Source organism: Prinia subflava, chromosome 3 (genome assembly GCF_021018805.1).
Source record: "Prinia subflava isolate CZ2003 ecotype Zambia chromosome 3, Cam_Psub_1.2, whole genome shotgun sequence".
Taxonomy (NCBI): domain Eukaryota; kingdom Metazoa; phylum Chordata; class Aves; order Passeriformes; family Cisticolidae; genus Prinia; species Prinia subflava.
Genome location: NC_086249.1, coordinates 73,316,392 through 73,388,480, shown reverse-complemented (window position 1 = coordinate 73,388,480; position 72,089 = coordinate 73,316,392). Strand labels below are relative to the sequence as shown.

Genomic DNA, 72,089 nt, shown 5'->3' with positions numbered 1-72,089 from the left:
CGTGGAGAGACCCAGCCAGGGCCTCACCCAATTCAACTCTCCGCAGAGTCGATGGACATCCGCAAGGGTCCGGACTGATGTCCGGATAGCCAATTTTTGGGGAACAATGGTCCGCCGTCCGATTTCCAGCCCCAGGTATTTCCAGGGTGGCATCCGCTGAATCTTCTCTGCTTGCAGCTCAAACCCTGCAGCAACTAACAAATCTGTTACGCGTGTGAGGACTCTATCCAGTTCGCTTGTTGTTGGGGCGCAAATGAGGATATCATCCATGTAATGGTGGATGATAACCTCCTCCGCGGCTGCGCGCACAGGACGCAGCAAGGAAGAGACGTACAGCTGGCACATCACCGGGGAGTTCTTCATACCTTGGGGAAGAGCCCTCCAGTGATACCTCTTCCTTGGGGCCGCTCGGTTGATGGTAGGCACCGAGAAGGCAAAACGCGGTGCGTCATCCGGATGTAGGGGAATTTGGAAGAAGCAATCCTTCAGATCAATAACTGCCAGATTCCAATTTCGGGGCAGCATGGCAGGGGATGGCATTCCTGGTTGGAGGGATCCCATGTCCTCTATAACGTTATTAATTTGTCGAAGATCGTGAAGGAGGCGCCAGCGCCTTCCGTCACTCTTTCGAATGACGAAGACGGGCGAGTTCCAGGGGGAATTCGTTTCCACGATATTACCCTTCTGTAACTGCTCCTCCACGAGCTCCTCGAGCGCCTTTAATTTCTCCTTGGATAGCGGCCACTGGTCAACCCACACTGGATTATCCGTTTTCCAATTCAGTTTGAGGATTGGGCGCTCCTCAGTGACCGCTAGGCAAAAAACCTGAGGGGGGTCTGGGATACTAATTGTGACCCCCCATTGGGACATGAGCTCCCTACCAAGCAGGGGCCGTTCATATTTGCAAACGAAAGGGCGCGTATATGCCAATTGCCCTTTCGGCCCCGTGAATTTCACCATGCGCGCTGATCTCTTAGCCGATTGAAAACCCCCTACTCCGGAGATATTCGCCGGCGCGTCCTCCAAGGCCCAATGTGACGGCCACTCCCGGGTGGGAATGACCGTGACATCCGCTCCTGTGTCAAAAAGAAGACCTTTATTAACGGACTCATCCCCAATGGACATCGTACATCGTATTATAGGTTTTTCTTCTGTGATCCGATGCACTGCGTTGACTGAAAGTGGCCTTTCCTCAGGGTAAACCTGATACTGATCTGGCCTGGTGTGTGGAATTGCCTGGGCCACTATTTGTCCCTTTGGGTGGAAAGCTGGGGGATGAGTGGAACGCAGCCAGACATTGAGGAACCTGGGGTCACCCTTATAGGTCCCCGGGTATACCTCAATGTCTTGCGGAGTGTATTTACAGTCCCCAACAACAATGAACTTACCTTTCCTTTGAAACGGCCAGTCCAGAAGGTCTTCGCAATCCACGCGAACTGGGTACCAGCTGGTATCTCTGAGGTGCGCACTGTGAGTGAGCCTCAACCTGTAAGGTTTACAAAATGGTGTTAACGTCAAGTCCGGGAAAGTTCCCTCCTGGGAAGGGTAAAGGAAATGCCAGTCCGAGATAGTTGTCTTGGTCCAGTGACCCCCAAAGGCGTTGACTGCCTTCTCTTCTGCACTGCCCACCCTGTTGGGGTCATCATGCCGGGTGGGCCCGCACTCCCCCCCTAGTTTTTTGAATTGTGTTGGGAGTCCTCCTGCTGCGGCCGAGGCTTTGCCAGCAAGTTATGCGGGCATTGGCTCACAAAATGCCCTTTTTCATGGCAGAGGTAGCACTCGACCCGTGCTCTAGCTGGGTTCGACGCTGCCGGCTTGCGGGCCTGTGGGCGACGAAGAGTCGCATCTTCCGCAGCATGCACCTGCCGAGTTCCCTGCTTGCTTGTGGTGGTCATATGTTGAAGCAGGAAAGGGACCTTTTGCTGGCAAACTTGCAGCATCACCTGTAGAGTCCGTGGGGGTTCTGGAGGGAGACTTAAAATCGCTTGTTTGCACACATTATTAGCATTAGCAAAAACAATCTCCTCCAAAATTCTCTTACGGGCAAGCCCGTCCGTTACTTGTATTTCCAAAGCCCTAGTCATCTTGTCCACGAAATCTACAAATGATTCTGTGTCCCCTTGCCTAATCTGGGTGAATGGCGGCAGGGGTGCACGAGGCTGCATCGTGAAAAAGGCTTTGCAGGCCAGGTCTTGCACCCTAGGCAAAACTGCTGGTGGAATGAGCAGTGCCTGAATTTGAGGGGACTCGAAGGAACCTTCTCCTCCCAGCAATTCAACAGTAAGGGGATTACCTCCCTCATCGATTGCTGGGAGTGGCAGGTGCGGCAGCTCTTCCCGCAGGGCTTGCCTAAACGCAGCAAGCCATAATTCAAATTCAGCCGGTGTCATCAGGCAAGAAAATAATTGCTTTAAGTCTGCAGGAAGGGTTGTCGCAGCTGCTAGGTCTGCCTGAAGGAGGCCGCGGAAGTACGAGCTCTCTCTCCCAAACTCTTTGTGCGCCTTACATAAATCTCGAATTATAGTTTGTGAAAATGGCTGCCAATTCGGTTTAGGTTCGCCACCCCCGCGAGCCTTTCGGTAGGTGACAGGCGCAGCTGAGAGATGCACTTCCTGGTTTCCATCGCTGTTGTCTTCCGGTTTCCTACCGTGGGAACCGGAAGAGGCAGCGTGGGAACTACCATTCCAAGATGGCCTCCTTCCGGGGTGGGGAGAAGTGCCTGGCTCCGCCCCTAGGGCGGGCCAGGGGGCAGGAGTGGGAGGAGTGTCAGCGTGGGAAAAGGGAGGGACCGAAGGCGGGGTTTGGGCGGCCACAAAGGGAGGAGACATCGGGTATGTGGGAGGAGCCATGGGTGGAGCAAGGGAGGGAACAGAGGGGGCGGGTGTGGGAGGGACCAAGGGGTAAAATGGGTTGGGCAGATGAAAGGGGTTGGGCGGGTATGAAGGGGTTGGGTCAAGGAAGGGATTGAATTTCGGGGGAGGGGGACGCGGGGGAGGGGTAGGAGAACGGCGCGAACGGGCGCCATCTTGTGTGTCGCAGGCGCCATCTTGTGGCTCCTGTGACGCAGCAAGATTAAATCTAACTTTCGGTCTATAACGTGGGGAGACAGGGGAAGGGCTGCGTCCCCGGGCCGCTTGTCCAGGGCGACCCGAGGATTCCTCAGCAGTCCGGACAAGGCTGCTGAGGCTGGGGGACCGGGAGTTCTGGTGAGAGCCTGGGCTGGCAGACCTAGGGTCTGCGGCTCTCCTCAGAATTCCCTTCCGAGGAGCACGGGGATTGGGAGAAGGGGAACGGGAAACTGGGGCGGGCGGTCGCGTTGGCTTTTCATGCAGGGGAGAGCTGTTAGCGATCGTTTTAAATTTGACAATCAAAAACATAAAATCTTGGGGACATTTATCCGAGTTGGCCGCCTTTTTTTCGATCGCCTCCCAGTAACGGGGGTTCCTTACAAGCTCCTCAGACGTGTTACTGAACTGCACGGAAAGCCACCGCACCAGCCTTTTTAACGAACCGCGGGAGAACTGAACCTTGTTCTCCTCCAAAACTCTAACAAGAACATAATAAACTCCTTTCTGGGTGGTCGAAAGCGAGGTACCCATCTCGCCGGTGTTGAAAAACCACCCTCACCCAAGACCGGACCAACTAAATCTCAAACAGAAAACCGTAACTGCCGCAACTTAAAAACCGGGCAACCCTGCACTCGCTAAAGCCACCGATCCTCCCGGCGCGCGGCACACGCAACGTCCCCAAAAACCCGACTCTCCCCCAGCTCCGAGCCTCCCTCGAGAGCTGGCAGGAGCACTCGAACGAAACAAACCCGAACGAAAAGAACTGAAAACCGCCTGGGCACGACCAAACCGGGAGCGAAAACAAAAGCGTTAACCCCCCGGTCCTGCGCAGACTTCTCCTCGGAGCCCTCCCCCGTGGCTTGGAGAGGGGGTCCTGATCGCGTGCCCCCGACGGAGGGTACTTACCTGCGGTCTTGGGGAACCCTCAGCGCACAGAAGACTCCGCCGGGAGTGCTGCCGACGAAGCTACCTCCTGGATCTGCGAGGAGCGCTCCTCCGAAGAGGCTGCTCGACTCGCAGCGGTGGGACCGCCCTGGATCTGAAACTCTTCGGTGCTCGCGCCTGGTGCAAGCACCGCCAATCCTCACGGGGACCACAAAGAGGGAAGACAAGAGCCTCCACGGAAACTCAAGGCTTCTCCTCAGGGTCCCATCTGGGGTGCCAGCCACCTGTCGCGGTGCCGTTACTAAAGCCCCTTGGCTTCACCCCGAGCCAGCCCAGGCACCGGAGCAAGCGGAATCCGAGCCGCCCCTCAGCGGAACGAAGGGGTCAGCCCTGTGGGTTCTTGTCCCTGGGAGAGGCCGGAACGGCAGAAGGATAACTGAAGCGACGCGCTAAGAGCGAGAAAGGAGGATCCAGCCAGCCAGACAGAGGAACCACAACTTTAATCCAACATAGCACTGTCCAGACCGAAGTGGAACCAGGCTGAACTGGAACTGGATACCGAACAAAGAAATGCACCAGCTTATATGCTTTCGGGGTAGGGGAGGAGAAATGGGAGTCCCTCTTTGCGGCAACCAATGGAACCTTGACACTTGGGAGATAAGGGGAAGGGTTGCAAGCCTTGAACCAATTAGGGGATAGGGGAGGGATAACACAGTGGCGGGAAGAGGGGAAAAGGTAACATGTGACCAAAGGGGAACTTATGAATTTCAATTAAGGGGGGGTGTACAGAACATACAGCATTGTACAGAACATACAATATAGGACCCACCAGCCTTTCATCTTTTCCACATATCTAAATCCTTCCTACTTGGTAAACCACCCATATATCTTTCAACTTCTCTCTGCCTCAAAACCCTCTTTCCTATATCCTTCTTTCAGCACCCTCTCCTTCTTCCTTAAGTCTCTCTCTTTAAATCCTCTCCCTCGTCTGTCCTTCTTTTCCTTGTCACATTCCTTCACAGCACCTGCTTGTTTCTGCTTACACTGTCCCAACTTTCTTTGTGGAGTCCAACTGAGGTTTAACATACTGAAATGGGGAAAGTCCAACCATCCACACCACCACACCAAACCACGTCCATTTTCTAACAGTAACACCATTTGCTCATGGCAAGATTTACTGTAAAGCAGAGGTAAACTTTTGTCTGTATTGATTAGTTTCATCTGGCCTGTGATAATTTGATGCATTGAAAATGTGCTTGATTGCCTAGCAGACCAACATGCCTGGTTCTGCTGTGCTGCTCTGTGTTTCTCTTGGACATCAGAGAGATGCTGGGCAAAGCCTGTGTAACCTGGTGAGTTGCTGTGGTTTCCCACTGCCTCTATGAATGCATTTAAACTGAGGTAGAATACTTGAAAATCTTTTAAGAATTTTGAGTGGAAAGCATTATTAAGTATTACTGTTGACCAAGTACAATTTTCAATAAGCCTTCTTTGTGCATGCACAATTAAAATTTTCCCTTCATCTTATGAGGGCTTCCCCTCTCCCTTTCCTTGCTTAACCTTATATCTCAACATTTAAAGAATTCACAGGGTGTGTAGAAGTCAAGCTCTCAGTGCTCTTTTTAGTAAGAGGGCCTCCCATACCCATTAAAAACTATGGTACATTTGTCTATGCTGTTCTCACCCTTCTTTGGAAGTTCAGCTCTTTCTCAGAAAAAAAAACCTTCTCCAAACTGGCTGGCTCAGAGGGGTAAGAAAATATATGACACACAGCCCAGGGATACAGATGGCCACCAAAAAGGGAATTAATGTTTTTTCCATAAACCTCAACACACTAAAAGAATCACTGGACAAAGTAGGGCTGTTTGTGCCACATACAGCAGCAAGGTAATACATATTCCTCTCCATCTTACCATTTATGACTTTAACATCCTCCTTAGTTAAGAGATGTACTAATGGCACTTCCTAACTGTTTTAAGGATATCTTATCCTTTGAAGGGGTTGGGCTGAAATGCTTCCTCTTATTTATAAAATTTCCTAGCAGTGCAGAGAGTTACTGCAGAGAGCTCGTTCTCTCTGTAGACCCTGCAAGACCTATTGCCTACAATTTTATCAACCCATCTAGCATTCTTATCAAAAATCTGAAACTGAATATGCTCTTGCCTTTAACAACCTTCCAGGAACACAGTGATAAATGCTAATTTTTAACAGAAGACTTTTGTAGAGCAATGTAGAACAGGAAAACATTTATCAAATAAGGATGATACCAGGGCATACTGATACAAAGAAAACAGAGAGAAAGAAAAAGTAATAAAATAGTCATGAGACAATGTTTTTATTAATTTTTTAATTTTTTTAATTATATTATATTTTCTCTTTTATTCAATATAATTATAACATTAAGTACTACAGAAATGTGAAGATACTATTTGGCCCATCTTCTGACAACATGTTTAGCCTGCCTAGATATATATAGGGAGATATTTGTTTTAATATGGTGCATATGGTTTCTTTTTCACATTTATCTTCTAAAACTAGGAAATCAGAAGCCCCAGGCAAAGAGCAGGTAAACATGAAACCTATCACTAAATCAGGGGATTTTGATTTGAAGAAAAAATTGTGTAATTTCACAAGCAAAGGGCCACAGGTCTCCTTTGTCTGCAACCCCTGATAGAGCATTCCCTTCAGAGCTGCAGGGCGTGAAGGGAAGATGGGTTCTGCCTCTGCCTCCACCTCTGGCCCTACTGCCCCCCAGCAAGGAGGAGAGGAACCCCAAACAGATGTAACTCCTCAATTACAAGTTTGGGGGTCCTCTCCAGGACCCCTCTCTCCTCGCAATATGGCAAGTGTGCATGCATGCAGGGACTCCCTGTTGCTCAGGGTGAGTGTACAGATGCCATTTCCTGCCCACAAAATCTTGTGCCAGCAGTTTCCAGCAAGGAACCAGGCAGGAGCAAGACATGCACCTGGTGGTAACCCAGCTGTTAAATCCTAAGGGTTACAAGAAATTTCCAGGAGAGGAGAGGAGAAGTTATTGTTGCATTTCTTCTCTTGTTGCCCAATACTGCTGTTTCAGTCATGAGATTAGTCAGTGATAGATCTGTACTTAGATATTCAGACAAAAGGTCTGTTAGGGTCAGGTCTTCTTTTACCACCGAAAATGTTGACTTCTTGCCCTTGGTATTTTCACAGGCTTAGGCCCATGTGGTTTTTCAAAAAAAAAAAAAAAAAAAATCAATTTTATATAGTCCAGACTTTCAAGCATTTAGTGGGAATGACCCTCTAGTTTCATCTTTGCAGTTTACATTGTTGTCAGAAAAAGGGATAAGCAAAATAAACTATTTTTTGCTTGGCTGAGTTTAGTAACCGTAAAAATGTAAGCAGCCAAAAAAAAAAAAAGGCAAGAACGATTTTGAAAGCTTTGTTAAATACACTCTAAGAAGATTTTAGGTTTATTGCAAAAGAAGCAACCATTTTCAGGTCAAAATTATGTATTTGATAGTTGAGCAAAGCAGCAAAGCGTATTTCCAAATAAATTTAAAAGCACTATTGTTAAAAAAAAAAAGGTAAACAAAAAAAAGGAATCTAGAAGTTACAGGACTGGCTTCAGTAAGTTCTGTTATTTATTTTAGGGAAAACATTATTTCCTCTTATCCTTCCTTTCACTGAAAATCAGACATGAAGAAGAAAGCAAACGATGGAGATATTCAATATATCAATATAAATTGGCCTGGTACTGCTATAACTAGCACATAAATTGCACGAAGAAGAAATATATATTATGTTTGTTCCACTGTTGATAAAATACAGTTCAGTTAGTCTGGACTACCACATGAACCCTTTCCCTTCCTTTGAGACATAATGAGCGAACAAGATATGGCATCTGAGCGATTCTTGCCTTTGAAGAACATGACAAGTTTTGAATAAATACGAATGAAGATGTGAAACTCTCTGTGTCCTCTTCTTCTCACTGTGGGAAACTGAACAGACCTTTTTCTGTCTGGCTATTTAATTTGCTAATTTGTAGAAGTCTGCTCTGAGAGATGGAATGCATATTTGTGTGACCATCTGGGAAATGGGAAGGGAGAGGAGAAGAGAGGGGAGGGGACAGAAGAAAAAGTGATGACAAAATGGTGGAAAGTGGCAGATGGAAAGGGGTGATTAGGGAAGCCTCCAACACCCTCAGATGAGGGTGGTTAATTTGGTGTGTGTCTTCTTCTACTGTGTTTGAAATAATCATCAGTACTTGGGGGAAGACTCTTGCTGTTCCTTAAATTGTGTCCTCATCACTCTACAGACATTCTTGTGGAGTTTCTATGGAGTGGGAGCCTTTTTTTTTTAAGGGGTGAGGGGAATTTCGTTTTAAATACGAGTAATTCCCTAGGTTTTATTTTCTTGGGGGACATTTTAAAAATAAATATTTGAGATATGTCTGTGTTATATTTGTTTTATTTCTGGTATGTTACATACAATGTAAGTGTGATTGCATACATGCATTAAAAAACCCTTTCTCTATATAAAACATAATACAAAATGTAGCTTATACTAAAAATTAACATTATTATCACATTTCCTCAAAGCTACTTAAATAGAAAAATTCAACATTATTTTCTCCTCTTTAGTTTTCACAGTAAAATTTCAGGAAAATATACTAAAACATTTTGAATTCAGACAGACAAGTATTTACCCAACAAATAATGGTTTCATTATAGTAGCTAGTTTTGCAGGAAACCATATGATGTGAGTTGAAGAGCAAGCAACAAAGCAATGTATTCTGTGTTTTACTTCTCTATTTATAAAATCATTATGGAAGCAAGTTCTTTTCCTTTGTAATTCACTATAACTTTTTTGGTTCCTATGCAATAATGCCAATTTATACTATGTAAGAGCTAAGCTGAGATAGTTCCTGGTCATCAAATTTTACAGAGCTTGAATAAGCTTAAAATTCAATGCATTCTTACAGTGCTATTGAAACTTTGCATGGTTACTTTTTAGAAAAATTCCCAGAAGTGATCAGTGTACAAAAAGCTCCCCCAAAACTTACACACAAGGCAAAATTGTTTTCAGGATGATGGGAAATCCTTTGCTAAAATGTTAATCTTTTTAGTGAACAGTCAAATCTGTGGCAATGTCAAAAAAAAACAAAAAACAAAAAACAAAACACCTTGGGGAATGTGGCTGAATTGTCCTTCCAATTATGTTTTCCACTTACTGGCCAGAAAATTTCTGTAATTTTCCTTGTAAAACAAACTGGAACATCTAGACAAAGATTTTGACAATTAATGATCAGTATTATTATTTGCTGTTCTTGAAAAGATCTGGAGTTGAAGTTGTTAAAGTACTGAATAAAAATATTTTACTTATCACAGTAATTTTCTGATGCATGCAATTTCCAATTTGTGCAATAAATGAGAGTGTTTGCATAATGAAAGCACAATGACTGGCAAGGGTTAGTCAACTGATAAAACCATTTAATGCCTGACAGGTCATTATACAATTATTGTATATCTATTAATACAGGTCATTAATAACTGCAGCTAATTCAGCATATAATCACATATGTTTACCCAGATGATAGACAATTCAAACACTTACCTTTTTTTAAAAAAATTTGCTTTAGAATAGCATGTAACAGAAGTGACATGGAGGAACTCAGAATAGTCAAGATTTTTTTTTTCTCAAGTCTGGTTGCATAGTATTGCACTTTTGCACAATTGCACTTTTAATTAAACACACTTTAAAAGATGGTATGGTTAGAAAACTTTAGAATATTGCTCTAAACTTATTTTTTAAACTTGATTAAAAAACCCCAAAACCCCGTTTTCTAAAGAAAGACAAGGAACGAGCATATGCAATATGAGTAAGAAGTCCTAATTTGTGTCTACAGCTGCTGATTGCACTAAACCCCAGTTTGAAATAAATGAAAGTGAGTTAAACATAAATATTGTTCAAAATGAACTTCTGCTCTAAAATAAAGGCTGTAATATACTGGCTATTCAAGGACTGTAAGATACAGAGGACATGACCTTTGGAGGAAACACTTGAAGCCCTGCTGTTCTGGAGGAAGCTGCCTACACAGAAGTGTCTGCAGGCCAAAATGTGATTCAATACTCTACATCCTCAGTGTTCTCTTCTTAAATGTGGGCCTTGTTTCTTCTCTAAAAAACCTTCAAGGCATGCCATGAAATGCAAAGTTGCGCAACAAAAATCTCTTTATGTGAGTCAGCAAAATTTCTTTATTTTCTATTTCCATTTAGAAGGAACGATGACATCATTTGCCCGGCTCTACACGCTCCATAAGCAGAAAGACTAAATCTCAGCTCTGCTGACATATGTTATGGAGGTGGTCCTGTGCTCTCCTGTCCACAGCAGGAAAATGGGGCTTAGGGATAAACCCCAATTAAAAGAACAAGTCCTAACTCTATAAATTATCAGGAGTTTGTTTCAAACACTTGAGCCTGCCCAAGAGATCCTAACTGTTGGGAAAGTACAGACCTAAAAACACAGCCCAGCATCTTTCTTGATGTGAATCTCATCGTGATGACCTTTTCCATTCAGTCACTCTCCCAAAATCATCAGGATCTTTATGAAGTTTCCTAACACCTTCTGCATTATGCAGCTTTTATAACATCACATATGTGTCGTCATTCATAACATGAAAGCTAGCAAAGGGAGCTGTAGTGTTGGATGCTGGTATCAGGCAGGCAATCTCAGCTGCTTTGCCATCATTATTTTCAGCTGCTGCTGGGAAAGTTAAGATTTTTTCCAAAGGCTCTGGTTTCTCACTGTTGTTCCCATCTTCGTGCTGGCTTTCTGCTTCAGTGATAGACACTGGTTCTTCATATTCTAGCTTGGTTTGCAACATCACATGGTCATTTTTGTCTAGCCATTCCTAGAAAAATTAAAATATTAATGTTGGCAGAGATATCTATCAAAGGAAACCTGGTTGTACAGATACCAATTAAAAATTTTCCTTTCTTATGGCATCTTTCCACGATAAGCCACAATGGAGAAGATGAAAAGGAAGCAATGCAGAGAAGCAGGACATAAAATAGCAGGACAGAAGACAGAATGGCAGGAAAGCAAACAGGATTCCAGAACTGCATACAAACTTCTACTTATTCTTGAGACCACATAAAATACATTTTAATATTTAATTAGGGCCCTTAGGAAGCCTTGGATATGTAAGATATCTGGCGTTCCCTCTTTGATAGACTCATGCTTTCTTTGACCCAAGCCCTGAACTTTATCTAAACTAAGTTTAGATTAAGATTTATGCAATATAGCATATATGTATTAATGCTTCAGTACTAGTTTGAATTTGTATCTCTTTTCTTCACTTTGAGTTTAAAGTCATCTTTTACATAAAAAGTTTTCAGCTTGTCATTTTTGATATTCCATTGGGTTTGAAAATTTAAATATTTAACCTGTTCCCCTTTAGAAGAAACTTACTATCTCCCTGATCTATCATGTGCAGGAAAGGATGCAAACACCACAGTGTCATTTCAGTGGACGTTGTGCCTCTCGACACCCTTAAATTCTTCTCCAGCAGTTTCACTGTCGCTGTAGCAAGTGCCTTTTCATAGCCCAGAAGCAACACTACACTGATTTTCTGAGCTCAAGCATTTGCTCTGTGGATCCTCTTGGTGATGCTGCGCAAGGGGAACGGTTTTGGGGCTTTTATCTTGGATTGGAAGCCCCTTGTGGTAATGTCTGTGCAGAGCAAGAATCAGTAGCTACTTTCAAATTATTCTCCGCCTTGTGGAGTTTACAGCCCTGCTAAGAAGGTGATTTTTACCTGTAAGTTTCCATTATGATCATTGAAGAGATCTCCCAATGAGTGTTTTGGGTCTGGTATAGTAGGCAGGACTGACGTCCGAAACCTGCAAAAAGGAAAAAAAAAAATGAATCTATGTTTTGTTATAGCAGAGTTATTCATACAAAAATCTCCTTCAGGACAGTTCTGTACCCACAAACATATTTTACATGACAGTACTCTGTTCTTGATTTCTTTTAAATGTGTTCTGAAGTCCAAAAGCAGTTATAATAGTCTGATAGCACCATCAGGCTAAGAGAATTTTTTGATGAATTTTCACCCAACCCCAGTCTAACAAAGTCCAGACTTTATACAAACTTCCAGCTAGTCAGGATTCTACTCAATGCAGTAGTCAGAGCTTGCATTCCCTGCTTACCTTCCCCTACAATGAAGATGGTATAGCAAGTCAGCTTTTTTGACTAACTTAGTGAACAGAAATGTAAATGTGAACCAGGGAAATGCAGGAGAAAAAACTCAATTTATGAACTAAAAGGGTAATTAGAGTCACAAATACTTTCATCTCTGAAAATATGTCATTTTGGCTTTTATTTTTCCACCATAAAAGCCAAAACCCAGGGCCTTTGCAGGTTTGTTTTTTGTTGGGTAGTTGTTTGGGTTTCTTTTAATTGTAAATTCTAAACATGAGCAGCATTATTCAACTGGCAATCTAAATATTGATATAGCCTTAATTAAGTTGAATGCACTCAAGCTTACTTTATCCTACTGCAAATAGATATTTTGATTGCTTGATGAAGGTGTCACAAAAGAATATCCTTTCAGAAGAAGTAGCTAGAAAAATTGGCTTCTCAAGATTTAACTAGATTTCTAAAAGAAAGAAAAGAAATTAAGTGGAAGAAACACAATTTTATCCTGAAACATTGTCTTTTACCAGAATTGTTCCAGTTTTGCAAATTAAAGGCCTGGGTGTTTGGAAGGCCAGGATGTATTTTTCCTCAAACAGTGATTAAGCTACTGACTTCTACATCGTCAGCATGATTCCATTTATCTGATAAGAATTTTCATCACTAAGAGGCTTCATCCAGAGTGATAGCTCTATTTTCATAATGTGGCTATTTAGCAGTCATCAATAAAACTGTATTTACCTCTGCCATTTACACAGAAGAATCGTGAGGATAAGCTTCATTGAGAGTACTGACAGCGAACAACTTAAAATAATTACTGTTTTTGACTGAGGAGTTACATCATCATCACAGGAATCTAAGAATAATTACAAAAAGAATATGTCATAAAAATTCTTTTGCTTTAACTGTAAATGTTCCTAATCATGCTAAAATGTTGTTAGAAAGAAAAATAAAAACCAGAAAAGCTTTTAAGGACAAATATGACAAGTTTAGTTGTTCAATTGAGACTGAAAAAAAAATCTCTTCTTCCCCAAAACTAGCAACAAAATAAAATTGTGGTTTTATTTATCTAAATTGACATGGTACAGGACAACAGAGGGGGCTTATAGGCAGTGTAGATGCATTATGAATGAATCAAGTATTTCTACTCACCTTCATCACACTACATTGACAGTGATTAAGCAACTTTGTGCTAGGATCTGTATTACATACACCCACTTACAGTCACTAAAGCTACAAATGCAAATACATGTAGCCCAAATGTCTTATCTCCAAACAAAAAACAAAGAAAGAATCCCAGCAAACAAAGAGGCAGCAAATAGCAAGAGTTGATACCCAGAAAGTAACTAGTGGCAGGCTAACACCTAACATGCAGGTAGATAAAGCTAATGAATTTGTGCATTTTTCTGCATTCTCAGTGTTCTTCCTGAAGCTTTTGTAACGCAACCTCAAACCTCTGCCTCCTACTGAAGGCCTTCTGGTCCCCGCAAAAACTCTGGATGATTACTCATACAGGAGGAACTGTCCAGCCTGTTCCACCTCCCTGCTCTGTTTAGCTGCCAGGAAGCAACAAGCAAAAATTATGACCCACCCACCCCCCCCGGTAAGTGAGGTCTTCAAAGTTTATGTAATTTCTTGAAGCCTCATGGCTTCATCTTAATATAGATTTGGAGTCAATAACTCATTAAAGTCCTGAAGAAAACTGCCCACCCTGGTGAAGGGGCTGTGTCAATGTCACCTCTGATCCAGGGGCACACAGAATGTCTTAACCACTTAGATTGTCTCCTCTTGATGTCCTTCCTTGAAGGTACCTGCTGACAGACTCTCGTCAAATGGTTCAAGTAAGGCTGATATCTTGTCTGCTCTCAGAGATGCAGAAGAAGACATTGCCCTTATTTCTTAAGGATATTTGCCAGCCACGCCTGAGGACATGCTTGCAAGCTCAAAATTTACACGGTGGAAGAGCCTTCCCTGTAGCTCAGCACTGTGGCCATGAGTGCACAGGCTGCCTATAGTCCAGGATTTTATCCCAGCTTTGTGTATATAGATTATCAAGTGAACCAATTGCCCGTTGCATTTTAGAGAACTCAGGTGTTGTTCACTGGACAACTGACAGCTTCATAATTCTGATAAAGCCTAATGGGTGGCATTTTGTGCTTAGGTAATATAAATATGTTGGTGTGGTATAAAGTCTTTTTTTTCCCCACAGAAAATCTGGGGTTTGGTTTTGATAAGCAGTAGAAATACTGTTTACATTGACAATCTAATTAACATCAGTCAGCCTCAGTTAAATGCAACTGTCTGGTAGGAAAGTAGTGCTGATAATTGGCTTTGCTTCCCTTCAATCTCTTTTTCACCATCCTCCTCATTTTGATCAATCCAGTACCCCTGAGCATCAGACTTATGTGACCTGTGTTCCTGTAGTTCAAGTGGATGTATTTGCAAAACAAAGTACCTTCAAAAACTGGACATCAGGGATTATTTTAAGAGTTCATATTTGATGTCCAAATATCATATATGGGCACCCCCCTTCAACAGCCACAGAGCCTTATGCATCACATCACTGTCACTGGGGGGATCCTCTATGCTATTGCAACGCAAATAATAACACTCTTCACTTTGCTGATTATGACGTTGATAGCTTCAGGGGCCATCAGGAACAAAGTGGACAGAGTTAAATTAAGCAGGTGCAATTAAACATTCACATGAACTTTCTTTGATAACTCAAGGAGAATAACAATAGTGCAACATTAATTTGCTGCATGCCCTCAGCCTCTTTTGCAGTCACCCCTTCTTTTGCAGTTAGACAATATTTATATATATACATACATATGCATCTATATATATACATATATTAGCTGTTACCTAATAACATGCCATTCATCCAAAATGTTTCAGCTTCCCAGTCACTGCTGTAATTAACTACGTTGCAGTATGGTACTAGCCTGCTCAGTCTGACCCGGAAAGCGTAGCACTTCCTTGGATCAAAGCCTTGCTCTCCAATACTGCAGCACTTAGAAGTTCTGGACTGAGAAAGAAGGTTTATCGTTGTTAATTCTGGTTTTAAGACAGTGCTTCAAAATGCTATGCTCAGTCATGATCACAGCCAGGACAAGGGATAGGCTGATGCAAGACCTCAGAACTGAATATTAACTTCTCTAAGTTCTGAGGAATTCTGTTTCTTGATTGACTTTTGATTATTCATATCCATTACTTGTTGTATGTCATTGAGTTGAAGGTCCTAGCAATCATTGCAGAGTGCACTATGTTACAGTTGCATTTTACAATACAAAAAACCACTCCAATCCAAAAAATATTTACAGGTTATATTTGAGAATGGAAAGGTTTAAGTTAGTGATATAATATTTGGAAATACTTAAAAGCTGCTTTTAGAATAAATAAAAATTTTGTGTAGTTTATTTTTTTTAAATTATATTTCATTAGTTTTTCTTTTTTTCTCTCTTCTTTTTCCTAATCTGTTTTCTGCCTCTATTTTTCCAAACTCTTCTATTCTGAATGTATGCCTTTTCCTTGGATTGCCCTCCGCTCTTAGGGTGGAAACTACCTTTAACTTGTAAATTATTTCTGGCATGGCAGAAATCCAGGGTTCTAAAAATCTAGATGTGTTCTGCTAGCAGCTATATTTGAAAATACAGGGTGGGAGAAAATTTGGAAACAACTGTATTTTATAGTCTATGGATATGCTACTTCCAACTCCTTCTAGTATTGATTAAAAGTGTGATGTCCAACTGCTTTCAATGTTAGTTAAAAATGTGACATACAACTCACTTGCCACTCTTTGTCAAACTTGCTTTTGTACTGAAGCTCAAGTCTCAAGCACCATGCATTTCTTTCTGGTTTATTACAGCTTACAGTAACAGTGTCCTCTTTCCAGAAGAAGGTCACATTTTCTGGTGGACTGGGCTTTACTGAGAAGAAGAGAAACAAGTTTTGCTATAGAGTCCTAAAAAGCACTTTAAAGGTAAAATAATTTTCTTCTTCCCTTGGCTCACTATTTCACTCAGTAGTAAGAGATGAGGGTGGACTTTCTTCTTGGAGATTTTGCTTTTGCAGCTGACCTCCCTATTAAACATCAAAATTGAGTTTGACACCATGACGCTGTTCATCATTTGAGGCTCCACATTCGAAGGCAGTAGCTGTCTCACATCAGGAACCTATTGTAACTACTTACAGAAAGGACTTCCATATCCTCACACTCCCTGCAATCCAGACAAAGAAACAAGCTTCCTCATGGGAAATGCAGTGACTAACTCAGTACCATAAGACCTCCAAGAAAGACTTTTGCAGCTGCTGGAGGCCGTGAGGGATATGGTGGGGCATCTGCAAAAGCCCTGGGTTCCTATGTATGCACAACCAAATCTGCCCTCACTGGTTTCAGAGGGTCTGAAGACAACTCCGTGGTTTGACCTACTCAGCTGGTAGGTCTTCAGCAGTGAGAAACAAAGTGGTGAAAAGAGTGTTACCTGCTTCCTCAATCCTTCTAGCTGTCTTTTTGTATTACTAAAATTCTGCCTTTCTAATTTAAAGACTTCAGTCTGATCCTTGATATTTGTCCTTTGTTACCTAACCCTTTTGAAATTAATTTTGTTATCAGTGCATTTAATAGGGAAAAATGGAGGATCAGACCGCAGTTTTTTGTAATTTAGCAGATATTGGTAAAGTTTTGAGACATAAAAATATTCTCAAAGTTTGATCCCTTGACAGGTTTGTGTTTAATTCCTTTTGCTAAAACATTATTTATAAATTTAGAATATATATTTTTTTCCATTGTATATCTTCTGTGTGTTTGTTATTATAAAAAAATTCCCTCCACTGATGATATGAATGATATGGTATGTGAAATTCCAGAAGTTTTGATAAACTAATCTCACACTAGATGTTCAATATGTGTTTGGGGACAGGAAAGGTTTAATATAAACAGGAACATCATCTCTTTACTAGTAGTAGGATGTCCCTTTTAGTCTGCCAGACTGTACCATATCCACTCAGCTAATTTCTTTTGGCATCCAATGATGGCTTTGTGACAGCATCTTTGACAAGAAGCAGTTTGCTGCCCCGCATTGCATGAAAGAAGGCAGAAAAATGAAGGTTGAAAGTATGAGAAAGATCACTCAGCACTAAGACAAAACCCTATTATTCATTTTCTTGATCAGCAGGCCTGCACTAGACAAAGAGTACCCATATATATATAAATATATATTTAGTATTTTCATTTGGATTTTGAAACTATATTTTGGGACAAGTCTGACTGTCCTATGTTATTTAACTCCAGCTTCACACAAGCCTACATAACTACTGGTGACAGCAGGGAACAAAAACCAGCATGAAATAACTGTAGTTTTGTTTTGACATGCACACTAGAACCATTTTATATGCCATGTAACTGATTTCTTCTCAAACTTAGAGAATGGGAAAATCTGCCAAAGTAGTCATGAATTTTCATACTTACTGTAAAAATCAGCTTTTAATTTTTTAGAATAAAGCTCTTCACTTCCATTGCTGTTCCTGATAGAAATGGCAAGAGTAGGTCCTTCTGTCTTAAAAAGACATCCAGAATTATAATCTTGATCCAATAAATAGGTGGTACATGGCTTCCAAACCTTGTGCTTGCTTTCACCAAATCTGTAAATGAAATAATATTGGTAAATAGAAAACTTAACAATTAACATAAGTTAATTATTTTTTACTGTTCCTTCTTTTTTTTTTTTTTCAAATGCCACACCAAGGAAATTCTAAGCATGGTTTTTCTTGAAGTCACAAATTTCATAGTGGTGTGGGGGAATTCATCATAAACTTCACTGAAATTACAGCCCTGTGTTTTGATGCAGTTTGAAATAATCAAATTTCATTCATGCTGTTGCTATCTAATAAGAGAATGACTTGCTCAAAGAGATACTGTCATGATCCTGTTTTCAAGACTGTACTGTGAAGAGTTCTTCCACATATACAACCCAGAAAGAAAAGATAAGCAATACGATTGTCTTTAACTAAATTACACTTCTGTTAGTCATTAATGATGTCAGTTAATAAGGAAAATATTGACACATGTATGGAAAAAATTCATTTAATGGTGTAAATAGCATTAACATTTAGCAAAATGATGGAAGAGGGACTAATCTTTCATATCAAGTCCGTTGTGATTGATTAATCAACAAGTTTATTGATTTGTACACTTCCGTAGGTTGTGGATATAACTAGTTTCATGCTGGATATTGACAAATATTGAAAGCACTTCTAGTTCACAGAAGACTCAAATGGACTCAGATATTTCATTCTCCCTATAAAAAATCCTTTAAGAAGAGAGGAATAGGCACTGACAATACTCACGTGTAAAAAAATGATACATTCTCATTATGAAAAAGCTCTCTAGTTGCCCATGTGATCTGCATCTTCTCGTTATTGAAGTTGATTATTGTGGTGTTGATGGCATCTTTCCCACCTGCTCAGGACATTTACGGAGAATGTGGTTTCAGGACTGAGTATGAAAAGCATCCCTTGACGTTAGTAGGCAATCAGTATTTCCAAGATATCTATGCAATAGGCTCAGATGATCGTAAAATAAGAAGACATAAGAATATCCAAAATACAAGGAAATAGATTAAAACCACTTAGAAAGTTTAAAATTAGAATTTCAAAGTAATGAAATGAAGACATGCACTGCGACAGGAGAGAGAGGCTTGGCCACATGGTCCCAGGACCAAAATGCATAGACTGGGCCACGTTCACGCACTGCATAAGGCCTATACCTTGAGGAAATCTTTCCCCATAATCCCTGCTGAGGAGAACTGTTTGGGAACTAACACTATAGGGAACGTCTGTAAACTGTCAGATGTTTGCTGTCAGAAACAAGGAACTATCACCAGAAATGCAGACTAGTCAAGACCCAGAGGAACACAGAGCAGGTCAGCACAAGTAGATGCATTGCATATTTGATCTATGGCCCATTCCACCTTAAATAAAAGCACAACCATTTAATGTCCTCTGACTGCATGCAGATATCTCCTCTCTGATCATCTCCTTGTTACTGTTCTTGCTAGGGACACAGGACTCCAAAATCAAACACTGAAGATAAGCCTGACACTGGAGAAATGGAGAAATTAAGAAGGCGAAAGGATTAGGAATCCATTCCATATCAAAAATTATTTTGCATTCTATAAGACGTGAAACTGTGTTTACTTGAGTGAATAAAGGGGGAGAAAATGTATGATCAAGAAACCACTTGAAGGTAAAATTCTCTCCCCAGCCGTGAAGTGTTTCGCATGAAAAATCTTTCTGGGAATATTCCTGTCTAGAAGCAGAATAGAGGATTTTAGCTTTGCTGTGTACATTTTGTGCTCCTCTGGACTTTTAAAGGGGTTTCAATTTTTAAGATAGTTCTTATGAGCTTTCCATCATATCCAGTCATTCTGAGTACTTCATAAGAATCAAGAATAACAATTCTCATGGTTGCTATCTTTTGCTCTGTAATCAACACAAAGAATGTGAGACCTGGGTTCAAGTAAACATTTCGCCTATTTTCATGCCTATATCTGTGTCTAGGTGCTTTATGACTACTCTAATTAGAGGTAGAACATTTTTGTAGAGGTGTATTTGTGGTGTAACGTAGTTTTGTCAAAATCATTCAAGATCATTGTGACAAAAATCCAGGACATACTTTATTTTACAATAAATAGAAAGCTATTTGAAATGGAATAGAAATTATAATAAACCATCTGGTGATATATATATTATTTCCTGTGCTCTAATTTTAAAGAATTTGATAAGAAATCAGTTTCAACATAATTAAATAGGTACGTAGGACAGAACCTTACCAATCTTTCATTATTAAAGATTTTGTTTTCAGAGCTCTAGTCAGACAAATTTTCTTCCGTTTCCTAATTTCATGAGTTCTGAAGCCTTTTTGAATGTAGTATGAGTTGTACTTTTTGTAAATGTACAATAGGTATTTGCATGTATCTTTTCAAATTATAACACGTATATTTTGCATCATTTAAATTTCAACATGAAGGCATACATAACCTAAGTGAGTTTCTTTAAGGTTTAGATTAAACTGACATTGAATCCTCTTAAGATATACATAGTTTATCTAAAATATGTTTTTTCTTTTTGATGATGTATCCCTTGCCATTAACTGAAAAGGTGTTTTATTTTAAGCAAGTATATACCTATACTTCTGCAGGCAGAATCATTTGGATCTTCTGTTAGTAGAAAGAGAATAGAGGAGACCATTTCACTCCCTTTTATGGATTTTTTTTTAATTCAGCTGTGACATCATAGATCATTCTCAGCTGGTATGTCTGCTATCCCACAGCAATTGCAAATATTTAAAACCTTCTTATTATGATCCTGGAGGCATAAAATACACCAAGGCCACACATTCACAATTATTCTTTCTAGTATAATAATGGATAGATGAAAAGGTCAAAAATGTTATGAATAGGCAGTCCCTGGGCTAAAATAGGTGGCACAACTTTCTGTCTGAGGATAACCTGCTGGTCTACCTAGGTATGCAGCATGCTGCAGTGCAGCAGGACACATACCAGTGCCCTGGAGCAAGGGCTTCAGAGTTATCCAAGCCTGCACTTTCTGTAAAACCAGACAGGGACTGGTAAGGTTCTGCACAAGTCTTGAACCTCGCAGGCCCTGCTGGGCACATAATCCTTCTCAGGATAGAGAAGAATGGAAAATAGCACTGTGATGTGTGGAGAAAATAGTTCAACAGGGAAAAAAAAAAGAATTTTTCTTGAGTAAAAAATTATGCAAATGCAACCATGAGCAAGAATTTGAGCAAGTACTTTCCACCTCCTTTCTATTTTTCAAAATTTATTACTGAGAAAAAATACTGCTGAAAAGGAACATGTAAAATGGCTAAATGTCATGGAAAAAAGATTAAAAAAAGAAAGGGAGAGGCAGAATATCAATCTTCAAAGATAACAGAATGAAACATGCACGTACTGGAACAGTTGCAACCTCATTCATGAACAACAAAGAAGAAAAACCACTTTTGATTTCCTTACACTGACGAAACCTGATAACTAACCACATGTTGAACTTCCACATATTGCAGTACACTGTACAGAAACTACTGGAGAACAAGACCCAGATCTGAACCAATAGTCTTTAGTTACCCTCAATGCTACTGGTCAATGAAGGCCAATTCCATTTTTTTAACAGGAACAAATGTAAGCAAACTTGCCATTTGTGCCCAAGACTGCTGAATTGAACACATAGGGCAGAGAATGAATAGAAAACATCTTTTCAAGAAGAGGAAAAAAGCAAGTTAAAGGTTTTATAGACATTTTGAGATGAGATATAATTCTTATAACATAATTCTTAGAATCCACCAAATGGAGTACTTTGGAGTTTTTCTCAAAAGATCACTGACCATTGCCAGGCATCACAACATTGCATAAAATAAACCTCACAACTTTAATTTTCAAATTTTGTTCCACAAAGGCATGCCATCAGCACTGCATGGCTATAGGTGATTGCTATCTCAGGGCAGAGAAGTCACCTTTCCTCACAGGACAGCCAGTATCTCTCAAGGGCAATTAACCCTCTGGAATCAGGTGGTGCAGCATTGTCAGAAATGGTATTTACCACATGTTTGGCAGAGCAGACAGCTGTGAAATAGGTTGATAGAATGAGATCATAACTTTAAAGAATTTCTTTCTCCTTATGAAATGAATGATAGGGAACTTGTGGGAATTTAACTATAATGAAGATTAGATTTTTGATGTAGGTATTGAGCTTTATGTTTGATTTCTGTAATAATGCATTTATCTTGGACAAGCTATAAGTAATGGCTTTGCAGACAAATACCTAAAACAGAGATGTTCTTAGGCAGTCAAATCTTTAATAAGTTTATTGTGTAATAATATTTTATCTTGATGCTTTCTCAGGAGCAAAGTATTGCTGATCTTTTCCCATAATGTTCATTCTTTCAGAGTACTAAGTGCAGAAGTCTTACCTTGAATGTGTTTTATCTTTCTTTTTTCGGTGAAGGCTAGTCTTTTTGACCGCAATCTACTCTGTTAGAAATCTTTCATAGAAATCTGTTACCTTTTTTTTTTTCAGGAGACCACTTTCATTTTTGCTGAATATTAATTTTTGTTTGGGTCAAGACTCAAGTCAAAGACACTGAATATTGGAACATATGAGGTAAAATATACACAGAAATATTGGTAGCTGATGTATCAATTTCTAAATAAATATATGGGGATTTGAACTTACCAGAAGATTGTGACTGAGAAGCCATAAGGTTGCCCAGTATGAAGAGCATTGAATATGCTTGAAAGATGAGCCTCATGGTTGGAATGACACAACAGACTGTGAAGAAATGAGTGATCCTAATCTCTGGGTTTACTATTTGATCACTTTATACCAGATGCACTTCCCTCTAGATGCTGGAGGGAAGTGGAGGAGATGACTACAGGAAATTAAAAAAATGGCTTATCTATAGCTACAAACAAATCACAAGTGCAGGACTTCCTTCATACAATGTAAAAACAACTCATCAGAATATAAGTACCTCTTTTTCCAGCTTTATCATCTCACAGCTGTATCAATCAGAGGAGACTATAGCCCTGATGCAAACCAGGACAAGGTAGCTGTGCAGAGGTGTGACCACATAGAATCACAGAATCAATCAGAGAGTCACAGAACAGACAAGGTTGGAAGGGACCACAGTGGGTCATCTGGTCCAACCTCCCTGCTGAAGCACGCTCATCCCAGAGCACATGGCACAGGATTGCATTCAGATGGTTCTTGAGTATCTCTAGTGAGGAGGACTCCACGCTCTCTCTGGACCCTCTGTTCTGTGCTCAGTCATATGCAGTAAAGCTCTTCCTCATATTCAGGTGGAATTTTTTGTGCATCAGTTTCTGCCCATTGCCTCTTGTCCTGTTGCTTGCCAGCCCAAGAAGAGCCTGCTCCATCTTCTTGGCACCATCACTTCAGATACTGACAGACACTGATTGAGGTCTCCTCTGAGCCATCTCTTCTCAAGGCTGAACAGGCCCACTCCCTCTGCCTTTCCTCTCAAGAGAGATGCTCCAGTCACCTCACCTTCTTTGTCACCCTCTGCTGGACCCTCTCCAGGAGCCTCATGTCCCTTGGGCTGGGGAGCCCAGAACTGGACACTCCAGATGTGCCTCACCAGGGCTGAGTAGAGGGGCAGGATCACCTCCCTCGGCCTGCTGGCAATGCCCTTCCTAATGCATCCCCGGACACCACTGGCCTTGTCCCCAAGGACACCCTGCTGGCTCAGGGACAGCTTGTTGTGCAGCAGGACCCCCAGGTCCTTCTCCGCAGAGCTGCTCCCCAGCAGGTCAGCCCCAGCCTGTGCTGGTGCCCAGGGCTGTTCCTCCCCAAGTGCAGGACCCTGCATTTGCCTCTGTTGAATTCCAGACAGTTCTTCTTTGACCCTCTCCAAAGTGTCGAGGTCCTTCTGAAGGGCTGAACAGCCCTCTGGGGTATCGGCCACTCCTCCCGGCTTTGTGTCATCAGCAAACCTGTTGAGGAGACACTCCACTCTTTCATCCAAGTTATTGATAAGTTAGTTAAACAATATCTGGCCTAGTATTGAACCTTGGGGGGACATCACTAGTGACAGGCCTCCAAGTAGCCCCTGCACCATTGATTATGACCCTCTGCGATCTGCCATTCAGACAGTTCTCCATTAGATAATTTTTTCCTAGATGGTCTTGAGCTTTTCTGTGCTTGCATCAAAAAATGTACAGTAACCTTCTTCTACCTCAGGGGCTTTCTTGGGTAGATGATCAAGTCAGTCATGGTGCATGAGAAGTGCCCTGGCCACACACACCATGCTGCTTGAGACCTCTGAACTACATTTTGATACAAATTTCTCAGGAGTAGGAGCTTGTATGCCATGCCTGGTACCAGGTATGGATGGCTGGAAATAAACCCAAAAGTGCTGCCATGATCTTTTAGGCTTGTTTTCATCTCTCTTAGATCCCTACCTAAAATGTTCACTGCCCTTTTTAACCAACAGAACTGTTTGTTCCAATGAGACCTTTTTCAGCTTAGTCGCATGATCAAGGTCTGTGTGTCCCAAGAAGACCCATTCAAATCTCAATAATTCTTGGAAACCCCAGCATCATTGACATACATACAGTATTCTGTTAACTGGTCACTGCTTTGAACAAGTTCCTCCAGGGAGTCATTAATTCCTGGAACTAATGCAATGAGCAACACAAAAGTCAAATACTAAACTAGGTCGTAGGTGATAGTTAATGGAAAGCTAATATCACTCATGGTTTCCACAGTCAGCATTGCAAAAATCAGTGAGCTAAACAAAGGCAAAAGTCCAAAATGCTCTGGTTCCTCAGGACATGGCAACTCCCACACGTCCCCAGTTGGGTTAAAAACACACTGTTCTTCAAAAAAATGAGTCTTATCTGTCCTTAGAGAACATATAAGTGTGATGGAGACAAATTTGTCCCTTTCTGCTTTTCACACAAGTAAAATGCACTGAGTTGCAGAGCTCCTAAGGTAGTTCATTGTTAGGAGGGAAGGGATAGAGGAAAACAAACAAATGAAAAATATCTAAGATACTTTCTGGAATATATTTATTTTGATTTTAAGACACTGCATCTAAAACAAGGTATAATTCTCATGCACCAGCACCACATTTTCACTTACCTTTTCCTTATACCGTGTATGTTAGTGCCACAAGTAATTATCCCTCCCACCAGTCTTGTCTTCTTTTTCGTATACTGAGGTCAAACAAAAATGAGTCAAACAAAATCTCTCTTTTTACTACTATGGAACCCAAACCAAGGGCTGAGGTCCTGGGGAACAAAAATGACATCTAGGTCAAACAAACTGCTTGTATTAATCTGAAGCAGTGTTGAGCTATTTTTGCTGCTGCTGAGAGAAATATCAGATTTGGCACTAGAGGGATGTAGAGCTTTGGCACCTCCTACCTCCCTCCCATGCAGGCCCAACCACCTGCCTTAGGTTCTGTTTACTGGAAGCCAACTCTAATTACCTGATTTGATGTTTTTCATAATCCTAGTCCATGAACTGTAAAGCTGTGAGTGATACCATAGGATCTGTTCTCCTCGAGGGCTTTTTCTGCCTGCCTGCAGGAGTGTGCTAATTAACTTGCCCATGTCCTCTGGGTCATTGCTCTCAAGAGGACAAGGACAGAGCATTGCCACAATGTGGCCTGTCTTCAGGGCTCACACACAGTGTTGGATTGTTTGGCCTAAGAAAACAAGATTCATTCTGCAACTTCATGCAAGAACAGGAAAAGCAAATGGTGAAGGTGAGCTGAAAAGCAGCAGCAAGGGCTTCTGATGCTGACTGCCAGAAAAGAAAAGTCTTAGCAAGCCACACAGAGGATGAGAACAATGCAAGTAATGCCAGCAAGTTAAAAGGAGCCCTTTTCACTTAATTTTTCATTTTGTATCAAACCACACAAACAGATCTTGGCCCTCTGCCAGCTCATCTACCCACAGTGGCAGCTCTCGAGTGGCTGCACTTGCCAGCTGCAACTTCCAGCACCCTTGCTAACTTTCATCAGCTTCCTTCCTCTCTTATTCCCTTTCTATTATTTCATTGGTTGTGTTAAATGGGTCTTGGATCACCACGTAGTTCAGCAAAGCAACTGTCCCAGTTTAGTTTTTTCTTCACTTAAAGCCAAAACAATCAGTAGTCTGTGGGTAATTTTCATTTGTTGTTACTTACTTATTCGTGGCCTTGCTCACAGCCTCTACTTAAAGCCCTGAAAAATAGCAAGATTATCTTTCTTTGCAGAAATGACCCCTTTTAATTTTTAGCATTAACAGGATGTGATTTCAGTGTGCTTTAAGTGAGTGGGATAAAGGGAACAGCGAACTGATAGTGAGCCCCATCAGTCCATGATAAATCAGCTTAGTCAACTTGAGTCTGTGTCATCAGGAGAACCTGATTCCCTGTTTTAATACCCTCCAAAGTGCATCTCTACTGTACACTTTGGACACATTTTCTACTGATGGGAAAAGCCTAGGGGAGCAATCTTTAAGTGTTCCTGGAACTTTTAAAATTCACATTCTTATACAATCACTTCAAAAAGTGTCACTTGGTGGTCAGTCCTTGTATCATCCTGGCTTGGTCTTTCCTGATCTTTTTTATGAATGATAGGAAAGAATTGAAGGGAAAAAGCCAAGAGGATATGGCAGGCAGACTGCATGGATGAGGAAGGAGGTCCTATCTAAAATCAGACATGAAATGGATTTCACACACAGGGGGTGGAATCTGGTTGATCTTTCAGTGACAGGATTAGAGAAATCAAGGCCAGCATGAAGTTGAATCTGTTAAGGGATGTGAAAGGCAACAAAAAAGGACCACAAGTGTATAAACAGTAAAAGGAGGACTAAGGAAGACACAGACCTGCTGCTGAATGAAGCCCATGCTGTCCAAGGCCTTTGTCAAGACAATGGAAGTCCTTCTCTTTGTTAATGTCTGGTGCTGACATTAACATCTCCTATATAAATTTCAAATCCTTACCTAAAAGAATAAGCATGCTTGGCCATCGCAAAAAAAAAAAAAAAAAGAGAAAAAAAAAAAACAAAAACAAAAACAAAACCATAAATGTTCCATGAGCAACTAAAAAGAGTAGTCTTTAAAAACTAGAGCCAAGGTATCAATAGAATAGAACAGAATAGGATATATTTTAGTTGGAAGGGACCTACCTGATTAGAATGACCATCTAGTTTAGTGGCCTGACCATTTCCAGGCCTACCAGAAGTTAAAGCCTGGTATTAAGGGCATTGTTCAAATGTCTCTTAAACACTGACAGGCTTGGGGCATTGACCACCTCTTCGTAGGAAGAATCTGTCAAGTGTTTGACTTCCCTCTCAGTAAAGAAATATTTCTCAATGTCAACCCCGAACTTAAAAGAAAAAGAAAAAGAAATCTGGTGGCTGAAGGTAAACATCATTTTGAAAATCAGAAACAAGCAAGATCTCTACAAAACTAATAAGGAATATTTGAAGTTATATTGCACTGAAATATAATTGAAAAAATGAATGGGTAATATACAACAATTTGTTTATTGGATGGGATTATCTGTTTCATTTAGAAAAAGTCTTTCATCATTTCAGTTAATGGTGCATGTTCCATTTCTTACTACATTGCTTTGTTAAATTTTATCCTTGCTGTGTGTATCCTTAAAAACAAAGTAATACATTTTTTGTTCTTCAAGTTGTGCTTTTATTTTCTGAGGAAGAAAATAATGAAATTATAAATTCAGGGATGCATCCTCAGTTTTGGGAATATTTTGCATCAAATGGAAACGTGATAGTCATTTACACTTCTATTCTCTTTCTCTTTTCCCATCTATTAATGTCAACATCACATGTTGGGTCCTTCAATTAAAAGTCAAAATGGCCAAAGTAAATGTTACTATATGGTCTATAGAACAATCTGTAGAAGACACAGTAGTTGTGTACAAGTAAATTTATGAAGACATTTTGATTGCCTAATCCTTAAGACTATGTAAGATTAGGATCCTCATAATTTAATATATCTTAATATACATTAATAATAAATAAGACTATGTAATAACATAATTGCAGTATTACAGTCCTGTAATGCTAGGAAAGATTAGAGGCTAAACATAATTTCTGTGAGTTTTAGTTACTCTCCTTTGAAGAAGTCTGCTGTTTCTATGTGCCATGATGGAGTATTTTGACCTGTTTTTGAGATTTCTAAACCTCTGGCACATTTCTTTTCAAAACACCCAACACATTTGCCTTTGGTCTCTCCTGGTGAAAGGTGGGGTTCCTGTCATCCTGGAACAATTGCATTGCTGGAGAGGGGCTTTTTTCGTGTTCTCTAAAATGGTAAAGAAGCCAAGAGGGATGCAACAGGAACTAATAGTGAACATATATGTATGAAAAAGGTCTGACTTATCAAAGAATCTATTAGGTGTAATAGGTGGGCAACTATGGTGGATTACATGGGGGAAGACAAAACCTAATATTAATTTTGGAACACATTTCTGGAAGAAAACCTATTTTACTAAAATACATCCTTCTATGGTGGATTACATGGGGGAAGACAAAACCTAATATTAATTTTGGAACACATTTCTGGAAGAAAACCTATTTTACTAAAATACATCCTTCTATGGTGGATTACATGGGGGAAGACAAAACCTAATATTAATTTTGGAACACATTTCTGGAAGAAAACCTATTTTACTAAAATACATCCTTCTATCTAGGTACTTTTCCCACATTTAAATAAAAGGTAAAACAGGAGACAACAAGAATCTTCAAACTAGTCACTGGTATTTCCATTGCTAAAAAGAAAGGACAAGTAATGGAGCCAGTATAAAAACAGTAATCTTTCCTTCTCCCACCATAAAGTTATTTCACCCTGGGTATCTTATTTCTCCATAGTCCTTGTTGTAATTCAGATTTTGGGGGGTCCCCAGGGATGGTCCATCTTCATCTCAGAGTCGTTGGTGGTCGTGCCCCAGGTTGGTGTGTCAAGTCCTCACTTACTGAGTGCAGTGGGCAGGAGACCACATCAGGAATATGTCCAGGCATTATTTAATCTTTCTGAATTTGAACTCCTTTGGAAAACATCCAACAAAACATGCGCGGTAAAGTGGTGAAACACCTCTTAGAAATCACAGCATGAAGGGAGAGTATCTGATGGTTAAATAACCATCAAAACTGGATCATAACCTCTCCTGTAAGTTACTTACCAACTGGGGCTGCACTGTGGAAATCCTGGCTTGCCTTTCAAATCATGAGAGAAATAGCATTGTTTCTGAAAATCAACTTTTATGTCCCACACCTCATGCATGGACCCATCGAACGCAGAGATTCATGACTATCACTGTCACATTTTTGGGTCCTGGAGTCCACAGTGGCATTCTGTTCTCGTGTAGAAAGCTCGTGTGAAGTTGACTCCGGTGAAAGCTAAGATGTTAGAAATGGCATGGGAGGAAAAGAATAAGATTTTATCTTGATTTGTTTTTGTATTTGTAGAGAATAGATACTGTCCCCAAGGGTGACATGTGAGGGGTAAGACTGTAAGAAAAGCAGGTGACAGCCAAAAGGGTTTTGCCTGCATCATGTACACCATCTCTAGGGCACAAAGAAGATGGGGCACCAGGCAGGCACTGATTTCATGCTTATGTGCTCTGAAGGTGTTGAAGGCTCCTGCACACACTGCTGAGAACCAAATGGTCAGGAAACTCCATGAAATGCACCCTGGCTTCCCTCCCCCTCTTCCCCTGACTGCTGCAGACAGTGATGAGGAGATAAGGATTCAGTTTAAGAGCCCTTCCAGAGAGCATCTGCACATGCAGTTACATAGGAGATACCGAAAGTGAGATAAGGATATTAAGAGTGTTTTTTTCCACATTACTTTTTGTTTCTTATAAATGTAGGTACTTTCATATATTATGACTAAATGCAGTCGCTGGATTTTTCTGCTATTGAGTGCTGAATTTAACATTATGAGTTAGATTATTGAAGTAGACCTATTTTGTTGTTTACAAATGCTTGAGATATTCACTGGAAAAGAACAAGTTACAGGCTGTTCTTGCATCCTCTTGTATGACTACAATCATGCAAGCTGCAGTACCAGCAAACCAGCTCACAGACTTTCAGTGAGATGTTAATTTCAACATGGACTGGCATAGTCTTGAAAAAGCCAAACATCACCAGATTTTACCCATTGCTGATATGTTGGTGTTTCAGAAGCTTGCCAGGTGGAGAGGGTGTTGAAACAGGCTAATTGCTTTCCACACTTACTGTCTGTGCTCAACTTAACAGCAAAAACTTTGGCATCTGGAAGACAACTAAAAAAAAAAAAAAAGAATGTAAGAGTGTGAAATAGTGCTAGACTGAGTAGTCAATAATCTCAGGATGTACTGAAATGACTGCAGATTCTTATCTGTGAAAAGCATTTTATCCTTGTCTCAGGTATTTGTTTTGAAAGACACAGGTACTACACTAATTTTATTCCTCAGACAGTTTATTACATTGACTTCTGTATTTCTTTTTAGGTAAGAAAATACTGCCCAAAAATATAGCATACTAAAAACTCCATTCTTCTGAAACTACTGAGCAAGGAATTTCGGAAACATAGGATTTTAATTTTTGAACTGGACCTGATCTCTGTTGGTATTTTCTTATTGAGAATTTTTATTTTCTTTCTTATATTATTACAGTTCTCATCCCACATGGACTTTGACTGAGAATGATCACTTTTCATCTCTAACATGCCTAAATTCAATCACAGAAAGATCTGCGTAGCTGGTAGTTGGAACTGAACCCTGTGAACCTGCAATGTACTGAACAGTTCATTCTCATTTTCACAACAGATAAAATCTCTCATGAACTTTCTACTCCTGAAAACTCCCACATTCCACCACTGTTGTTGGGACTGTCCTAAAAATATTTCAGACTGCAATCACTGTTTAACTATATTTTACTGCTCTTGAGTTTAATTCTTGCACAAAATATGACAAAATCAAAGATATTTTGAACAGTGTTCCCTTCACATTGAAATCAGATGTTGAATTAATTTATTTAAGATTAAAATCAGCAAATATTTTTGACCAGTCAAAGGACAGTGCAAGAATCAGAATATGAGGGCAAGGAACAGTGAAGGAGAAATATGCAGGGAACAGAATCTCATTATGCTGATGTTGCTCTCAGGAAAAAAATACACCTCAGTCACAGTGGTGGGTTTGTACCCCTGAGTGAATCAAGGAAATACGAACAGATCCTTTTGTGCAAATAGCACAAGGCACTGAACAAGAAGCATTTGCTACAGATGGAAACAATCCTTAATTTTCCAGGATGTTGAAGACTAATGGGTTTTGCCAGAGTATAAGGCATGGGAACGGCTTTTTAATGGGTGCTAAAACATTGGAGGACCCTAAGAAGAGCTACAGATTAACTGTTAAAGTTTATCTAGAACCGGTTTGCTCTGGAGATTGTTATCTGCACTGAGCAGCAAGCAGGGAGTAGAGATCTCTGACCTCATAGATCAAGGAACACCTACAGCATGTCATCTGAAAAGACAAACAAGGCCTTCAAGTTTTGTTCTTGCTCTAGGAAGATCATATTGTTTATTTTCTTCACTTCTTCACCCAATTATTTTAGCATCAACTGTTTTGAATGTGCCCTCCAGAACAGGCATATTTCCACTTTAACTTATGCTGTGTTTTTTGAAGGGTGGTTTAGCTCTGACCAACAGCAAGCACTTTCATGAAGGCCTGCTGTGACTCTTAAAAGGAGCAGTCGAGGCACCCTAGCAAGTGCCCAGCTCTATGAAGTGCTGCTTGAGGCTGTCCAGGAAGGAGCAGAGCTTCTTCTATAGCAGCAGGCTGGGGTGAGAGCTATCATTGCTGGGGGGAATCAAGGGAAATCACATCTTCCAATGATGAGCAATAGCTGGGAAACCCTCCAGCATCTGGCAAGTTAAATATAAGCAGGTTTGGACCCTGAGGGGTGTCAATGGGGCTTTAATAAATGAGAACTATTGAAAGTTTGCCAGGTTTGACATAACTAAAATATAAAAAAGTGTGGTTTTCTAATACTTACAACAGAAACATGAAATGATTATTTTTTATAATATACGGAAGAAATTGTCCCCTATATGTTAAAAATAGGATCTTTTAAGGCATCTGAACTACACATCTGTCTTTCCACATTGTATCAAGGTCAAGCCAATTTTCATTTGCAGACAGATAATAAAGTTATTTGTGTCTTGCCGACAACAGGAGAGGGAAGACAAGCCAACTGTGTCACCTGGCTTTGGGCTGTATTCCCACTGACCATTTCCTGCTGGATCATGGGGTCTTCATTCTGTGCCCTGTTTCTGTCTTTCAGCTGAGGGGCTGGTTGTCCTTACTTAGTTCTTCCTAGTATTTTTGTGTTCTTGATTATGTGTATCTGTGTGTCTGTGTGTGCACTCACACACACATCTGTATGTATAGCTTCTATATGAATAGATGCATAAATACATGTTTAACCATATTCCATGACAGATTATTCCTATGTAGACATATGAACATACTCATGTATTTTGTTATTTTACCCTGGGATGAATCAGACACTTACAATTCATTTTTCTGGATCCAAGGAAATCGCATTTCAAAAGTGATTCCAGCGCACCCCTTGGAATATTACATAATTAATAGCTTCCACTGTCCTGAAAGTCTAATACGGCAACACATTTGCCTTCCTGGCACATTTCAACTTGTGATGTGGCAGTGTTGAACACAACCAAATTTATTAGTTTGTAATTATACACACAAAGTGAAAGAACTCTCATAGCAGGTGGAGTCACCAGCTATGTTCAAGTGCCTTCAGATGATGGACTTTATACCGTAAGCATCACAGATTGCACCCAAAACTGGTGTTTTTTTCTTGGGTGTGACCAGATGTGAAGCACTAGCAGACAAGAATCCTGACTTACTGCCTGTGCCAGAGGAGGTCTCAGGAATGCAGTGCTGTCCACTGACACAGCCTCTGCCCAGTGGTCCTTGAGACCACAGCCAGTGTGGGGTCAGGAGCAGCTCTGCGAGGGCGACAGCTCCAGCTCTGCACTCAGGCTGCAAACTCAGCCTCTTCCACGGGAGGGCACAGCCATGTGAACACACATTTTTGAGAGTGAGAATGGGGATGAACTGTGTGGGGATAAAGTCCTCCACAAGCTCCTCAAGAGAACATAGAATCTACTTAAGTTAACACTCTGCTGTCACTACTGAAGATGTTGGACTAATGAGAAGCAACTTCATGCATCTCAAGTGTGGGTGCTCTGGGGAATACAGGGAAATAGGATGGCTTTGAATTCCTGAGTAGTGAAAAGTTGAAAACCAGATAATTTTTTAAAATTAGCATATGATTTCATGCAGAGCTAATCTGAAAAGTGTGATACAGCCAGGCACAGGCTTTGAAAAAGCAGAATCAGCTCCAGCTCTCCTATTTTAGCAACACCAGAAAAGCCACAGTTATCTGAATTTCACCTTGTTAAATTACTCTAGTGCTCTGTTTCTGTCCTGTATTTTATTTTGGAATGAAATGAAGCACAACTTCCTTTAATTCATTCCATTAATGAGGGGTTCAATCTCTTTTTAAAATTTTATTGTATATGTTCAATTAACAAACAAAATTAATGCATGAAACATTATTCAAACTTATGCATATCAAATTTTCAAACATTTAAATCACCACCTGGATAGCTTTCAAAAGTTAAAATGTTGATTTCTCCAAAGCTTTGATTTCATTAAATGAAAAAAATAAATTGTAATGGCAATAACAGATTTTGGTTTTTATTAAAATAAATGGTTTTTATTAAAAGACATAGAAATAAGAATGTCAGTAGTTGGGAGGGCTAAATATATAATCCTAAAAAATATCGACTCTGTTTAGAGAAAACTTTCCCCTGCAGAAGGTTGCCATGCCCGGATGAAAACATTTCAGCCTTTGCTTATTGAAAATGCTAGGCTTCTTTGAACGTGCATGGAAATACACAAGCACCATTTAGCTGACACAAGAAGACTGCAGGAATTATTAATGGGAATAATTAACAACCTTCTACAGACCTGATAACAGGACAGTGAGCTAATGAAAGCAAAAATAAATAGACAAACAGAAGTAAATGCACAAGAATGCAGAATAACACCATAGAGAATAAACATTTTTAAAGGTGAAAGGAAAAGATTATTGACTTAGAAATTTATGTTATGCCTCTGTTTTGTATTTGAGTTTGAAATGTCTTCCAAAATTTACTCATGATTTCATGCGTAATTGGTTTGACATGAAATTACAGTGACTGGTGATGCAAATGAGGTAATTGTGTATGTCAATTATGTGTAATATGCCTGTTGCCTTGTTTAAATAAACAATTACAGAATTTATAGAGACAAGCATGTTAACTAAGAATGCATATTAGGCACAAAATTACCACCATTTAATTCAGAAAATCAGGCAAAGTAGAATTTAGCTGGGGGAATGGTTATGAATCTTGGCATTTTTCCTAGGCATAAAATTTGAGTTTCATTATATGAATTTCTTGCATGTACACCAGCCTATGCCCCAAAATGATTTAGAAAATAAACAAGCTTAGTAAAATTAGACACAATGCCCAGCTAAGTGTATGAATGGTCATTCTGATTACCTTGGCGCTCCTCAAATTTTCATGCAAATCTTGTGGAAGCGGAGTTATCTATGAAGAGCTTTTAATTTTCTACTGAACTGTGGTTGCACCACTGGGAGGTTAAACAGTCCCACACACTGTCCAGCAGAGGAGGGAGCGAAGAGCCAACACACTGCAACGAAATATTTAGCCAGAGCAATGCCTGATGCTTTTTACCTTTGGATGCTTGGCATGCTTAAATTGACATTTTTATGCCCAGTCTGAGATGTGCTGTCAGACAACCTCACACCACCATGCACAGAGTGGTGATAACTCCTGGATCATTCAGAGTCTTTCCCAGTGCTTTGGCCATTGGCTGATCCAGATAGATTCATTGGTGATTTCAGAATCTCAAAATGTCCCACATATCTAAAAACTCAATTCTCTTACAGCGTTTGTTGCAAACAAAGCCACAATATGCATTTGGCACCTTGAAAAGCAAAAGCTTGTATTTAATTATTCCTGGTGTTTGGTTTTTTGGTTTTTGGTGGGGTTTTTGTTGTTGTTGTTGTTGTTTTGTTTTGTTTTGTTTTGTTTTTGTAGTCTCAATTCTAATTAAGTGTTGATTATTATAATGCAAAGATATCAATATAAAGAGAAAATTCAGAACAACTTATTTTATACTTTATGACCTATTTCTAGATAATTTTTATATGGGAATTTCACATTCTTTTCATATTACAAACAAGATCTTTTATAAACATTTATATCTGTTTCAAATGATAAAATCAATAATTTTGTATTTTTTAAAGAACCCTCAAATGAAGGCCACAGAACTGGCAAAATATCTCTTCCAGACCCAGTTTGTTTTTCCCCTGCTGAGGGTATATCGTTCCCTTCAACTGAGCTCTTTGCATGCATACAACTATGTGTGCCAGTCATGAACATAAACCAAGTATTTAGGAAATTGCCTGGAGGTCCAGATTATAGCTGAATTATTTCAGCCACTGGAAGTTGATTTTTTTTGTGTTTGTAAAATCAAGAGAATGTGTTGGCAAAAGCCAAGTCCCTGGAATATCTAACAAAGTGTATAGATTTGGGATATGGAAGAGGCTGAATGAGAGATGTGGGACAAGAGGCAGCTCTCAAAATGCTTTTTATTGCATAGATGGAATTAGAGCATTCATTGGGTGGTGGGTAACAGAGCCTACGTCTAAAGCTGCCAGACACAGCTTATAGACAAGCCTCAAGCCACGTTAGTTCTGGTTACAATGCATTCTATAGTTTTCTTTGTTGAGCACCTTAATACATAAACACCAATCAGCATCACCTTTACATTTACCTAAAGCCTGTCATAACTACTAATATTACCATATTATGTTACAGTTTAAGCTTAAGGTTGTTTTTCTGTTTTCTTGCAGTGGAAAATTCTCAGACTTTGTTCCTACTTGGTAAAAACATGTTTTTGTTTGCCTATCTTTTGCTTTTTGTAAGACTTATTTCTGCTTGCTAAAAACACCATCTTTGTGGTCAACATATCCTTTGTTCTAGCCATAAAACCTCCTTCCAACTCAACCTTTGCTTTCTTAGTTGTCCAGTAACAACTGGCTCAGCAATTCTAACTTTAGACATCCTTTATTCTTCTATATCAAAATTTGCTTTCATTTCCATTCCACTTTCAGGTTCCACATTCAGAGAACCTTCTGCTAAACATTAATATCTGTAAAACTTTCTTGTCAAACTTTTATCTTTCCCAGCAGGATCAACCCTTTAACCCCCATGGAAAGCTCAGCAGAAACTTGAAATATATTACCTATGCTATCTTTCTTTGGGGCCCTGCTGTTGACACCATAAACTCCAGCATTTCAGCTCCAGAAATTCATGTTGCATAATTATAATTTCTATACTGGTAGGCTTGCAAAGTTGTGGAAACAATCTAGTTCTCTCTTTTAAACAAAGCAAAGCAAACCAAAACAATATCCTAAAACTCCCTATCATCACCTTTTCCTTCTCCTCGTCTCCCTTCCCCTGCTCTTCAAGGAAAACATTATGGGTCTGATCAATAGAAATGTTAATTTCATTTGTATGCAAAGAAGTCACCCTGTATTACAACTGGTCCAGAAAATGCTAATCATCTGTTTTGAGTTTCTCCAAGAGTCAATTTTATTCATTCAAATTCATATTTAACATCAGTTCCCTCTCTGTGTGGCAAGATTTAGGACCTTATCTTTTCCTCCTGCCTGTTCACTACAACATTCTGATGAATTCTGATGAACATACGTTAAACCCACAGCAATTTTTTGCAGCCTCTGTGAAGCCTCAGTATTCCTGTGTCCACTTCAACCTTGTAAAAGGTTTCAGTGTGTAAAAGCTTCTCTGTGTTTTTTTACGGGTTTGTGAGTTTCCCTTTCCTGAGTAACTTGTTGTCACTACATATTCCTGCATAGAATTTAAAAAAAAAAAAAAAAAAAAAAAAAGATTTTCAGTATAAAAATCTTCCTGTTAAAAATGGGGATATGACACAAATCTTTTTTATGGGTAACTGCCATTTTTTTACTCTTCTTAGAGAAGAGTAGAGAAATTATGAGAGCTACACTTTTTTTTTTTTTTTTAAGTTCTTAGCATTGTTGTGGTTTTCACAAAGACAGAAATGTTTCAAATCAGAAAGATCTGATTTCAGGTAAACTTTCTGAACACTCGTAAAGTGCCACTCTGGTAAGTGTGTATATACAATATATAGTGTTTGCGTTTGTCTTTTGGCAGATTTTCCAGACTGGGTTTTGGCTGGAGAAGTTCAGGCATCTATGTTTACGCAGAAGTGCTGCCTTCATAAAGATATGCAAGAATAACATGCAAAAATCTGTGTCTCGCTTTTTGAAGAGCTATGGTTGGTGTTGGTTTCATCTATGTCATATATTTTAATTAGTTCTATATTTCTAGAAAGTGCCATTTAGTAATAGACCAACAAACCCCGAAATTTTTAGTGAAATACTTCTCAGTGTCATGGGGTTTCAAAAACCCCAGACTTCTATTTTACATACCATTGGCTAATGCAGAATTATGTAGATTCATGTCAGTCTTGTGGTGCTTTACAACTTCTTTCATCTGTTCTCAAGTGAACCCATATATGTAAAAGTTTATGAACATAAGATTGGAAAGGAAAGTTAACTTCATGCATTCCATCTTACTTCTGGTTTATATTTTGAACTAAGAAATTTCAACCAAATGTAACCTGAACTGTTTCCCTTTGTTTCAGCCCACTGTATCAAAACGCAACTTTTCAGAAGATTAAAACTGTGATGAGAATTCAACACCAGAACTTTTTTATATACATTTTTTCTTGCATTGTCATGCAGATGGAATTACATAGTAATTCTATGTATTTTCAAGTCTATACTGGAATTCAATATTTGTATTTTTATGACTATGGTTTTTATAACATTTTTTTTTGTGTATGTGTTTCATTTAATAAGATTTTGTTTCTTTATTTTCTTTTTCACGTTGATTAGAGGTGAATTTCTAGTATAGAGGAAAGTCCTCACACCTACCCACCAAGACTTTTTAAGAAGTCACATGTCATAGTGATTCAAAGTTTGGGGTCCCCCTAAAAATGATTCTGTCTTAATACTCAACAGATGGTGCTGGACATTTTGGAGAGCTTTCTATTCTGCCTGCCATTATCTTAGTCCTATATAGCAGAATGGGATATAATGGCCTAGGAAGTGTTTGGGTTCTTTGCAACTGGAAGACTTTGTAGTGGCAAAGAAAGCAGAGCAATATGTGGACATTTAATGATATGCCCTTGTGCTGAACAAATGGCTGCTATCATCAGCTAGATAAATATGCTTCTACTCCCTCAGATCCCCATTTGCCTGTAGTTCTGAAAAATTGTATCAGAATCTCGAATTTCAGAAGGTACTTGTTTGGTTACTCTTAGGTTATTTGTGCTCCAAGTAGCACTGAAGATTTAAAGGAGGTCTGGAGGGAAGACCAGCTCAGGTGTGGAGGCATGAGTCAAGTGAACTATTTATATACTCCATAAGTGATCCTACAGTAAAGAGGATGGAGATGCCATCCATCTCTCTGGACATCTGGCAATCCTCTGTCTTCAGGGAAGATTATTTTTTTCATCCAGGAATGAGGTCCATGGTTCATCTTTTCTTATCTGAACTAATAATAACAACAAAATGTTCTCATGCCTTTTAATGACCGCCTACACTGAAGATTGCCTGAGTCTAGAAGAGCAAGGATAGAAAAATACTCAAAGTGAGTTGATATCTTAGGCCACTGTGTCTGGGTAGAGTCTTTGTCCATTTTTTCACAAATGACACTTTTTTGGGGGCTGGAGGGGGACTCTTCAGCCTGGAAATGTTCTTACTTTGTTACCCTCTGATCCAGCTTCAGTGTCTAGTGATAGCTCAAAGAACCTTCAGTACTAAACTAACTGGAAATGAGCACAAAATAATATTCTTAATTGGGTAAATCTGCTTAAAGAAGAAGGAGAAAGCCAGTCTCTATAGTCTTTTAGACTAGTAGAAGCTTGGGGGGTTTTCTCATCAGTTATTTTCTCTTTGAGTTGTTTTAAAAAGGAAGCAAAAATCAGAATTGTAGCGAATATAATTGAATTTCAAAAGTTGTTTTCAAACAAACAAACCATAGAAAAGTTGAGGATGAGGAAATACAAGCAAAGATCTCTAAAAGGCTCTTGTACAGACAAACACATGTTTTGAGTTCAGTTGAGCTCATTTCTGGTAACAATATTAACTTTCTGATGGCCATGACCAGCAGGCATATGGAGAATGGAGGATGACGGTTTTTATCAAGTGAGATCTAAAGAGGAAGAACATGTATTTAGGGTCTTTTTTTTCCTTAGTATTTTTTAGAAGGGAGTCTGGAAAGGGCGAGTAGAGGGCTCATGGAAAGATCATATTTTTTGAACTACAAAGAAGGATTCTGCTTTTGTTAAAGAACATCTTTTCAAAATTATACTTTCTATTTACTTCTGTTTAAAATGTGATAATGGGATGGAAAATTTGGCTGAAAATTTGTATCTGCTTTTCCTGAAAATTTTCTCCTTTGATTTTGTATTTGGGTCTTACAGAGTTCCTGGTGCATATGAAAGGAAGCAATGTAGTTTCTATGACACATTGACATTTCATAGTTAGTTCTATTCCATGATTTTCCTTTCTGAAACCCACTCAGCTACAGAGAATTTAATGAATCCATGGATAACTACAATGAAATACTGTCTGACCCAATCCTTTGCTCAGTCCCGGTCCCTTACTGTAGAAGGTGCTTCAGTGATGTAGAGTAGTCATAAAAACTAGGTGTGGAGATTCTAACTAAAGAGGGCTTCCTGGGATGGCACATTCACAAAAGGTTGGAATGTCACATGTCTATCAGTTTGCATTGTCAATTAAAAGCACTTCTAAAGCTAGCTAACAAGCACTTCAAAATTCTATCTTTAAGAGATTTAGAAGCAATAAATACAGGCTTCCCAACTCTGCTGCTCCTCTGCCCCCCTCCCACATAAACCCAGTTATGTTGCTTTATCTGAGTGGCTTTCAGAGCAGAGGCTTCTTGGTTCACTTATGAGTGGAAAGCAATACTATAATGGAATTGCTTCAGTTTTTTTCTTACTTTACCCTGATGTAAATTGTGGACTTTGGTGCGAGCCTGTGAAGGGGAATTTTTCTGTTTTTCTCCCCATCCTTCAGTTATCAGCCATGAAACTATGAAAGACAATATTTTCATCACTCTTTTGCTGATTAAAGAAACCCAACTTATCCTGCAAGGAGACCTGTGGGTGGATGCAGCCCATCTCTGCCATCCCTCTCACCATGGATAGCAAACATATTGTTACTCATGCTCATGATCTATTCAGTTCTGTGTTAGAATACAACCATAAATTAGGCATTAATAAATTCAGATTAGTAGGGGTGATAAACTGGACAATAAGAAATGAAACTAATAAATTCTGCTGAAATCAATGTCACATTAAGAAAGAGAAACAAAGTTTAGTGACATGTAATACAAACTACTTACAAGGAGAAAACAAACAGATCAAGATGGATTTTTTTTTCTTTTTTCTCTTATCTCAAATTTTATTATCTCCTTCATCAATCAGCAAAACAGTGAAAGCAGAACACATTGAGCAAGTTTAAAGTTTTGTTTTGAACAAAATGTCTGTTCCACATTCATGCTCAGGCAGCACTTTTCTTTCCAAGGGGAAAGTAAGAAGGTAGAGGAGGGAGTCAAAAGATGAAATGTGCCCTCCGGTTCAGGGTGACACACTCTGAATTCACTTGCAGAGATGGAAGCTGCTGCAGCTAGTTCTGTGCCTGCACCCACAACCCAGCTGTAATGGCCCTGCCTGTGTGGCCATTAAAAAGGGCCACAGAAGGTCATGTGTCCCTGCACAAAATCATGGACGGCTGTTCTGTATTACATCTTTACTGTGCCAGGTTATATTTTAATGATCACCATTTTTAGGAACTTTCTACAGCCTTTCAGTGAGCAGATTCCAGGAAGAAAATACAGGCCACACCTATTCATACTCCTGTCTAAGGTGATAAGCTTATCTACACTTCAAAGACTGAATATTTTCTTCCCCTTGCCAAGAGGTGTACAAGCAAAAAGAGGTAGGGTCTCTGTTCCAAATCTCTTCTCTATTCCCTCCCAGGGAGAGCAGGGCTTGGTCTCCCAAAAGCCCACTCCTCCCCAGGCAGACAGGGCAGATCCATAGCCACTCCATATCCAGTCTGGAAAACCCTATGCCAAAGCGAGGACCCAGTACAGGTGAGGAGGACACCTGGCACGGCCAAACCAACCAATCCTCCAGCTGGCAGACCAGGAAAGGCCAAAGGAAAGATGTTAAATGTAGCATGCAACCTCCTCCTCTCTGGTTGGCTGCGAAGAAAAATAAGTCTATCCTAGCCAAAAACAGGACAGTAGCTCAGTGGCTTGTTGGGTTACGGAAGTGTGTTTGACAGTTCTTGGTGAATTAGGGCTTACTGTATGGGATTTTTGAATCACCTTTTGAACCCACGCTCATCAATATCCATAGCACTCCTTAGAAAAGGTTTTTAATGATTAACAATGCATGTTGTTGGAGGAGAAGCATCTGATTGGTTTAGTTTATAGCCAGATGTTTCGTTTATAACCAGTATGACCAGCCTTCCACTTATTCTGTTCCAGGCTGAAGGACCCTAGGCCACGTAGTTCTTTCTCAGGTGTGAGCTGCTTCGCACATTTTACCTCTCTTGCCTTTCCATTTCAAGATGTATTTTATGCTTCTAGGCTGGACAAACAAACCTGCAGGAAGTTTTTGAGCCACTGTTACACCATGAAGTTTTGCAAAGTTATTATAATATATTCTGGTTTACTCTTTTTTACCTTAGTAATTCCAAGAATTCTTCAGAACTAGAAAATAAAGCATACACATACAACTACATCACAAAAAAGTAGATAGATCATCAGTTTGTCTTGGCAGGATGTTTGTGTTATGATTCAACAAATCAAACTGCTGCTTTATATCATGTATCATCTGGCTTTGGAAAAAAAGAAGCAACAAAACAGAAAAAAAAACCAAAACCAGACAACCAATCCCAGCCAGATAACCAAAATGAATATACTTTAATCTTTTATACTATGTGATTCTGCATTATTTAAATATCACTTGTTTCAAGAGCTTCAGATTTGTTTTGAAATAGTTCCTGCTTGCACAATTATACTGGCCTTTTAAGCCAAGAAAAATAGATCTTCATTCTGTTGTCATTCTCAGAGGGCACCTACCTCTCTCTCCTTCTGTGGATGAGGCTGGATTCTGATCATGGTTTTTACCTTGTTGTTCTGAACAGCCAGACATTCTGCAAGAACTCCATGTACTTCCCAGTGTTTCAATGGACTAAAGAAATTCCACATACTCATTTGCTATTGCAATTTCTTTGAGAGCAAGGTTGGTATGTCCTCATAAAGATTTCATAATTATTTGATTTGCATGCAGCACAAGTGCAAAAATTATATTTTAATGACAGAGCTGAACACATCTTTAGGATGTGTGCAACCACAGTAATGAGTTATGTACTTTTTAAAGCAGATGTTTAACAAACCCATGTTATTTCCAAGCAGCTCATTGTTTATCTCATTTGGTTTCCTTGACAATTTCCTGATTTTAGATGCCTTGTAAAACAATTGATTTTGTTTTTCAGAGAGCCCATTCACTCAGTTCCACTTAAGGAAAGACCTCAAACAGAGAAAAAAAATTAGTGAATTTTTTTATTCTCTACTGATTACAAAAATAAAATTTATTCTTCACAGCTATGAAGTATGAAACATACCAATCAGCTCAATTAGCTGAAGATAGCTTAGTATGCATGAGACTGATTTAATGGAGTTAAATAAATGAAACCAACCTATTTACAGGTCAGATCATGTGCATGTGTTTAGTATTCCAATTATTTCATTTTTTAGAATAACAGTGTGTCTTCAAAAACTTTGAGCCTGATTTACTAGGTAAATGAAGTTGGATTGATCCTGCTGTGTGTGTATACAGACCTATGTCTCTTGGTCACCTCTTTTTTCTTAATCCTACTTGTCAGATTCAGCTACAGTTTGTCTGAAAGTAAAAGCCTGATAAGTATTCGGTGTTCACAAACATTAAAGAAGTAGTCATCAAGGGACAGGTCAGGCCAATTCATTCAACCTTCATAACCATGAAAGGGTCCACATAGGCAAAGAATGCAGAGTTCTTTGGGTACAGCAGAGTTCTTTTGCTCTACTTCAGCAGTAAAACACCAATTTGAGTTTTGCATAGTCATTTTGGAACAAAAGATCCACATGATAATTTGGAAGGATATAATTTTTGCTTATGACTGCACCTCATAGATCAAATCAGCTTAGTAGCACATGATCTGGTTCCAAGTGGGACGAAGACAACACTTGTGACACCCTGTCAGTCTTGGGCTTCAAGCAGAAAATGAGTTCAAACTTCATCCACTTCTCTGGACTGACTTCAGACAGAGTCATAAACAACCATTTCAGGCACTCAGAGGACATTTTTGGTGATGGTTATCAGTCTTGCAATTTCACAAAAGAATTATAAAAATAACAGGACTTGAAAACTAGTGGGTAAGAAGACAGGTCTGAACACAGAGGGCACCTGAGAGCCATTCTCTTCTTATCACTATAATGTTTCCTCCATCTTTGTATTTTCTACACTTTAACTATGTTTTCTATTTATGCTATTTGATATAATTACTAGTGCTTTTCCCTTATTTATTTTCAACAAAGTTTATGTGTTCAACTAGAGATCTTGCAGTAGGAGTGGGAACAAGAGGGAGGGAAAATCCAGGGAGAAAATTAGAAGAAAACATTCATCCTCATGTGGCATGAGCCATCCTTTGGCGGTGCCTGTCTTTCTCCATGGGATTTGGGGATGTTCTGGTTTTCTAACAGATTCGCCTTGAGTGAAATGAATCTGGGAGTAGGTGTTTGCTTGTCACTCCACACAGGGCTGCTGTTATCTTGGTAGAAAATTGTCATACAAACATGTCTAATTTTCATTGATTTGAGGAGATGCCATGGCCATCATGATGATATTCAGCTGCAAAAGTATCCTGAAGTAAAGGGAACAAGGAAGTGATCACAGTAGGAAGAGAGGCACAGAGATGAGGAACTCATTCATTGCTGTTTCTTTCTACCACCAGGGAAAAAAAATTGCTAAAGTCCTGATGTGAGATCAAACAAATGAAATAAAATAAAAAAGACCCAAACAGAGCGATGATTTAGACATCAAAGAGGCTGGTTCTCCAGTCCCCTCTCCTTCTGCAGTGACCTATGCTCAGTCAGGGTGAGTGAAGAGTGGGTTGAAAGGCAACTGCTCTCCTGGGGGAGCCCTGCACATGGATGTATTCTATTATAAAATACAGAGCACTGCAAAATCCAGCTCTGTTCTTTTAGATGGGCAGTTGTTACCTGCCTTATCTAACGTAATGACTTCAGTCAATACCTGGTCCTTGAATCTGTGGACTGACACATGGAGAGAGCTACAGTAATCCAACCTTTAGTACTCCAGGATCAGACAGTCAAGAGCAGTGCAAGCCTAGCAACTTAGGATATCACAGGCTGGGTGAAAAAAATGTATATTATGGAGTCAGCATATCATAAAAGACATTTCTCCTCAGAGCCTCACAGCAGGGATGCAGTAATTTTAAATATATATATAAAAGAATAAAGATCGTAATTGTAAAATACATTTCTTTGTGCACTCTAGGGTAAATTTCCATTCAAGCTACACAGTGGCATTGTCTTAATAGCTCAGTATTTGAAATTACACGCGTATATGATTCCAGGAAAGACAGTCTGAATGTGTTTCGAGAATGATAATAGATTTTTAGAGTACTATTGGGATTACTGAATCAAACTGTAGCTGAAGAGATTAATAAAAAACCTCACTACCTACAAAATAAAATTACAGAAACTGTTTAAATGACCCAGAGGATACATGTGTCCTGACATCTAGTGGAGCTGTGAGTATTTGGGACAGGTCCATGGTGCAATCCAAAGAGAAAGTCCTGTGCCCAAGTCACACAGCAGAAGTATCCTAGACATTTGTGCTGAGAGCTGAATGAGCTTGGATCCTGAGGCAGTATGTCTGTAGTCACACAACAGTGCTTAAGCAAACAGTTCCTCTTATTATACCATTATTCTACAGAGACAGCTCTGCTATGAGCATCTCTTGAGGTACCAGATCACTAAAATCCAAATCCAAAATCTGGAGATCCTCAGTGTGGAGGTGCCTGAGAGGCCTGATCTATTGAGTCCTGTGGCTCCTGCTGCAGCCTGACACTGTGAAAATGTCATGTTTGGAGAACTGGCAAAAGGAGAAATATTCAAACTGTTGTCAATATAAACATTTTCCTTTAACAGCCCTTGTCTGTCACAGCAGCTTTGTTGCAGGCATAAGTTTGTATATGCCAAAAACGCTCTGTGGTAACATCCACAGGTCAGGATGGGTGTGCTTTCTTTTGAAACACAATTTTTTTAGAAATGGTACAGAAGCTGAAGAAAAATGGGTGAAAGAAATAGGAATTTATTCGCCATCTGTAGCATTAGACAACAGATTAACACATATTTTTATCATGACAAGGTAAATACCACAGAGTGTGCAAGACTCTTTCTACAAAAGGGCTTTCTTGACATTTCCAGGTTCTGGGATCTGTCTGGCTGCTAAACAGCTCTATGGAATAATTGTCTCACCTGACTTTGGCATGATTGCAATTATTTAATGTGTATATTATTGTACATTATCTCTTTAAAAGTTTTTGCTGCCAAAGAGGAATGTGCTCGGTCTTGAGAGCATGCCTTTGAGAGGTGACTGACTGACACCTAGTGTTTAAAATCCAGTCACACAAAAAAGAAAGGTACACAAACGCGCACACTCACACAAAAAATCAGCCAAAAAAGTTCTTTTTAGCAAGATCTCCCATTTGTCTCAAAGTACCACTTCATCAGCATTGCTCCAAGCCAAGGGCTGAGATGTTCCAGAAAATCAGTATTTAAAGAGAGCAGATGACATACTGTCTTACTAAGTCAATAATCACCATGATCTGATAATCATCATGTTTCCACTCATTTAATCATCTGAAGTGTGCTGCCTCTACCCCAAATCTCCCTGTGCTGATACATCTAACCCATTGCTCTAGAGCTGGGAGGGAAACAACCTGTCATTCACCGTGGAGTGGCCCTGGCAACTCTGTGCTCCCACAGAGCCCAGCAATACCCTACTTTCCACTGCAGGGAAGTGGTTTCATCAACACTTTTATTATAAGTCCCTGGGACAGAAATAGGGCAGAAGATGAACAAGAAAAAATCCCCAAATAAGTTATCTTGAAGCCTCTTAATTTCAAATTACCAGCAGCAGCCTTTTCACCAAGCACAATCCTTTCCTAAAACAGATGCTATCTTCAATTTCAAGGAACACAAAGAATGTGTTATATATGACCCAGGAATTCTGTTATTTTATTTTTTATTGGTTTTCACAAAAACATAAATTGAAAGACATAAGGATGCAAATGATTTACAGTTTCTGTATAACCCTGAAGACCTCATACTTTCCAGACTCTTCAGTCAAGTAGGGCAGGTTTACAATGAATCAAAGCTGATTATATTAACAATATAATGAGTATATGTTACTGTAAATTCTCCCCAGCCTGCAGAAAGTGGGCACAATTTTGATTGTGTCCATCTCTTTCTATTGTTGCCAGATGTTGAAACAGGCCATGAATATATATATCACCATTTCTTCTTATTAAATGTCCAGAGGAGATCAGGGGTAAAGCTTTTCCATCCTGTGTGCTTTAAATAAAACATTTTTTCTCTATTAAAAAAACACCTTGTGAATCAAGATGCTACTGGAATTATGCAAGTGGATAAAGACCCTTGCCAAACCACCACTGAAAGTATGGGCTAATAAAGTTTGCCTGGAAGATGAAGTTCCTCAGTGAAGATGAACTGGGACATTTTAGGAAGCCACAGGGTTCTGCTGTTTTTTAGGTTTAGGAGTTAGCTGAGTGGCAAGTTTTGCAGTTCTCCTGAAGACAGAGGTTGCACACTTGGTTTCAACATTAGCAGTGAGCTCATTAATCCCTCAGTCTGGAAACACACACAATACCACTGCCACTCCTCCAGCTGCTCCAAAGATCTGTCTGACCTTGACCAGTGGTCCATTTTCCCTCAAGCAGTGCCTGTAGCAGGAGCCTGGGGAGAAGGCAACAAGAGGACAGCAGCATTCTCTCTGTGTCTTGCAATTTTTTAACAAATAACCACGAGTCAGAAGAGCTGACGTATCTAACAAGTCTTTGACGGATATCTTTTCATGGTTTTGTCAAGTTTCCTTTTGAGTTCGTGTACACTTTCAACATCCTATCAAGTAGTTTAAAAACTGGAGAAAGATTTCCCTGTCTTTTGCACACAAAGGTGAAATGAATATTTTTTAGCTATTGTGGTCTAGAATATTTACATAATTACCCTATTTCTCTTTTTTGTCATTGGTTAAAAAAATCAAATGAAAGTCAGAAGCCAAAACAAGCCTTAAAATGCAATTATTTTTCATCTTTATGAATGCAAAGTGACAGCTTGCTGAATCCAAACTAATTTTGTGAGTTAATGAAAACATAATAATAGTGCTGTATGAACTGGAATATTAATTCTTTTCATTCTTCTTCCCCACTATCATCTACTCTTTCTTTCTTTGTTAATATTTTGCCTATCTATTACGCTTTGTATTTTTTAGTCCTTGCATGTTTTGGGTTCACTGGAGCTAGAAACATATGATTGTGGTTTTTCAGAAACTTTTACAAAATTAGAGAATATTAAGAGGAAAGCTGAGTAAAGCTATGGTAGTTTTTACTCAAAGATGTCAATTGCTTTTCTGGTTCTGTGTCACTCCAAGTGTCTTTCTGAACTAAATACCAAAACCATATTCTCTGACTATTTATCCAATGGGTAGGGGTTTGATCACCTGCCAAGTTTCAGGAGAACCAGAGAATGGTGACAGGCTTTATATGCAATTGACATTCAAAGCTGTGATCTGGAATTTTTTCTGAGATTACCAAAAATAGGCTGATGTATATATTCTGACAGGATGTAGTAACATAACTCTGGGCACATCCATGTGCTGCATCAGTTTCCAAAGCCTTTTTTTACCTCCCAATGTCACCTTTATCTTTAAAGTTGCTTTGCAGGAGCCATCTGGTTCCTTTCAATATAAGTAGGACCAAGTTGCATCAGTCAGCTGGCACTGGCTAATCAAATGCCAGGAGATAACTTGCACATCTCCAGTGGGGAAATACAGGGCAGTGTGCTGAGAACACCACATGCACCATCCACTTAGCCCTAAGGAATATTGGTTCTGTTTTCCATACAAACAGCATTTCCTTGGATGGCCAAGGAATGTATGTATATATCCACATCCACACATTCCTGTGCATTCCTGTGTTTGATACATTTAAATATTGCATCCTCCAGCTTCTTTACTTGATAGGGATAAGAATAAAATTGTGAATCCAGGCTTCAGCCTAAATACTGGGGCCCAAGTTTCTCTGTACTGGCTCTTGAACAAGGGTGTTTCTGATCAAAACTGCTATTGCTGGCTTAATAATGTTGGTCTGAAACATTATGAGGTATGAGCTATGACATTTTTAATGGTGCTGGGAAGATTCCCAAATGTATAGGCTGTAACTGCCAAGCTCTTATTTGGCCAAAATATCTCCTTTCACTAGGACAGAGAAAGGTAGAATAACTAGGTCAAGAATATATGGACATGTACTCTGAGTCTGATCATCTAGTGTTTAATAAGAAAGAGGTGGTCATCCTGTCTTGGACACCTGTTCTAGACTGAGATTACTGGAGATCTTCTCTCAATATCCCAGGTCCATGGCCAGTTCTGTTTGATTCAATACCCAAATCTGAGGAAGCAAAAATTAGAATCTTGTATCTATCTTGTAGTGTATTTTGTCCCTAACTAAGGCCAGATCTTCAAGTTAGAGCAGGAGGTGTATTTCTTTAATCTCAGTGTAGTTAAAAAACAGACTTGCTCCAAATTAAACAAATTTGAAAACCTGAGGATCATTTCTGACTGGTAGTAAGATGTTTGTACAGCAGGTAGCAGCATTGGGCAACCAGACCAGCCTTTGTGCTGAGTTCCAAGGCTGAAGGTTGCTTTGCTGACTCCCATCATCCTCTTGAAACTATTCTCCTTCAAAAGCAAAGAGAAGGGGCTATTTTTCCTTCAGGAGCTTCATTAGGATATGTCTGGTATCTACATAGTCACTGATGTTCAGGAAGAAACACAAACACTAATAATGCTCCTAGCCCTGTGCTCCTGTGTGCTATATGTACCTGACTGAAGTGGGGACTTGAGAGCTGTAAGCACAAAACTAGACAGCCATGACATATCACTGGGTTTTATGACTTCAGCAAAGGGATTTTGACTCTGTGCATGCACAAATGGATATGAAGAGCAATCTATGTGCAATGCACTTCCCAGTGTCTCATCAGGTCCCACTTCAGTACCAGGAGGTGAAATCTTACACACGGGAGTGTCATTCACCAGTAAGGTAAAGGCAAGAGCTTCATTGACAGGAGAAAGCAAGCCAAGGTGAGTAGGACTTTCAGAGAATCATAATTTTTTTTTATTGGAAGGGACACTTAGAGACCATCTACTTCCACCTCCCCCCCCCCACCATGGACAAGGACACATTCCACTAGATCAGGTTGCTCAAAGCTCCATTCCACCTGGACTAGAACACCACTAGGGATGAGGCATCCACAACCTCTCTGGGCAACCTGTTCCACTGCCCCACTATGCTCACAGTAAAGAATTTCTTCCTAATAGCTAATCTAAATCTACCTCTATTCCCCCTTGTCCTAAATGCTCTTGTAAAAATTCCCACTTCAGCTCTCTGGTCAGCCCCCTTTAGGTATTGGAAAGTGCTATAAGGTCTCCCTGAAATCATCTCTTCTCCAGGCTGAACAACTCAAACCCTTTTAGCTTGTCTTCTTAGAAGGGGTTCTTCAGCTCCCTGATCATTTTGGTGGCTCTCCTCTGGGCCTGCTCCAACAGGGCTGTGTCTTTCCTGTGCTGAGGATTCCAGAAGTGGACACAGCACTTCAGGTAGGGTCTCACAGGGATGGAGTAGAGGGGGGAAAATCACATCCCGTGTCCTGCTGCCCACGCTGGTTTGGATGCAGCTCAGCGCACGTTTGTGTTTCTGGGCTGTAAGTGCAGATTAGGATCACGTCCAGCCTCTCATCCACCAGCACCCCCAAGCCTTCTCAGCAGGGCTGCTCTGTGTCTGTTCCTTCCCCAGCCTGTGCTGATGCAGGGGTTGCCCTGACTCAGGAGTAGCACGCTGTAGTTGACCTTCTTAAGCCTCACGATGTTCCCATGGGCCAGGTGCTAGAGCTTCACCAAGTCCCTCTGGATGATATCCTGTCCCTCAGACATGTCAACCATACCACTTCTCTCAGTGTCATCAGCAAACTTGCTGGATATTTTGTATAGACTGAGGTGTTCAAGGACATACTGAGCATGGTACCATTTTGCTCTCAGATCATTGATACCTTTCTTTATGTGTGCATTGCAGATTAACCTGCTACTGGGGAAGAGGTGTTGGATAGTTTTAAAATATTTTATTTTAAGGAAAAGTTATACCATTTTGTGAATATGCTGGTCAAATATTTCTTGGAAGGTTCCAGATACTGAATTTTGTTTTATAAAATTTGCACTTTAGGATTAATTTTCATTATAGCTGATATTATCATAATGTTTTATGTGATATGTCTCTGGAGGCTGTCATGTTCATGTGGGCAAGCTCTGTGTATTGACCCAAGGCCTCTTGCAAGAAAAGCAATTTTAATATGAAAGAATTCTATTTAATTCTTCTATTTCCAGATAAAGTAATAAAATTCCTTTAATCTGTATGTTCTCTTTCTTATTTTAAATCCTGACACTGCTTTAGGACTTCAAGCACTGCAAGCCAAAACTATATAAAATATAGGTATAAATATATATATTTTAAGGAACAATATAACATTCACTGTGACCTGACTTCACTCTAAGAAGTCTGTGTTCCAGATGTGAGTGACCAGTGTAATTCTCCTCTACCTCTCTTACTTCACTTATATTAGGATCTTTTCATTTTATCCATCCTATATCCTCACCAAGAAAGGAATCTATAAGTTCATGATGCTTTCTAAATGCCCCCTCTAATGGTTTTTATCAGAAAGTAAAATTTTTTTCCCCTCTTCCTGAGAAAATATGTCTGAACTTTGGACTATGGGATAAATTGTATTGTCTACCCACAGAGATGGTGTGAGATCATCCAAAAGAAAAGTTATTACATGGACTGAGGGTTTTCCTCTCAGCACTCAAGATAGAAGAGATATTACAGGAGTTGTCACTGAAACTTCACTCGGTCCCTGATATCTACAATTTACCATCTTCCTGATGATTTGTGTGGGCATCAGACTGACAGGTATGGAGGGGAGAGCACTGATGTTCAAAGGTAAGGCCACCCTTACCTTCTGTGAAAAAATACAAAGTGAGAGGAAATGTAACATTACCTACTATAGCTGATTGTTCTTTTTGAGGTCATTAACCTGATCTTACAGCAAACAAAGTAATTTTTAGTCCTTTGGTTGCTCAGACATTTCTAGATTGAACTTTTCACTTGTCCCCAGCCATTAATAATAAAGGAGAAATGATGCAATCTTTTCCATTGTGGACCTTCTACCAAAACAAAAAGGCACATTTAGGTGAATCAAGACTCAGCACCAAAGCGTATCTTAGAAATTTTATGTTTCAAAAGCACAAAGTATTTATATTGTTATTTCTTCCAATAAATATTTTTCTGACATAGAAAAATATTACCAGTGATGAAAAGTAGGTTTTAGGTATCTTTCAAGCCTTGCAGAATATTATGTCCATCATTGATTTATATTTCCCACCTTCAAAAAAGAACTGTCTTCCTTGCAAAATCAATTCATTCTCTTCTAGTCAAATAAACAGTCTCAACTAAGAGTTAGAATAATCTGCCCTGATTATTATTATTATTATTTCGCCCTGAAAATGGAGTAGCATACCTCATCACCTTATGGAATCAGTAGGAAGGATTCTTTAAAAGGACAAGGAAAAATAAATAGCAAAAATTAGTCAGTTCTGAACTTTAACTTCTCCAAGCTAAACTTATTTACAAAATCACAGTACAGCAGAAAACTTTGTTTTCTTTACCTCATATGAAGTTTTCTTATTTTACTGATTTTACTAACTGTAAAGTCCACAACATTAAAAGACCTTGTCTTCACATGAATCTCTTCTTTCTGGTTGATGTGTGCTTACACAGTACAGTGACTCAGAAAGGGATTGATTTTGTTGTTGTTGTTGTTGTTGGGGTTTTTTTGGGGTTTTGTTTGTTTGGTTGGTTGGTTTTTGTTTGTTTGGGGTTTTTGTTTTGGGTTTTTTTGGTTTTTGGGGGTTTTTTAGTTTTAGAGAACATTTATGAGGTTCTCTTGCTGTTTCCAGAAACATTTACTGCTTCCACTGTTTCTCATGACCACTTCAATCAGATGTTGAATAGCTAGTATGAGATTTGTATGAACAGCCAATCTTCAAAAGGTCTTGATCTATCAGACAGTACATGGAAGCTGTTGTAGCATTATGAAACACTAATTCCATTTTAACCCAAGTGGACCTCAATATGTTCATATTTTCTGAGATGCTCCAATTTTACAAGGCTGAGGATCAGGTTTTTTAGACTCAAACTGCAAGATACTGCTTCGTGTTTGTGATCCAAAGCTATTTTAAAGAGTTACATGTTGTCAGAGCACAAAGTACTTCAAGTTATTTGGCTCAGAAAAACTCCCGTGTTGCTGTTCTTTGATCTGTTAAAATATTGTCCACCTCATGGAAAGGTACACTTGCATGCAGATAAAAAAGACATATCATCTCTATAGGTCTTCTAACATGAATTCCTTCAAACATTTCTGTAGCAGAATGTTCTCATCTCTGTCCTCTTCTGGTGCTCCCGGAGTAACCTCTGAGTGCATCTCCATTTGCATTGACATATGTTGCTGTTGGATAAAAATTACATTATGCACAAAATCTGCATTCATTGGTATTAAAAATTCAGTATATTTTCACAAGCACTCAACTTTTTTGACATATATCTGGGATTAGTACAAATTGCTTATTCCGTTGCAACTGGAATACAAAGATTATATGAATTATCTCAGTTATATGAACAATCTGCTAGTTGTTCACAGGCAAATTTGCTTGGTTGTTCTGAACCTTAATTTTACTGTTTGGCACTCTCCAGGATGATATGACCATTGTGCCATCAACAGTCACTTGAATCAAAAGTTCACAGTGTCGTCTCAGTAATTTGTTGCTATCATGTACATGTTAACTACCCAGCTATACTGAAGTCTTCTGTCAAAGGCTTATTCAGTATTTGTAATAGTTTGGGGACAGAAACCACTTCTTTCTCTGTCAGTAACATTAAATATAATTTTTGTGGTGATTATATATTGAATATAAAGATTCTTACACAGCAGTTTACACAGTTCTAATGTGAAGGGAGATGCAGAATATAAACCTGAGGGTGACAGTTCTGTATTCTGCCAGCCCACATTCCTAGCCACAGTGGGTATTATTGGTTAATTTGCTCACAATTACTGGTAAAAATGGGTGAGAAGGACTTTTGCAGAGAAGAGGTGATAAATGTACTCTTTAACCAGCTGATCTCAGGGTCAATATGACACTTTTAGCATCAATTTTGGTCAAATTATATTGACCAGAAGTGTCATAGAAATTATTCTGAATCTTGGTAATAAAAGACTTGGCCTCAGGCCAGTTCTGGAGCTCTTGAGCTTTTCTGAGAAGATGAGGGTAGCGAAGAAGAGGAGCACAGGCTGCTCTGGAAGCCAGCCCAAGGCTTGTGGAATGAACTCCAGGTGCAAGTTCAAAACAATTCAATCTTTTGTCATTTGATTACATAGAATATGCACACCATTTTCCCCTTAAATTTGTTTTGAGAAGATAAAATTAAACAAAACAACCCATTCCTCTTGCCTCACAATTCAAATTATGATTCCTGAACTGAGATGATTTGTGGTTTCTCTCGGAGTTTGCAATCAGGTAGATACAGTATTAAAAAAAAAAAAAACAAAAAAACAAAAAGAAAAACGTAAAATACAATATTGGAAAGCATACATCTTTCTCTTGGGAAAGAAAACAGCATAAGGGAACACACTGGGAATTGGTAGTTAAATTGCTGAATGCACTACTAAAAGATATTTTGATATTGCAGTGTAAGTACAATAATATTACAGGATAGAGTAGAATTAACAGAAATCCTGCAGAGGCTCTGAACAAATATTTGGAGCACATAGAGCAGAGAAAATCCTCATTACAGTTTTCTATTTCAATAGTGTTTTCCACAAAAAAAAACATAATTTGGGCACACGTTTGCCTTCTCCTCATGTGTTGCATAACCAGATAAAAGCAATCTTACTGTGCCTTCTAGCATACAGTTCATGTGTAGCTTCTCTGGAGTTACACATACCTAAACTACTGACTGACTAACACATTTTTTCTGCATCTCACACAATGACAGCAATAAGAAACACTGAATGTGCAAGCCAAGGAGCTCCATTAATAACACTCAAAAAAAATACTGTAAATATTTAGTCTTTGTTTTGCCAAGTTGACTGCAGACTTGTAATCTGGCATGAGATATGCAAGCATCTGAACTTATAGCACATCAGCCCTTCCAAAGTAAACACCTCTGCACATGGCTTTGTCCTGAAGCAGGGGCACAGCTGGGGTAGGTTATATTGCATGCATTGTGCAGCCTCCTCCTTCCTGCTATAAGGATGTGCACATTTACTACTGCATAGCCAATGGCTTGCAGATGACCACAAAAAACTCCCCTTGATAACTGGCCTACATGCCTATATGTATAGCACCCCATAGCAGACTATTCTTCAGGGACTCAGGGTGATCACTGCTCAAAATGTTGTGTGTGGATACACTGAAACACCTTAGAGCACACTAGACATTTTAGTCCCCCGAGGATTTTCTCCATCCTGTCCATTGACATCATTGTCCTGTAATCTCCAAAAGTTTTCTGTTCTCTTCTGGCTTCACTACAAGTGCTGTACATACTTTCCCCCCCCCTACTTTTTTTTTTTTTTTAATTACATGTTGCTCCAAATGCAATGTTGTACCTTTCCAATTGCAAGTGATATCATGCGTGTCAATGTGATGAGAGAAGAAAGACAGCCACCCTACCTGGTGGTGAGTCTCATCTGCTAACCATGTTTTGATATTATCTGAAGGATGTGGAACAGGCGTGGTTATAACTTCCAGACATCTGTACCTGCAAGACAGAGATACAGGCACGCGACTATTCTTGTCTGTAGGAACAGATCAGACATTAATGCTTCCTAATATATATTCCAGTTCCAAGCCAGGCATCTGCTATTTCTAAAGCCATTTAAATATATTTTCCTTTCTTTTCACTCTAGACACTTTCTCAACATTTTCCCTAGCTTTTCTTTAGCCTGACTGGTTTCTAACCTGCAAGAGTTTTAAAAGGACTAGTTGGATACAAAAAACCCCATGATTTCTACACAAATATTATTTTCAAGAAAAATGAAAACTTTTGGCATACTACTATGTCTGTAGCTTAAAAAATTATTCCTATGTGTTCTTTCCACAATAAAAATTTGATAATTTCTTTTATACAAATCTAGAATAATAATTAGTCATTAATTAAATGTTTACTTTTAATAGAGGCTCCACTTACATATTTCACCTTCCAAATATCAAGGTATCTTGAGTTATCATCCTATCCTGGACAAGTTTGTTTCTTGTTCAAGAAAGCCTTTGCTGCCATAGGCAGCTGTCAGTAGGAAAGCTATGCTGCCAGGCAGAAAAGTAGTGGCATAGAGAGAGTTAGCAGCATTGACTGTTGTTGGGTGTAGGGCCACCACTCTTACTCTGCTCTACTAATGCTTTGTTAATAGTACAGCAAAGGAAATTCATTCCATCAACCTGACTTCCCTTTTCTATTTATTTCTTAAGAAATTCGTAAATTCTCCAGTTTAGAGTGAGAGACTGCTTTCATAACACCCATGGATTATGAAATGAAATTGGACAGCATGACATGCAGTTCATCTCTGGGTGGCCTTGAATGCAGAACCTGTGAAAGCATGGGATAAAGTCACACTGAGGATAGAGAGGCAGCTGTAAGAGTAAGATTAAAAAATGTCATTTATAGTGGCAGAAAGACACCAGAGAGTAAGGTGTGAGACTGGATCTGTGGGGGACTGTGGTAGGAGCTGCGAGAGAAGAAGAATTATAACTCTCAGTGTCTAACACTAGGCCATAACATCAAGCACTACTTTGTTAAAACAATAGTTGGAAATGCACAATTAACTGCTTCTTGAAAACATCATTTATCTGAGAAAATCTGTGTTCGACTTTTATCCTTTGTATGGTTTACTCTCATCCCGACCCCTCTTCCACCAGAAATTTATACAACCATCCAGAAATGTACACTACCTTCTACATGCATATACCAGCAAACCTCCAAGGAAAACCAGAGGACAAAACGATGCGAGGCTTAGCAGCAGGATATCCACTGTCTTTCCTTTAAAAAAAAAATGGAAGAGGGAAAAGTAATGTTAATTGTATGGGAGACACTAAGGTAGTTAATAAATGGATGAATTACATATGGACTCATAAATATTGCTCTATTCCTGAACTGTTCACGACTGTCAGTTTTAAAGAAACTGTCAGATTTAAAGAAACATTTCCTGGAGGTTTTTTTAGGGGCAAAGGGCTTCTTACTTCAGTACTGTTCCTTCCTCCCCTTCCTCCTTTCAGCCCTCAGCCTTGCTGCTGTCTTTGTCCTGCACTTCCTCTTGCTTCATTCCATTCCCTCCTTTTCCTGGAATTCTGCTTTCATATCCTGGGCACGGCCTTTCCTGCCGCTGTATGTATCCACACAGCCTTGATTCTTCTGGATATCAAATCCTCTGCCCATCTGCTATTGGCACGTCTGCTGCTGCTGCAGCTGCCCCTGAGTTCCTACTGCTGCTAACTCTCATCTCCACACATCATAAGTCCCCTGCTCCTGCATCCTCACCACTTCTCAGCTGTAACTAATTTAGGGCAAAATGAAAATAAAAGCATTTTGTCAAACAAAATATTCTCTTTGATTCAAGAAATGTCATTTGGTTTCTATTATATTTACCTTTTTAACCCTACTTGGCATAGTCCTAAAGAAATGGCATCAATACACATTCATACTGTTCAACAAGTACTACTGCTCTGTTCCTTGCATTTCTTCCTCCAAAATACCCAAAATACCAAAATAGCAATGGTTTGGTTGACTCAGAAATGTTTTTCTGGGGATTTTTTTGTTGTTGTTGTTTAATATCTAGTTTTAGAAGCACAACTAGTTTGGATTGGTTTTAACTAAGTACTTTGAAGAAAAGCAGGCAAGGACAGCTCTTAAAATGTTTATGGTCTGAGGCCAGTTAAACAGTGGGTTTAGGATCTGATTAAAAATCAAAGTATAAAAGAATGAAACAAAAAATCTGAGTTTGAACCCATTCATTTCCACAAATTTCATATGAAACCAAGAAAAAACTTAAAAACTTGTGGGCAGAACTTATAGGAATATGTCTTATCTTCTTTAAAATACAAAACTACTCTTTATTCACTTAAGAATTGAAAGGAGAATTTTCTTCTTGCTCTCTGAGATGAGGGCTCAGAAAACTCGTTCTGAACAACCTCTGGACTATGTAGTAGAATTTTTTTTAGTTTGTGGTAGTTGCTCTGCATCATTCTGCTAACCCTAAATCATGCACACACCCAGGAGAAGAGGAAGCCCTGTTCTTATCATCAGCTGAACCACAAAGAGGTTTGCTTCTCCTGCCTTCTTACTTCTTGCATTTTGGAAAGCAGCAAGAAAAAGAAGCATATGTATTGTTTTGGGCAGACCATTTCATGGTGGGGTTTTTTTCAGATGCAAATGCCTTAAGTTTGACAGAAATTAAGAGAACTTTGAAACCAAAACTAGTGGCCTGGTTTGCAAAAATGCAGAATACTTCTGAATTACTACAAACTTCAAAGTGATCTATGAATGCTCATCAGCGCTAAAACTGAGACCAATTATTCAAGTATCTACATATGAATAAAGCTGATTAAACATTTCTTTTTTTAGCAGAAAGTTTCTATACTAAACAGCTCAGTTCAGGTTAAATTGTGAGGGTTTTTTTCAAGGATGTATGTTAATTCCAAAGGAGAATTAATGTTTTCCTCATGGGAAAATTAGCAAATTCTTTTCATGTCAAAGGAACATTTCAGAACAAATATTTTAGTTATGTTTTGAATTATGTTATTTCATTTTGATGTTTCAGCTTTTTTTAAATGAAGGCTAAAATGCCTTTTTAAAATGCATTCTTAAAGAAATGTTGCACATTTTCTAGATGAAACAGTAGAATGTCATGGAGAAGCAAATAGAAAGCAGGTCATGCCATGCTTCTACAAGGCTTTCTGTAACACCAGAAAAATCGACACATTTAAAAATAAAAATAGTGAATGGATGTTTCACTTTTCAGGTTACTTGGATAATGTTCATTTATACATGTTCCCAATAAGAAACAGATAGAATAATTTCCACAGAATACAGAGTAAAATGGACAGAAAAATTTGTCTCAGCATCAAAGGAGGTATGTAAAGAGATTGATTGAGCACCTGACCCTCCAATGGAATATCTCCACAGATTAATTACATAAAAAAACCACTGATCCTTCCTGAGTAGGAAGGAGGGGAATAGCTGCACCACATGTGCAGTACACTCCAGGGTAAATCATGCTACACTGAACGCATGCAGGTAATACAGTTTATGTGCCATGGTGGTCTTGTCCATCATAAACTTTTCTGAAGTGGAGGAAATATGGTCTGACTATTGAACCTCAGCAACAGCTGTAGAGGAATCTGGGAAAGCAGCAGTGTTGAAAACAGCTAAAGGAGACTCACAGATGCTGAGAGCAAAGTTTGGTAGGCTGGAACCAGAATGGGTGACTGCTCAAATCCATTTCCTTTTTCTGGTGAAAGGCTGGCAAGGAGCAAGTAAATCTACATGCCTCCACCCAGAGGACCTCTTCTGATCTTCCCTATCTACACATCAGATGTGTCTGGCTTGATGCCAGGCAGTCAGACCAGGCAGACCTCTCCTAGTCCATGCACTGGTCCTAGACTCTCTGTCTTTACTGAGAAGAAAGGGGAATCTCTAAAGGGTAATTCAAAACTCTTACGGCCTGAAAAGTTATCTCCTCCTCCACAATGACCATGAAGGGCAATTAGATTTCTCTCTCCAGATATTTCACAAGTGGAATGCTTTTGAAATCAAATGAATGAATTTAGGTCAAAAAAGATTTCAGCAGACAGTGTGATACAATGAGACATATGATAGAGTAGGCAGGCAGTATCCAGTAAACTCTATAACTGAATTCACATTCAATCCATTTCAAAAATAATGATGTCTCACCTGGCATTCAGATAAATATGTATTTGGAGCTCAAAGATCAAAAAAATACATATTCCAAAAAAGGCACATATTGGACTTATTCCTTAAAGACTATGTGGTTTGATGAATGTCATGACTTTTGTGGATTTCTTGCTAACTCCAGTTGAAAGTATTTTTAGAGGTGTGTGGGCTGTCCTTTGCAGGGCAAGGCAGCTGAATGGAGGGATGGTGGTGTTAGGACCTTGTCAGCTGCTGACCATTTTTATTTCCTGAAGGCTGTCAAGAGTCAGGGGTAACTTAACTCAGGACAACAGCTCTGTAAAGACCAGGGGAGTAGAACTCAGACTGGGGACTCTCCTTTCCTACACAGAACTGTGTGAACCTGGTGTGTGTCATGGACCCCTAGGTAGCGTTATGGCCCAAAAACAGCCTGGAGAAGAGAGGCAATAATGAAGTAAATATATTGAATGGTAATAACATAAACCATGATAACAGTTATGAGTAAGTACAAAACTTACCATCGTGAATAAGTACTGGTTCACTCCATTCACTCCAGATCTTGTTTGCTATGCAGACCTCTTTCTTTACCCTCACTTGTGCTACACTTTTTTTTGCTGGCTTATGAAATGGATACTTATAGTTCTCTGCAGTGACATTTACAATCTATCGGGAGAGATTTAGGGGATTATTTTAAAACATTTTGCATTGCAATTCAAACAGATCTAAACTAGGGATGTCAAATACTATTATTTACATCTGTAACTAGTCAGAAGAGATTTTTCAGAACAAGTTCTTATGTTCAGATACAATCTGACTCTCATCTGATGTGTGTTAAAACTCAGAACTGAACACGAAGAGAACATGGAACGGATAAGATGGAAGGAGATATTTATGGCAGGACATTAGGAATTTGAAAACACTGATTTCCCTTTCATTTTTTATCACACCACATGTAGGATAAACATGGTAACTATGGAACTGCAAATGTCAAGATTTTGGTGTGGGTCGTGTGCTACACTTGCATCTCTGCTAGAATAAAATCTTGCATTTTTCAGCTAAAGGATGTCCACTATCTTTGTGACTATCCTGAAACATCTTTATGTGCCTATGAAAAAAAGCACATCCCTTCAAAACATCAAGCCCAAACATGGAGTGATGGAGTTTAAAGCAGAGAAATCTCTAAATCATCCACCACTGTTAAATATTGAAGCAAACTTCTGTAAACAAACAATGCTGTGCATTGCATCACTTCTTTCTCTTCCCTTTAGGACTTTTCCAGTTCTGCTGTCTATTAATATTTTGTGGTGCCCAAAGCAAAATATGAAACTTTAGGTGAAACTCAGCATCTAGACAGACAAATTAGTCACAATTTGCATCTTACATGTGGCATGCTGGTCATATGTACTTAAATAACATTTGACCTTTGCCTAAGAACACAGAACAATTGACTCAGTTTGTGGTTCAATGTAATCCACAGACCTTCTTTCTTCTGTGTTGACTCCTATATTTTAATTCCTTATTTTGTGTTGACATATTTGACCTGTATTTTCTAATCATAGGATTTTCCTTATTATTGAGTTTTGCCTTGTTGATTTCATACTTAAACAACATTTTGAATTCTAATCTTATTTCCCACTGTACTTGACAACCTTTCCTAGCTTTCAGACAGTACTTCTTTTGCTATAACAAAAAAGTCAATACGGTCTATGTGATACTAATGTACAATTCAAATTTAATACAGAAGACAAAAACTTATTCACTTCAATACTAGTCTGACTTTGAAAGATTTCAAAAAATGTATTGATTTTTCATTTTTACCAGAAAGACATGTTGGATTATTCATTAAAGACAGTGGGATTTCTTTAAAGTTTGTTTGAGGTTAAATTCTGTTAAGTTTGAGGGGTGTCTTGTTTTTATGGAAGTTATGTTGTACAGACTAAGTGTACTACTAGAGAAACTGATTACCTTATGATCTGTTATTTTCACTTGGTACAAAAAACACTTTTTTTTTGCTGAACCAATAGTAGGCGGAGGTTTCCAGTGAATTTTAACACTTCTGTTTTCAAGAGAAACTGACACGTTGATTGGCGGGTTCAGCTTCTCTGAAAAATAAAGAGCACAGGGAGACCTTCTGTACCTCATGCTCTTCTTATATTTAAAGTGAGGTAAAACAAATGAAAGTACATTAGTCCTTAAAATACACAGCTGAGTGTTTTGGAGTTTGCCACACCCAATGGAGACATTCTAGTGAGTGACACATTGTTTTTTTTGAAGTTGCTGTTCAGTAAGTGTCTCAAAATAAAGGGACGTAGTTGGGGTTTTTCACATATCTTTCTAGGAAAGGCAGAAAGAGTGGGCAGGAGAAGAAGGCTGTCTCCAGAGTCTGTGTTGGTGTTGAGGAGACCTTGAGTCTGCTACTGGCTCCATGTCATGTAGGATACATGTGTTTTGTAGACCCACAGGCATGGTATTATTATTATTTAAAAAAAAAAAAAAAAAAAAAGCCAGAAAGAAATTTCATCTCTCACAGAGGGATTACAGAAGGGGCATTTAGAAAGTCTTCACAGAATCTTAGAATGGTTTGGGTTGGAAGAGATCTTAAGGACCATGTAGCTCCAAATCCCCTGCATTGACTAGAACAGGTTGCTTAAATCTCCATTGAAACTGTCCTTGAACACTTTCAGGAATGTGGCATCCACAATTTCTTAGAACAACCTGTTGCCCAGAGAATTTGTCTGATTCAGTACATGAAGATTTCTGCAGATGCTTAAGAAATATCGCTCTTTCTCTCTCCTATAAAGGAGCAAGCAAGTTCTTGCTGTGGAGGAAGTACAGGACTGGAAGCAAGGGACATTTGGGTCCCCAGGATTTCAGCCTTGGATTCATATAAGCAAGTCTACAGTTATTTTTTACCATGACAAGAGTTAGGGTACTGTTCCTGAGTGTGTGCTCAGTACCCACTCATCCTCAGTCCTTCTCAGCTGCTGCATTTCTATGAAGGGAGGAGCTGCAGCTGGAGTATTCTGGAAAAGCCCTCCCAGCAGAGGCAGAAGTGCCTGGCAAGTTTCTGCAGACAGGGTCAGTGAGGTCTGGGGATGACACTGCTGCAATGTGGCTCCAGTGAGAAAAGCCAGAGAGAGGCAGAGAGGGTGAGTGGCTGCACCACCAGTCCATGCAGCCTTTGAGGGTGGGGGCACACCATGAGCCATGAAGTCATGAGAAGAGTGAGAAGCAGGGTTCGTTTTGGGTTTTTTTTTTGTCTCTGAAATACTGCTGCCAAGCCATTCTCCCTTCTATAAGGATGTCAAGAATTGGCAGCAGTTTCTTCTCACCCGTTTGTCATTTGTCAGATTATAGCTGGCTCTGATTGCAGTGTAAAGCTTTAGGTAAGGCAAACAATTCTAATGTCTTAAAAATGTTAGATGAGATCTAACTCAGAATAAATTTTTTGCTGTCTCTTGAGCTGTGTTTGATTCCCAGGTTACAAGTCTGGAAGATGATCAACATGTTAATGACTTAAAAGGCATTTGAATCTCCAATCTTTGCTAAAATTCAGGTGAATTTCTTACCCATGAGATTAATTCAAACTTCCCAGAGAACTTAGGAAAAGTAATTTTTTATATGATCATTCAAAACTGTCGATAATTAAAAAAACCTGTCAAGATATTTTTAACTTAAAAAATAAATAAAAATGCTACTATATGTTTGAGAACATTCCTATTCTTAAATTCAGGTTATAAATGAGACTTGTGACTATTTATACTCCTTTTCTTAATCACACTTTCTCAGCACTATAAAAAGAGAACAGAAAAGAAAAAAAAATGGACAAACAAGGGTATAATGCTTTTGAATATTGTTTTCTCGCATTAACTTTTCTTTTAATTAAAATTATAGATAAACAATGGTATTAAACCAAACAATGTTATTAGACAAAAAGTTAAAAAAACCTTTAGCCCTAATCCATTTTGCTTAATCTTCTGTAACATTCATACTGACATAAATGCCTAAATAGTTAGAATTAATATTACAACTTTGTCACACCTATTTCCTTTTTTGCTTTCCATGAATTAACCAATAAACAAACTTTTCATAATATACAATAAGAGACAATACTTACCTATTGTCTGAGGTGTGAAAGCTTTGTAATAAGACAGTCCTCTTGAACTATTTCTCAAATTTCTCACAGTTATATTTAAATTTATTTTCCTTGACGGTTGGAAATGTATTTCTTTCATATGGAATCCAATATTTTTCTTCTTTGCATTTTTTATATAATGCTGGCATGCAAAAACTTTTCCTACATGTCTGTGAGAAGGAAATGTAAGTTTTTAAATCAAGGACTTTGGTTCAAGGTCATGGTTTTATGCTTATTTTGCTAAACATCCTTACCTATATGAAGTAAAGATCTGGATATCTTCAGGAGCTTCTGGTTTGATGTTCCAGGTGCAATTGAAAAAAGAAATGTTATAGATGATGCACGAAAGATTCTGAATGTAGACTGAAACAAATAAATGGTAAAAAGAAAGAGTTAGGTTTATTTTACATTGATTTCCTAATAATGACATGATGGTTGCCTTACAAACCCATTATATTGGCTTATTTCTAGAAGCATGAAGTACTATGTGAGAAAAAATAGATCTTCTTGCTTTTTAGACAGTGAAAACTGGGAAACACATCTGCTGCTAACACCAAAGCCTTACTAACTCACTTAAAAATAAATTAAAATCTCTAATCTTTTAGGAATTGATGCAATCGTGACACAGAAGGCAATCTTCATGAGTTGCTAGGGAAAATGAAAAGAGTGTTTGAGTCATACTGACATCTTGCTCAGCAGAGCTGGAGTTTTCTGAATCTGAACACATCTAATAAAGCAAATAATTCTGCAATATCTCAAGGTATTATGAACCATATTCTTAACATACCTGTAAAAAAAAAAAAAATGGAGCAGAAGATAATGAGATTTCAGAAATTCTCTAAGTGAGACAAGATATTACCATAAATGCTTGCATGTCCTAACAACAAATAGGAAATACCTGACCTGGAGGTGCCTTGTAGGTAAATTCTGTCCAGTCACTCTCCTCAATTATGTTTTCTGTTTCTTTTGCATAAAGTTGTGTCTTAACTTTAGCATTAAAGCCAGAGTGTAAGTTAAGATGTATTATTTTTTCCTTCTCCTGCAGTCTTTCCTAAGAGGAAGAAGAAGAAATTCCATAAAGGTAGATGGTTCTAAGTATTGAAAGAGAAGTTATGCAAACTCATCTACTGAATGATACAATATATTATTTCACTTTACGCTATGTGCAACCTCTGAAGAACTTACTTTCCTTTCCTTAGTGGTATTGAAGAACATATAAATCAAAATATACTTCACAGAGTATTTCTTGCTTTCTTCTTCTGTCAGGTTATTGTTCCAGGACAAAATAACTCTTGAATCATTCTTGGTGCTCCACAGAACATTATGCAGCCTAAGTGCATCTGCAATTATAATGATATTACATAGAGAGAGGATCTTCCACTGTGTACACAAAGGAGCAGTCTCTCAGCAAGGCTTGCATGCCCAGTCACTGTACCAGGACCTCTGTTCTTGCATGGAGCAGGAATTTCTGAGCTTTGCTGAATATGACTTTCAGCAGCGGGAATCATGCTGCTGTTTGCAGCTCTCAAAATTAATTGATTCACTTTTGCCTGTCTCGGACACTTCTCCTACTGCAGGTCTCTGTTTCTCTCTGTGGGCTGTAGAAAGTGCCCTGAGGAGTTCAGATTAGACATCTGGGATGGTTAGCACAGGATGAACTGTTAATGCTTCACTTACCCTTTATGTCTTCTTGTCCACTTGCCAGGATTGTGGAAAACAGTGTCTTATGCTGGAAAAAGCTTAATATGAGCAGGACAGGAGTGGCTGTAACACGTGCCATAGCAAATGTTTTGGGCCACAGGTGTGTGGAAACTGAGGCTCTTTAGTTCCAAGTTTGGTTGAAAAAGCAGTTAGAACATGACGTTTTCATTTTGCATCTGTGAAATATTAGGAAAGGGTCACCTAGATGCTTAAAATGTGTCTAAAGTACAAAAGTTAAATATGAAATGATATATGTTTGAAAGGTCTTGTGCCCGCTGTTCCCAGGATGTTTGTATTCAAGCCCACTCTTTAACTTGGCGCAGGGCTGGAGGGAGCGTGTGCCGCAGAGAGCTGGTTTTGAGTGAGAGCACAGCTTTGATTGCCAACACCACAGACAGGACACTACTGACACTGCAACCAGCTTAGGTAGGGCCCACCTGACATAACCACGACTAGACTGAAGCCAGTAGCTTCACTTGTATGTGTTAGCTGGCCTCTTGACTATAGAGGACTGTCATTTCTAGACTGTGATTTGCCTTACCTGGTTTAGGAGGATATGAACCACAAGAAGATATTAATCCTGCAACTTGAGAAAGTATCAGCAAGAGAATTTCAGGTGTTTCCTAAATTTGGGATACAGTGAGAAAACAGATTCAGACTGATCAAAGTTGGTTTTAGCAAGACAGTATTGCTGTTTCTCTGAAGGGTCTCTTTCAGAGGTTGTTTTAATGTAAAATAACATTTGATACCTTCTGTGTTCATATGCCTCCATGTGCAGAGACTTTCACTCACTAACTGATTTCTCTTGTCTCTGATTGTTTTCACTTTTAAATTCTCAGACATATTGTATCCAGCCATCAGCACCTGGAGCCATAGCAAAAGGTTCACAATACATTGGCTAATAAGTGGCACTCTGTCAGGTAGAGGAAAATGTGTGAATGTTCAACACATCAAAAAAATCTTCAATGAGGTTTCCTGGAAAAAATAAATACACATACACTTAAAATTACATGCATATACAGATTAATTTATAATGCTATTTTTTCACAATGCAGTGAAAAAGAGACCACTTAGGGAATGCTGCCCTTGTTTGCTGTGAAAAAATCAAACAAAACAGAACAAAAAGCTGTAAGGCTGAGGTTCCCCACCTCTGTCGTTCTGGAGTGATCTCATGCAAGTCACACTATGCACATAGCCAGCCAAAAAGAAAGAGTAAATTCTCTGCTTGGTGTGCCCAGGTAAGAAGCCAGTTCTAATTGTCTAGAGAGGGAAGAGGTGAGCTGTGCCAATTATTGTGCTCCTAGAACACTATAGTGTGTGGCAAGAGGAAAGAGTCAGGGAAAATATAAAATAAAAACAAGGAAATTTTGATGGTTTACAATTCAGCACATTGTGGTTCATCCCTCTCCGTGGAATGGAGCAATCAAAAACAGTCCTAGGAACTTGTAAATACTTTATTTAAATTAGCAGAAAGGGAAAAATGAGGATGGAAAACACTAAGCCAGTTAAAATACTTGTGGCTAATATTAAAATCACTTTTGGAAAGCACAAGTCAAAAGGGGATGTGGAACAGGAAAAGGAACAAAATAAATCTTATAGTAGCAACAACTTTTGGTGTCAGAAACAAAAATAGACAGAATTTGTGCAGCAATATAAATGCATTTAGTTGGAGAGAGGACACACAGGGGCAGACAAGATGTTTAAAGCCTGTTTAAATTTTAAACAAGCTTAGGATAAAGCCAATCAACCTGAGTCAAAGAAAGACGTTTGAGGTGAGGCCAGTGCTGTTTCCCCGAGGTGAGTTGCTCCCAGGAGTACCTTTTGTACAGCACTGAGAGGCACTTCTCCAGTCAGTGTGCAGTGAGCACATGCACCTTCTCCCAGCTGGGCTGGGGCCGTGGGCAGCGTGAGCAGGCTGCAGACAGGGCCAGGCACGTGCATGGAAAGCAGCTACATGGAAAGCTACCAAAAAGTGTTAGAGATGGATGCACAAACTCATCCCTAATGCAGCAGCTGTAGATGCTGGGGGAATACTCAGGGAATGGGCTGCAGGATGTGGCCAGAGCTGTGGATTATTTCTGGGTAACATCTCCTGTTCTCACTGCTGCAGGCAGAACAGCAGAAGGACAGCTGGGCTGACCCCACAGGGTATTTCTTGTGTTTATATACAATTAATTAGTCCACAAAAAACAGTAAAGTGAAAGCACTGCAGCATAATTACACCCAAAGTGACCAGAGGGGAACAAAACCTGTCCATACATAAAAAGCTTTTTATTCACAACTTGTCAAAGAACACTTATTTTCATTTGTGCTGGCATAGATGAGCTGAAAGACAGAACATTTCTTCTCAGACATATGCAGACAGGACTTTGCATTCCTCATCCTGTGCTGCAAAGAGGTTTGAGTTAGCATATGGTGCTGAAATTCAGTCAATGATGTGCAAAATAAAATTCATTGCCTGATAATTTTTTTTCCTAAGAAGACTCTCCGGCTCTTTTGTCTCTGAAAAAATGCATACTGGTCAAATACACTTGTTGACAGTCCACTTAATCTAGTGAGAGACAAATTATCTCAACAATCTAAATCATCTAAAAAATAACCATAGTGCAAAAAAAAAAAAAAAAAAAAAAAAAAAAAAAAAAAAAAAAAAAAAAAAGAGAAAACAAAACAAACAAACAAACCCGACCCAAATTCTTTCCAAGCATTGTCTTCTCAAAAAAAAGGATTTAAAATAATTTTAAAAATACTATACATATTTTACCACTTCTTTTTCTTTTATTTATGCCCTTTCTTTCATTTCTGAGTTTCAACTACATCTAATACCTGTTGGTTGGTGCCCAGCAATGTCTGATTTAGAGCAGTGGGTTGTTGGAGTAAGAGAAAGGGAAGAGAGCCGACGGGAGCTGCCAGCCCATCCACCACTGCAGCTGCAGAGGTTGTTTGTACAAAGCCCACCTGGTGAATTTGGGAAGTAGACAGAGAAAGAAAAATGAAAATAGCTAAAACAAGTTTCCTAAAATTTAAGAGCTGTTACTTCAAGACAGGAAAATAAACTATTTAATTTTCAATCCACACTATATGTGTGTTTGAATAAAGCTTTTTTGAAATGGTTCTGGGGCGGGTTATTATATCTTCTTCAATGCAAAAGTTAATTTTTTAAGAAATAGTTTTCATATACATATATTTTCTTTGAAAAATAAATAGTAAAATTGTCAAAAAAGACAATTTCAGGTGGTCTTGAAAATTATATTATGCCAAATTTGGAAAGTAAATTCAAACATTAAATAATGAAATCTTTTATTCACTGTTCTAATGCACAGTCAGGATGAAGAATCACTGGGACCGTTTGTCTGATTAAGACTACGTAAAACTTAGACTTCATTTAAGGTTATCAGGTCATACTTTTCAACAGTCCTCACCGCTCCCCCTCATCCCATATTTAATAGTAGAAAATATAGAAATTGATCAATGAATTATGAAATAAACAATATAGGTCAAATAAAATTTGAATCTCTTGGTAGCTGAAAAGTCAAAAGAAGAGCACCATTTACATTCTTTTTTTTCAAAACTTACCTTAATTTTGATGCTTGTTAAACCCTGGGTACCTGTGCATAGTTTGGGCTGGGAAGCAGGACAGATCAGCACTGGAGAATGTCTTGATTTAGAACTACAATGAGAAATTGATTCAAGAGACTTCCCTTTTCACAAAGCACTCAGAACTCAGCCCCTCAGAAAAGCCCATTGCCAGGGCCACTTCCCACTGAGGGGATGAAGCACACCTCTGAATAAGCAAACACTGACTGGAACCTTACCAAGGTCTTTGGATCTCTAAGGACACACATCTCTGCATGACTGTCTCAGAAGTCAGAGCTGTTACTAATTTTCTATTTTTGTATATGGAAGAGAAAGGTTTCAAAACCTTTTACATATTGTAATGAGCTTTTATCTTTTAAGAAGAAGTCAGATTAAAAAAGAAATCCAATCATACAGTTCAAATGTGACTATGAAATTAAAATCCCAGAAGGATTCTACCCTACTTGCCATTTTTCTCCTTGTTTTTAGTGGCTGATATGCATCTTTCAGTGTGCACCAAATTAAAATAAATAAATAAATAAATAAATAAATAAATAAAAACCAACAAAAAACCCCAACAAACAAACAAAAACCCCCCACAGAACAAATAAGGAAAGAAAAAGAACAAATAAATCTTGCATTTTGAACAGGTAGGACTGTCTTTTTAATTCTTCATATCTGAAGGTTTGCCCAGCCTAGTCTCTGACATTTTCCTTTTAGCTGGTTTGCTTTATAAAGTAATTTAATTTGCAGTTATCACAAATGCAATTGCAAGACACACTGACAACTTATGAATGTCATTCTGGGGGGAGCTGAAAGACTTGATAATCAGTGGGTTTGAAATCAACCACTTTATTCATACACACTGATATTTTGCATTCCACCTTACCATGTTAAGCTGGATTTGGAGGGGCAATAATGGATAAAAATGGTTCTTTTGGTTTTTTTCAGGGGTGGGGGGAGTGTCAGTATTTTGGCTTGGAACAGATACGCCTCATTATTCACATTAAAAAGTTTATTCACTAAGGATCTGACCCCAGGTTTTGACGCAAAAATGAACTTAAGGTGTCAAGACTGCATTATTTCTTGCCTTTTCAAGAATTTCCAAAATTGGACAATACACTTCACAATCCCTTCTACAAAGGGCTGAAGAGATCAAGTAATATAGTTTTTATCATTTGCTAGCTGATGTGATCCTTTCCAGAGCATATATACAGGCTCTTCTTTGTTTTTCCCCATCTTTAGATACTGGAAACACAGCAAAGAAATTCTGAAAAAGGAAAAATCCCATAAAACAACTTTGATGCTTATTCAGTGAAGTGCTAGAAACCTAAAGATCTTCACTCTCATCCCAGGCAGAGGCTGTTACAGTTATGTATGGAAATAGTTTTATTTTTTCAGTATGTGTGTTAAAAATACACGTTTCAAAGAAGGCACAAACGAACAAACAAAAAAATCCAGCTATAGAAATGTCGTAGAGAAGATCAATGGAATGTTTTGGCTTATTTATAGTGAAGTATTAAAAACTGCTCTTTGTCTTTTAGGTGCCTCTCTCTTTCAATAAAATATTTTTGAAAGTGATTACTCTGGCTGACTTATATCTAGATTTTCCTGATATATAGATTCAATAATCTAATCTTGATCTTAGATTAGAAAAGGACAAATTTAGTATTTAGGTCCATGTGGTTTGTGTGTTGGTGTGGGGTTTTTTTTGCTTGGTGGGGTTTTTTTTGCTGTTGTGTTTTTGGGTTTGTTTTTTTGTTTTGTTTTGTTTAATTTTGTTTTGTTTTTTTGTTAGAGCTAGATAATACTATTATTGAAGGTAAAGCTAAAGCTAAACCAACAAGCCTTTACCTCAATTAAAGGTTAAATCCAATTTCTTCCTTGTTCTGGTGTTAATCAGACATGATCTTATGGTGGGGATGTACAAAACCCATATTTTTCTAATGAGGAGCTAAGATAAAGGAAGGCAAATGCTTCTGGAGAACTTTGACTATATTTAGAAGTACGTTTTATTTAAGTTTGAAGAGTGTGACTTGGAATCTCAAATCCAGTGGTAATAGTGGCAAACCTGACCACAAGACCAGTACTCAATTTTTAAAATGTAGAAAACTTCATTTCCCCTTGTGTCTTCTGTTTATTAGGAAAATATGTAAATTTTGTCTGGTTAAGGTGTGGTTTGCACTTTGAGTTAATGGTAACACCTCAACAATTGCAGTATGTTTCTTCCTCTTCTCTTACACCATAACTCACTGCCATTACTGACTTCAGAGAAAATAAGTTAATTATTCTACCCACATTTCCTGGAGTTCTCTTAAAATTTAAATAATTAAAGATTTTTATTTTATTTTTAAAATTTTCATATGTCTTTATTCAGGAAAGCAGGAATGGTAGGAATTCAACACTTCTTTTTCCATCCTTAGTAGACTCTCACACTGAGTTGTGTAAAGGTTTCAGTCCATCAAAGCCATGCATTGGAACCACGCGTGGATTTGGGCTGATCAAAACAGAGAGTCGTGTAACTAAAAATATCCATAAAGACAGTGCACTGTGCAGCCACTTCACCAGGGTGTAGGTGCCTGTGGAAAGCAATGACTGCTCACACTCCATAAAGCCTCTGCTGTGAGCATCTTTAGTACCTGACAGCCATTTCTGTCTCTGAACCCTGTATGGAGCCTGTGCAGTCCAGTCCCATGCATGTGACTGAAGGACAGAGTTTTTTCCTTCTCACAGTCCCTGCTGTCTGGTTTGTTTTGTCAACACAGCTAGTGTTTGCAATCATGTGCTGGGCATATACAGGGTGCCCTTGAGTTCCACCTCTGTTTACACCAAGAAGAAAGAGGGGGAAAACTCATCTTTTGCTTTGTACTGAAGTGAAAATGAAGTTTCAGAAATTTTGGCTGTTAATGATATGTTTCACTGCAAAGGAGTAGTGAGGCAGGCTTAAAGGATAGAAGTAAGGTAAAGGGAGTGTCCTGAAAGTGATACATGCTTGTTGAAAGAAGGGAATTTAGAAATCACAGCTTTCTACTGCAGTGACTAAATTTCCACCATCTGCATCTCTTAGTTCTGTTTTAAATCTGATCTTGTGTTTCTGTTTCATATAATAGGGATGGCAGTTGTCCATGCAGCCTTCTACTCTGCATCTGCAGTTTCAAAATGTACCATTTCTTTTGTCATGGATTATTTTGTTATACTTTTCAAACTACATGTATGTACACACACCAATGCAAGGCTTGAGAAGAGATCTCCTGGAGGAGATATCTCTTTGCTTTCTGAAATATCAGCTGCAGCAAATAGCCA

General features: G+C 39.0%; 3 protein-coding genes across 3 annotated transcripts in view; all 3 read right to left on the bottom strand.

Annotated features, from left to right (window-relative positions):
- The window catches only part of LOC134548091 (uncharacterized), a 6,560-nt gene extending 4,375 nt beyond the window's left edge, over positions 1-2,185 (bottom strand). Inside the window, exon 1 of the mRNA XM_063392457.1 lies at positions 1,389-2,185. The gene's annotated coding sequence lies outside the window, so the exon portion shown is untranslated. The remainder of the gene's footprint in view (positions 1-1,388) is intronic.
- Positions 2,186-6,500: 4,315 nt separating this feature from the next.
- Positions 6,501-22,482, bottom strand: CRLF2 (cytokine receptor like factor 2). The gene is made up of 8 exons (XM_063393548.1): positions 22,386-22,482; positions 18,480-18,591; positions 17,602-17,774; positions 15,921-16,060; positions 14,997-15,159; positions 12,873-12,987; positions 11,752-11,836; positions 6,501-10,845 (listed from the first exon to the last, which is right to left on the bottom strand). The coding sequence occupies exons 1-8, from the start codon at positions 22,459-22,461 to the stop codon at positions 10,576-10,578; spliced, it is 1,134 nt and encodes a 377-aa protein (XP_063249618.1). The 5' UTR covers positions 22,462-22,482; the 3' UTR covers positions 6,501-10,575.
- Positions 22,483-51,638: 29,156 nt separating this feature from the next.
- LOC134548090 (interleukin-5 receptor subunit alpha-like) lies at positions 51,639-71,183 on the bottom strand. Its single transcript, XM_063392456.1, has 14 exons — positions 68,787-71,183; positions 68,037-68,168; positions 65,963-66,188; positions 65,755-65,836; positions 65,190-65,389; positions 64,698-64,852; positions 64,416-64,563; positions 63,767-63,875; positions 63,495-63,682; positions 61,343-61,479; positions 59,896-60,040; positions 56,401-56,488; positions 55,126-55,213; positions 51,639-52,904 (listed from the first exon to the last, which is right to left on the bottom strand). The coding sequence occupies exons 5-14, from the start codon at positions 65,290-65,292 to the stop codon at positions 52,782-52,784; spliced, it is 1,284 nt and encodes a 427-aa protein (XP_063248526.1). The 5' UTR covers positions 65,293-65,389; positions 65,755-65,836; positions 65,963-66,188; positions 68,037-68,168; positions 68,787-71,183; the 3' UTR covers positions 51,639-52,781.
- Positions 71,184-72,089: the final 906 nt, after the last annotated feature.

What these genes read in the sequence shown, in the direction of transcription:
- CRLF2 (XM_063393548.1), bottom strand. Translation starts at nt 22,461, where the DNA reads ATGAGGCTCATCTTTCAAGCATATTCAATGCTCTTCATACTGGGCAAC. An exon ending in TTCTCAGTCACAATCTTCTG is followed by an intron (nt 18,592 to 22,385) that starts GTAAGTTCAAAT and finishes TGTCCTGAGCAG; the next exon opens with GTGGGAAAGATGCCATCAAC. An exon ending in GATGAATGGCATGTTATTAG is followed by an intron (nt 12,988 to 14,996) that starts GTAACAGCTAAT and finishes AATTATTCTTAG; the next exon opens with ATTCCTGTGATGATGATGTA.
- LOC134548090 (XM_063392456.1), bottom strand. Translation starts at nt 65,292, where the DNA reads ATGGCACGTGTTACAGCCACTCCTGTCCTGCTCATATTAAGCTTTTTC. An exon ending in ATACCACTAAGGAAAGGAAA is followed by an intron (nt 64,564 to 64,697) that starts GTAAGTTCTTCA and finishes TCTTCCTCTTAG; the next exon opens with GAAAGACTGCAGGAGAAGGA. An exon ending in CAGATCTTTACTTCATATAG is followed by an intron (nt 63,683 to 63,766) that starts GTAAGGATGTTT and finishes TCCTTCTCACAG; the next exon opens with ACATGTAGGAAAAGTTTTTG.